The following is a 71,384-nucleotide window of genomic DNA, read 5'->3' as shown; positions in this document are numbered from 1 at the left end:
ATAAACGGACAATCCATTATACAGAAATGTCTAAAAAATATATAGCATAGGCCTATCTTTAGTAGCAAATAAATCCAGCACAATATATACAAACTGAACTTATTTTTACCTCATGTAAACATTCTTAAAAGTGCGTCCAGTAGCTTTTATTTGCCTTAAACGGGTGAAGACAAAAATATTATGACATCAATTAATTTAACAATGTTGTTTTGTTACCATTTAATATGTTTCAAGTCTTGCTTTAATTTTTGAAGCTAATCTCTATGCTTTTCTTTATTTGGTTTTGGTCACTTTAAGAATCTTCCCAGATAGCACATGTACGTGGCAGAGACATCTGTGAAAGATCGTAGCATCTGATAAACGTCGCATTCGATCGAATGTTTTTTGCTGTTAATGAGTCGTCTTTACCTCTATACGACGTCTATACGATGAATATTCAACATTTGAAGGTACGTGCTGCCAGCGCTGGGTCTAAGCAGACAAATCAGAACTCGGGTTTAACCAGATGCAACCACTGTTGCAAAGAGCTTGGATTATGCCAGAAATAGAACAAGGAGTCGCGCCGCATCCAGGCGATAGTGGATAAATATATGCAAAAAATGCCAGCCCAGTTTCTTTTTTGAAGTGACCCTTGTTTCAAGCGAACTGTAATTATACCTATTTATCACTGGTTTACATTCCTTGTCTGTCATCTTGCAGAAAGCATAAATTAGACCCTTATTATACCAAGCTTGACTGCTGCTTGGAATTTCAATTGTTAACATTACAAGCTTGATATTTTAGTATTTAGTATTTATACCATGGTCTGTATGAAGGGTTTGTGTCAGGTGGTTGTTTGACGCCATTCCATGCATTGAAATATAGTGTAATACATATTAATATTTTGTTGCAAATAATGCTCTCCAATGAGAAAGTTAAAGGTGACAAAGGCAAAGAAACCCCTTGATGTTTAAGTGAATGCGGAAGAAGCCTTTGGATGAAACACTATACTAATGTCCATTTGATTTGATGCCTCACAGAATTAGTAATACTGAAAAATGTCCCAGACTTGATTATGACAGTTTGCAGTGCACTTTATTTTCTAGTGAAAGAATTGACTGAGCCTGTAATAAACTTTATAGCAATCTTTAAATAATAAAACACATAAGGACACAATTTAATGTATTGACTGCTGAAAGCATCGAGGTGAGTTGACTTTTTTTCACAACATAATCTCTACATAATAACAGTCTCAAGTGAAGAGTATAAAGATCTCTAATAGAATAATCCATAACATCTGCAATAAACAAGAAGCAGACCATGTGTGGCAAACACTGGTTATAGACTGCACTTAATGAAACTTTGTTGCAAGATGGGTGTGGGAATAATGGTGGGCTCTAGGTAGATCTGTGCATTTTAGGATGAACCATTTCCTAGGGTGTCTGGTGGAGAAAGAAATGCAAAAAGATGTTAGAGCATTTTATAAGGAAATAATAAGCAAGTTACTGAAGGTGTAAACAATAATACAATATTGGGCAGTGAACACATTTACATTTATGCATTTAGCAGACGCTTTTATCCAAAGCGACTTACACTGCATTCAAGTTACAGTTTTTACATTTTATCAGGACACCATGTACAATGCAGCAACATGCACACAATACTGTCAACAACCTCTGTACTAGATACTACACCAAGCTGTGCCACTGAAATCAGACTGATGAACATGATTGTCACAATATTAATTTATTTGACTAAAGTTTTTGGGTGAAGCATCCCTTTAAGGTCCATGTTTGATGGTTTGATAGAGATAAATCGCAAATTTAACAGTATTGCTGTGAAAGCTAACAGCAATGAATAAAACTGAACAACATTTCAACTACCATACATTAAATAGCACATAGCAACTAACCCAAAGCTGCCCCATGTATGTGTCCAAACTGATCTAAGACAAGCAGAAAGTAGAAATAGACAGATTTTGGCTTTCTCATTTAGCTCATAACAGAAAAATAATAATAATAATAATAAAAGTTATGCGTCCATTGAAGAAGGATTGTTACAACTACTAGACTGATACAAGGGATTAAATCCTGTAATGAGCAATCAGCAAATCCTGCTTAAAAATTAAAGATTATGGCCCGGTTTCACAGACAGGGCTTAGACTAAGCCAGGATTAGGCCATAGTTCAATTAGGACATTTAAGTAATTTTTATAAACATGCTTAGAAAAAAACATTACTGGGGCGCATCTTGAGACAAAAGAAAGTCACTGATGTATTTTAAGATCAGTCAGTGCAAGTTTATTTCATTTGAAACAGCTAAGATTTACATTTTAGTCTAGGACTAGGCTTAAGCATTGTCTGTGAAACCGGGGGTAAGAATTTCAGTGAACATAGCCTTCTGTTACGAATCCTGGCCATGCATTTCTGTTCACTCACCACCTGAGGTCACTCACTCACCACATGGACTCTGGCATTACACTACCTATTGCACAACACTTAACAATACAATTCCCATCATCCATTGCACTAACGACACACAGCTGGCACCAATCTCACATTACCCTGATTCTGATTGCACTGCTGATCACACAATCACACATGCTATATAAGCCTGGGACTTCCATTCGGATAACGCCGAGTATTGTTTAGAGCCGTCTTCTCATTTCGCCGTTCCAAATAAGGCCAATATTCTAAAATCTGTTATTTAGAAAAAAATATTTTTCTTGCAGAATAGAAAAACATAGTTTTAAGTATATAACTGAATAAGGCAGAACATGATAAATGAAAAAAAATATCAGTTTTTTCGTTTTCCGTTTTTTGCTTTGAAAACGGATATGGAATGGACGGAAGATACCCTGATTGAGACGCTGTGGTGGTTAAACGATTAAACGATTTAATAACGAACAGGGTCCTGCAAGTCATCTGTAGGAGAAAAACACAAGACCCGCAAATCCGTGGCTACAGAACAGCAGAACATGAGTTTCTCGTTAAGCGTTTTCCTCCTGTAGAAAACCATAAACACTTAATATGGCTTAATGTATTAAGATACATTAAGTGCAATTAAAAGATAACATTTGATGTATAGTTATTATTAAATGTACTACAAGGCAAGCAGACGGCCATGAACACAATATGCAAACTTTCACTTGTCATAAGGCAAAACGCTTAATGTGGCATAATGGACAAATTTAATAATATAATAATAATAATAATAAGGGACTTCAAGAGCAAGGGTATTCTGTAGTCTGTTTTTAGATGTTAAGATGCAGGGATTTGTTTTTTTTGTTTGTTTGTTTTTTATACGTGAAATGAGATGTACAAGCTTTTAATTTTCCACCTCATCAGTACGTTAAATCACATTTTATAAATAGAAAATTATTGTACATATAGACATACACACTTGACCATAGGTTATACAGGTCCTTCTCAAAAAATTAGCATATTGTGATAAAGTTCATTATTTTCTGTAATGTACTGATAAACATTAGACTTTCATATATTTTAGATTCATTACAACACAACTGAAGTAGTTCAAGCCTTTTATTGTTTTAATATTGATGATTTTGGCATACAGCTCATGAAAACCCAAAATTCCTATCTCAAAAAATTAGCATATTTCATCCGACCAATAAAAGAAAAGTGTTTTTAATACAAAAAAAGTCAACCTTCAAATAATTATGTTCAGTTATGCACTCAATACTTGGTCGGGAATCCTTTTGCAGAAATGACTGCTTCAATGCGGCGTGGCATGGAGGCAATCAGCCTGTGGCACTGCTGAGGTGTTATGGAGGCCCAGGATGCTTCGATAGCGGCCTTAAGCTCATCCAGAGTGTTGGGTCTTGCGTCTCTCAACTTTCTCTTCACAATATCCCACAGATTCTCTATGGGGTTCAGGTCAGGAGAGTTGGCAGGCCAATTGAGCACAGTAATGCCATGGTCAGTAAACCATTTACCAGTGGTTTTGGCACTGTGAGCAGGTGCCAGGTCGTGCTGAAAAATGAAATCTTCATCTCCATAAAGCTTTTCAGCAGTGCTCCAAAATCTCCTGATAGCTAGCTGCATTGACCCTGCCCTTGATAAAACACAGTGGACCAACACCAGCATCACTGACTGTGGGTACTTGACACTGGACTTCAGGCATTTTGGCATTTCCCTCTCCCCAGTCTTCCTCCAGACTCTAGCACCTTGATTTCCGAATGACATGCAAAATTTGCTTTCATCCGAAAAAAGTACTTTGGACCACTGAGCAACAGTCCAGTGCTGCTTCTCTGTAGCCCAGGTCAGGCGCTTCTGCCGCTGTTTCTGGTTCAAAAGTGGCTTGACCTGGGGAATGCGGCACCTGTAGCCCATTTCCTGCACACGCCTGTACACGGTGGCTCTGGATGTTTCTACTCCAGACTCAGTCCACTGCTTCCGCAGGTCCCCCAAGGTCTGGAATCGGTCCTTCTCCACAATCTTCCTCAGGGTCCGGTCACCTCTTCTCGTTGTGCTGCGTTTTCTGCCACACTTTTTCCTTCCCACAGACTTCCCACTGAGGTGCCTTGATACAGCACTCTGGGAACAGCCTATTCGTTCAGAAATTTCTTTCTGTGTCTTACCCTCTTGCTTGAGGGTGTCAATGATGGCCTTCTGGACAGCAGTCAGGTCGGCAGTCTTACCCATGATTGCGGTTTTGAGTAATGAACCAGGCTGGGAGTTTTTAAAAGCCTCAGGAATCTTTTGCAGGTGTTTAGAGTTAATTAGTTGATTCAGATGATTAGGTTAATAGCTCGTTTAGAGAACCTTTTCATGATATGCTAATTTTTTGAGAAGGACCTGTATGTAGATATTATAATTTTAAGGTTTGTTATTAAAATTTTTAAAAGCCAATTCTTGGTGTGGTGTACAAATCAACTGCAAGGCATATATTGGGTTAGTACAGGGGCTGTATTGTCCAGTTATGAATTGTTTTTAAATTCAATTTATGTCAAATATACTGTGAATGAAACTAAAAACCAATGTGTCTTCTCTTCACATATAGCCAGACGAATCATCTGACAACAATACTAGTGAAACTGAGGTACTCACCGTAACTGAGGTGCCTACTGTGACACTGACTGTTGTGGAAAATTCAGCCTCATTTGTACTATTTCCCTTTCCCTGATCTTTAAAATCACAGATCAACCTTAATAAATTACAAAGTTTCGGTCAAAGAAATTGGTCAGAGATATTTAACATCACTGATAAAGAATTCTGGAAAATATATATATTTTTTAAATATTAAATATTAAGGGAATCTTAGCATTATAAGGTTATATATATAATGTATAATTCTAAAGTATTGTTTTTCTCCAATAAGGATATACGACAGATTTTAGAGGGATGCGCACATCGGTCTTCCATTCTCTCGTCTTTGGAACGAAACCACAACTTATGTCTTGAAGACAGAAGGAAAATGGTTCGCATTTTGGTGTCCCATTTAATGGAGAAGTTTGGAGAATAGTAAGTGATGTTTTATTCATTGTTCTACTTTACATAAAGTCAGTCATAGGCTGTAAATATAGTTTACTCATAAGTAACCTAATATCTATACAATCCTTCTACTAGTCCATCACCAGACCAAAAAAAAAGAGCTAGCTCTGGCCCTGGTATCACAATCCCCATGCCTTAGAGATTCAGAGGGCAGTGGATATGTGAGTATGCCCAGAACTATGGTTACCTTCACACTGCAGTAGTATTTTTGAATAACACAAAGAAGATATACTGAAGACATAAACTAAACTATCCCTTTAACATATTTATGTTGATATTTTAGGGAGTATGGTATACACCAGGGCGATACCGCCATCCAGCCACAGGGTTTTTGGAGGAACGACTCTGTAATATCAGAAAGCACCTCCACAGTCACAGTTCAGCATCAGCACAGCGATCACAGACCACAAATGAGCGCCGAGCTACTGTGACTGATCGCATCACTTTATTGCCAGGTAAGAAAAAAAAACGTTTAGCTCCAACTTTCTTCAACACACCTGTTAAGGTTGGAGCTAAACTCTGCAGAACAGTGACCCTCCAGGACAGAGTTGGGACACCCCTGTCCTAAGCAAATGGTTATCAGCTGTAGAATGGGAATTTTTGTGAGTCACTGAGAATCATCTCAGGTACCCATGCTTCATTGCCATACAAAACACAACCATTACAACAATTAACTTCATTTGGGTGATGAAGATTTTTTACAAACTGCATAAATTGGATGGTGGTTGTACTCTTATAGTGTGGTTTTATCTGTTCCTTTTCTTAATTAATTTTCAGATTGCTCAGGACTTCAGTATTTTATACCCTCATGCCAAAGACAAGAAGCCTTCAGGGCGGATCAGGGGACTCTGGAGGCCAGAGCGGATCAGGGAGCTTGGACGGCCATGGCAGGTCAGGAGCCTTAGTAGCCTTGGCCCTTGGCCCGACCACAGCGGCCATGGCTATACGCCCCCGTCCTAAAATATTCTTGAGGAAATTCCCTTCTCGGGGCAGTTCAGAAGGAGCGTGCTCTGTGGGGCACTCTGGAAGCGCGGGCACTTAGGGGCATGGGCACTGAACGGCACTGGCGAGGAGCAGGCACTGGAGAGCACTTTCGATTCTCTGGCGGGCTTACCATCTGCTTAGATGGCGGGCTTGCCATGTTCTCTGCCGACGGACTTGGGTTGGCCACTGACAGCGGCTGTCTTGCGTTGGCCACGGACGGCAACTGGCTAGGGAGAGACGTGGACAGCGGCGTTAATTTCCCCGTGGACGGCGGCTGACAGGGCGACAGGGTTTAGACTTCAGCGCTGACCTGACAGATGTTATAGACGGGTCCAGTAATTTCACCCTCAGGTCAGCGCTATTGGAGGTCCACTTCACTTTTCGTGGGTAAACAGGCTTCGACACGGACGGCGGGTTGGTTCCGACTCGAGCCCAGACACTGGAAGATCCCTTCTCTCCAACACAATCCGGTGGTGTCTGGGTGGTCCATGGGGTGGTGGTAACAGACCCCGAGTCGGAATAGATGGAGGATGGCCGTGCCGTGCAGCTCTGTCACCGCGGTGAGCCTGCAGAATTCCCCGGCGTACTCCACGAAGGGGAGATCGCACCAGATAAGGGTGAGGAGGTGGGCATTGAACGCCATCGCCGCGGACTCCAGCTTTCAGTTTGGTCGAGTCTTCTGTAACAGAATCCTGATCCAGGAAGTAAGGACAACGAGGGATTCAGAATAATCAGGTTCTTTAATGGTACAAATGAAATCAATAACAAAGTCAGCATTAACATAACTTTACTTTAAGACTCTATGAAAGCTAGAACAAAACTGAATGCCTATAAAGAAACAGAAACAAAGGAGTAAAAGAGATGATTAATGAACCACAGTTGAAAAGACTAAACGATTATTAGCTAATGAAAGGAAACAAGAACAGGAAAATCCAAATAAGAGCAAAACAGGAACTAACAAGAAATGGACACATAACACCTATTTAGTTGATCATCCTCACCTGTCAGTACCTCGTTAGCAACCCTACTGTAGTTCTAGCCCAGGGATGGGCAACTTCGGTCCTGGAGTGCCACTGTCCTGCAGAGTTTAGCTCCAACCCTAATCAAACACACCTGAACCAGCTAATCAAGGGCTGTGTCCAAATTCAGGGTCTGCATCCTCCTTAGGATCCGCATCCTCCTTAGGATCCTTCCTACCCGGTTGAAGGAGGAGGGATCCTCCGACGTCCGCAAAACCCAGAAGTCGGTGTTTGTGAATTTGGACAGCCTACCCTTCTTTCAGTTCCCTCCCTTACCCGTTGCTCATATCCTGTCGCCTAGCAACCGTGACAGCGCCAAGCAAGAAGCGGGAAAATGGACAAACAAAGAGTTATTCTCCTCATTTTAATTCTTTTGGAAGAAATAAAGCAATTAAATAAATTTAATACTTTCTTTGCTCGTTGTCGGAGAGTTTTTTTATATCAGACTACAAGACAGTCACATCCAGGTAAGCCATTATAGCCTATTTTTATTTGTTTTTAAGTATTCTACTAATTTCTCCTACAAATTCATTGAGCCGAAGCATAAACTTTAGCTTGTTTTGTCAGAGAAACTCCTCTCCCACTCCGCTACCGCTCGCTTCGTCCGCCATTACGCTCTGCCGAAAAGAATTATGGGATAGGTAGGACGGGAAAGGATCCACCACACCCATCCTTCCAATTCGGGGAAAAGGAGGACGTATTTGTGGGCCGCATTTGAAGGATCCTACGAATTTGGACAGCCTTCGTCGCGGCGCTGTGACGTAACATCCTTCAAATGAGTACTCCGAAGGATGCAGACCCTGAATTTGGACACAGCCAAGGTCTTAAAGATCACTAGAAAGCTACAAGCAGGTGTGCTTGATTAGGGTTGGAGCTAAACTCTGTAGGACAGTGGCCCTCCAGGACCGAAGTTGCCCATCCCTGTTCTAGCCTGTTCAGTTTTCCTTTGTCCAGTATTGTGCATGTTGATGTTATACGTGTGTCTCCTGCCTGCCTGCTTTGAATTGCCCTCTGTGTGGATTCATTAAAGACTGTTTACCTTTATCTTCTTCATTGTGCATGTTTGTTAGACCTGCATGTTGCGTGGCAATAATATTTTAAAAGATTGATTCAATTGTTAACATTTTATAAATTCATTTCATTGGACACCATTTTTATGATAAATTTGTACTGAATCATAAAACGCAGGATACAGGAGAAACAATAAAATAGAACACATAGAATTCAGGAGGAAATAAAAGGAGTTTCATGTGGTTTCAGTTAAAAACAATCTTAATGAACAAAGTTACGTTACATCAAAGTTACTTCATTCTCAAGGTCTAACAACCTTGTGGAAAACATTTCCTTCCATATTGACAAATATCAATATTGTATGATGTGGAAAAAAATATTGTAGAATTTTTAAATATATTTTAAATAATAATAATCAAAATTATTGTGAGAAATCATTAACATTAAAACAGGATATCAAGATGATGATTAAAGTTTAAAAAAGTCACAGTGTTTATATATATATATGTGTGTGTGTGTGTGTGTATATATATATATATATATATATATATATATATATATATATATACAACCCCAAATCAGAAAAAGTTAGGACATTTTATAAAATGCAGTGAAATCAAGAATCTGTGATTTGTTAATTATCTCTAACTTTTATTTAACTGACAAACGAAAATATTTCCAATGTTTTCACTGACCAACTTAAATGTATTTTGTAAATATAAACAAATTTGAATGTTTACATAGCCTATATATATATGTTATAGTGAAGGAAACGTTTAAAGTTAATCTTAATTAATTTTCCTTGCAGGCATTACATTTGAATGCTTTAGAGAACGAAATGTACCAACACTTTGTGTGTTGTAATAACGGAAACATATGGACAAGACAGCTGTCTGAATATAAAAATAAGCACAACAACCCATGACTTGAGGAACAAGCTCAAGTCATCAAAAAACAAATTTGTTTTGCCAGTGACACACACACACACACACACACACACACACTGAGGAGGTTTGCTGAATTGCACATATGAAGAACCAATCATATTGAAGAAAAATGATTCTTGTCATGTTACCTTTGCCATGCACTATATAAACTGTTGTATTCTTCTTGTTAGGGGGATTCTCTGTGAATGGCATGAGATCCTACTGGCCTTGATTAAAGCATATTTAAAGGAGTGGACGTCTGGAGGTCTGGAATCTGTCTGTTACTGCTGCGCAGCAGGTTAAGTCAAGTAGTCAAATCAAGCAGGCTTTTATTTTCATTTCAGCCATATACAGTACAGTACACTGTGAAATGAAACAACATTCCTCCGGGACCAAGGCGTTATGCAGAACGACATAAATCAAAAACAATAACACAACACAAGAGATAGCAATATAAATTAACATAAAAAAATTTATTTAAAAAAGTCATTATAAGAGTGCAGAAACACAAAGTACTGAAACCTACATAAAGTGCACATTTGATCATGTAGTGCAAAACAATACAGGACACTGAGAAAAACATTCATTACAACAGTACAAGACAGTGTTTTGCAAACAAAAATTGAGTTATTGAGAGAAAAAAAGTGCTTTTTGCAAAAAAATAAAGAACTGCAAAATATAAATGAAACAGAGCAAAAGCAATGACTTTGCAACATAGTTATCTTTACTTTTAAAAAATAATTCACAAAACAATCGCTTCTGGTAACAAGTGCATATAGATAATATAATACTATATGGAAATGAAATAATATATTTATTGAATTTATTTTTGTATGTATGTATATGTATATGTGTGTGGCTGTACATACACATGTAGTTGTTTTTTGGTGTTTAGCTTCGTGTTATGTTAGAAGCATTATTATATTCATACCTTTTGTTGTTTTAATATTTTGAATTGTTTTTAGCTCATTTTTTGTTTTCATTTAAATATTTACTATTGAAATGTTGTTGTATGCATTTGTCAATTTTATTTAATTTCTTTATTTTCTTAAATGTGTGTATATAGTATTTACAGAGTTTTGACTTTTAGTTTTAGTTACTTTCTGCTAAATGACTAAAAGTAAAGTAAAAAGTAAAGATAACATGAAAGCATAGCATAGCATTAAAGCACGACAGTTTAGAGATTTAAAACCATGTTTTTGCTCCAAACTCACTTTATAACGTTAGTTAAATGTTTGAAATAACCTCAATACCTTAATTTTCATTTGCAAAACTTTATTTGATTTATTGCCTTCTTTACAGTGTGTTGTTATTGAATACAAATCAATTAAATTCATTCACTCATCATGTGATAGTAGGGACTCTTGAGGAACAATTTGAAAATGTTAGATTATATTACATGGCATGAATGGGTTAACAGCAGTACAGTGAGAGGACGGTGTCTTGAAAACTATTGATTTTTCACACTATGATATTTATACTGAGTATGTTTTGTATGAACATATTTATTTGCATGCAATAACAAATTAAACACATAGTTTGGACTGTAATTTGGCATTGATGTTTGATTTATGCAGTTCAGTGATACAGATATAGACAAAAAAATGCACAAAAACACCAAAGATATATAATCAGACGAGAGACACAGGACAGAAGCACTGAAGAACATAGAAGTGAGCAACAGATAAACACTGTTTGATACATTACTTGTAATCACATGAATATTCTGGCTGTTTACTTTTGGATGTTGAAACTTGTAGTGGAGATCTTCTATTATGCATGCTGGCATGCATGACTGTGCAGGTGATGGAGTACCGGTAATACTGGTAATACTGTTGTTTTGTCATTGTTAGTATGCTGAGAACAGACATGGAATTATTTTGATGGATGGGAGCACTGGTTGAGCCCTTTATGTAAGGCTCATCGCCCACTTTCCACATGATATAGACATTGCCAAGTTTAGGGCTGGTGACTTCACACACCAGAGAGACAGGGTCAGTGTCGATATTCTGAGGTGTGTAAATGACAACACTGGGTTTCTGTCCATCTGAATTGAAGAGAATGATAAAGATTCATTATACAATCAAACAGAAGAATCAAACAATAGTGAATAACAATAGTTTAACAAGCCAAGTATTGACAGTGTGTCTAAGCATTTCAAATGTGCTTGTATTTTCTGTCAGACACTACAATTATGTTCAAACTTTCATCATCTATGAATGCACACAGAGCCGCAAAGTTGATTATTTATATTGATTATTTACCTCCTTTATCAAAAAAGATCTCCTGCTTGATGTCTCTGTTGCAGTTTGTGTCATGAACTGTGCAGGTGACCCTTTCACCATCAAACCATTTATTTGCATCAACAATGATGTTGGTGATTTTTATAAACTGTGAAATGGCCAGAGAAAACTGTACAGTTCCTATTACACTCATTACAGGTCCATTCTTCACATTGCATGAAACTAAAGCTACTTCCACTGCCTCTGCATCTCCAGAAACAACAGCTTCCAAGACAACTTTGTCATTGACAAATAATTCTCTCTCGATTGGTGGCTTCAGCTCCAGTGACAATTTAGCTATGAGTAAGAAAAAAAAGATTAAACGTGTACATTTTGATTTATAGAAGTGAGAGTGTAAGCTTATGAGCAAACCAAAATTAGATGACTTACCATTAAAGTTCTTAGTTACAGAAATAGTTTTTTGTTGGTGTGTGACCTCACAGGTATAGCAAGAATTTGTGTCCCATGTCTCACTGCTGACTTTATAAAGACTGTACGCTGTGTAAAGACCTTCAGCATTCTGTTCATACTCCAGTTTTGACAGTATAGAGATGTTGATATCATTTTCTTTCCATTGTACAGTGAGGTGCTTGGGGTAGAAACCCTCAATAACACACATGACAAATGTACTTTTCTGAGTCGTTACAGGAACTAAACTCAGGGTTGGTTTTTGTGGATCCAAGCTCTGGGTTGGTGTTTGTGGATCCCCTGAAATTAAAACAATTCAGTTTTATAAATAATGAAACTGCAGCACCACAAGTTATTTTTGCTTTGATTTAATTTCTCTTAAATCTTGATAAGACAGACTTTACATGACTTTTCTCCAGTTTTTACTTTAGGGTACTGGATGAAATCAGTCAGTTATTTCCATCCTGATCCATACATTTGAAATCAACAGAATCAGGAGAAAACCCAGAGGCCAGCCAATAATGGGGCGTGATCATGTAATATTTTAAAGATGCAAATGTAAATGACAGTAGGCCCCAGTGATACAAAAGTTACAAAACGGGCAATGAAGTGATTAATCCTGATTTCTTAAGCTTCTGTGCTGTGCCGTACCAGCCTCGCAGACGACTCCTGCATCCTCTTCATGTGTGCAGTCAGAAACACCCCAGCCTCTGAATCTGCACTCAGACAGTGAGCTCTCCAAGCCTTTACACTTAACGTTTTTCATCCAGATTTGACCACAGCCTCAAAAAAATCAACAGAATTTGGGTAAAAAAATTAGACCAGTTTGTATCAATCAAACTATGCTGAGGAGTTCATACCTGCTTGAAAACGTCCTCCGGACGTGGCATTTTTGGCTCCAGAAAAACCCATCTGACGACACACCACTTGCGCTTCAGTCAGGTCCCATCCGTCATCACAAACTGAACCCCACTGTCCATCATGGTAGACCTCCACACGCCCAGAGGAAGCCTGATCAACAAGTCTCACGCTGCCATCCTGTGTCGGCTGCTTCTGTCTGTCATCTTCAGCCAGTGACAGAAGATTCAAAGATTATATGAACAGAATCAGGTGAAAACCCAGAGGCCGGCCAATAGTCTGACATTATCATGTAATATTTTAAGGATGTCAGTAGGCCCCAGTGTTACAAACGTTGCACAAGGGGAAATGAAGTGATTAATCCTGATTTCTTAAGTTTCTGTGCTGTGCCGTACCAGCCTCGCAGACGACTCCTGCATCCTCTTCATGTTTGCAGTCAGAAACACCCCAGCCGCTGAAGCTGCACTCAGACAGTGAGCTCTCCAAGCCGTTACACTTCATGTTATCCATCCAGATTGGACCACAGCCTCAAAAAATCAACAGAATTTGGGTAAAAAAAAAAAGAAAGACAAGTGTGTAACAATCAAACTATGAGAAGTTCATACCTGCTGGAAAACGTCCTCCAGACGTGGCTGTTATGGCTCCAGAAAAACCCATCTGACGACACACCACTTGTGCTCCAGCCTGGTCCCATCCGTCATCACAAACTGAACCCCAACGTCCATTATGGTAGATCTCCACACGACCAGCTGAAGCCAGATCTCCAACAAGTCTCACGCTGCCCTCCTGTGTCGGCTGCTTCAGTCTGTCATCTTCAGACAGAGACAGAAGATTCAAAGAGAAATTTTAATGAAAATTGCTTTACAAAATGTTTATACCATTCAATAAAGTGTTTAACAATGTATTATACAAATATATTTTTATAAAACTCATGAAAAATTACAAGTACTGCAAGCAACGTATTTCAAATTTAAAAAGCAACGGTTTACTAACCAAACAGGGTTCGACTTTGTGCTGAAACAAGAAGAAACAGCAGAGGCCACAGAAGAGACATGATTCTTTTCTTGCTGGAAATACTGGAGACAGCAGAGACCGGAACACAATTCACAGCTGAATTAGTTGCAAAACATCTCGTCATTAAACTACGTTAAATAATAACCAAATCAGGTCAACTACTGTGAAGCTCAGATCAAACAGTGTAATCAGATTTGAAGACAACTCAAATGTTTATTTACAAAAAAGCTTAATTTAAAAAGTTTCACAACTGCAACAGGCATTTAAAAACAAGTTGTCTGTCAGCATATCTGAGCTAAGAAAAATCCATTCGTCAGCAAAGTCTTACTACAAACTTTGCTCTGTTTTTCCATCCGTTCTGCTTCAGATCCTCTTTGTGCAGACACACAGGAAGAACGAAGAACGAGACACACACAGTGGTTTGCTTCAGTCTCCTTCTTGCAGTTTATTGGTTATACTCTTCTTGTTACGCATATTCATTGATTTTAGAATAAAAACTCTCATACTTGATTGGATAAACAAATGAACAGATTATCTTAAGGCCTCCTACATCAGTTTACCATTTATTTTTTTCAAGGCCAAATTTGTCAACTGTTAGGTGAAAATCATAAGGGAGGATGAACACAGCAAACTCGTGCACATACACAGGAAATATTACTTTAAAACTGAACATTACAATTAAGGCCAACAATATACTAAGAGCCTGATGGCAACGGGAATTTTGTATCAAGTTAAGGCACTTAATATCCTTACAGTTATGCAAATGAGAGTGTTAATGACTATTAATGAACATTCGCTATTCTATTTGGTAAAATGTGTTTGTCACATGATTTGTTTTACAAATACAGTGGCTATATGGTCAATAAAGTGATTCTGTTTAAAATTTCAGGTTAACTCATTTTCTTTATATATGAGTTAAATATCAGTAATACAGATAAAGGTTATGCAGTAAAGATACTCTAAAGTAAGATACACCATACTGCTGGAAAAACAACAAGAACAATAGAAACCATCACAGAATTTGTTATGGTTTTACGGGTTATAATGGTAACTGTATTGGTTTTGATGGAAACACTGGTAATTTGTCGCCTTCTATTGGTGGCTTGTTAAAACCACTAAATCCTAATCGAATATGGCCAAAACACACTACTGGAAACACTTTCTTTTTTATTGATGGTATGTAATGTTTGTAATGGTCTTTGTAGTGGGAACCATGAAAATATATGTGTTGGTTTCTATTGTTTGTTTATTTTTTCAGCAGGGCAATGCAATCATGTGCTTCTGTTTGTCATGTTGTTGATAGAAAAAAAACATAACTAATACACTTACAATAATAGAGTTAATTATAAATAACTTGGATAATACAAATTTAAAGCACCATCTGAATTGATCTGCAGAAGGTTTTCAGCTTGAACATTTCACATGCACCTCGCTGTGCTCGCCTGTTGAGTAACAGTTATGTCACATTTCAATAACTTTTATGACAAAGGCAGCTGCGAGATATTAAAATGAAATACATACTCCATACTCCTATCTTGTGTGCCAACTGTGTTCTGCGCTATTCACTGAAGCTCAACTATGTTTTCTGATTTAGCACATTTGATCTCTTCTGGAAGCTGGTTCCAACTGCGGGTGACATAACAGCTAAAAACCCAACTAAATACCCTTGGTATTTCTAACTGACTCGATCCTAATGATCTGAGTGGTCTGTTAGGTTTATATTCAGTGAGCATATCTGCAATGTATTTAGATCCTAGGCCATTGAGTGATATATAAACGAGTAAAAGTACTTTAAAATCAATCCTAAATGTAACTGGAAGCCAGTGAAAGGACCTGAGGACTGGTGTGATATGCTCAGATTTTCTGGTTCTAGTCAGAATCCTGGCAGCAGCGTTCTGGATGAGCTGCAGCTGTCTAATGGTCTTCTTGGGAAGGCCGGTGAGGAGACCATTACAGTAATCCACCCTGCTGGTGATAAAGGCATGAACAAGTTTCTCCAAGTCTTGACTGGAAACAAAAACATCTAATTCTTGCAATGTTTTTGAGATGATAGTATGCTGATTTAGTTACTGCTTTGACTTGACTTGAAACTAAAGCCTGATTCGGACAGTAATTGTTTCTGAATTTTGAATTTTATTTACAAATTTATTCTTATTATTGTGTAAAATGTCCAAAATTCCAAGCATATTTTATAATAATCCTATTTATTATTTGATTATTTAAATCTCCTGTTTAAAAATAGAAAAATAGACGTGCTATATTTTTATATAATTATATGCATTGTATATCTGTTTATAATACATTTTTGAAATTATATTGCATACCTGCTTCTGCCATAATAAAGACCAATTTCGAATGATTACGTACTTTTCTTCTTTTTCTGCTCCCAGTCGCTGTGCTGGAGCAGTTATGAAGTATTGTAAAATACTTTCCAGCATTTCAGAAATAAATATGTATGCAAATTACACCGAAGTACAACGTTACCTTACGGTGTTCGGGAGTGCTCAAAAAGGGTTTAAACACTGGATGTGGATGTGGATTCGGATTGCAATTAAATTAACACACGACCTTAGTGTTTGTCAAAACACAGTAGGTAATTCGGCCGGGGATTTTTACGGGGGTGGTGAGAGAAAAACACAGACATCCTGGATTTGGACGGCATTAAAATCACCAACTATCCCCTGTAAATGGTGAAAATCACTTACGAGAAACAATTACCGTCCGAATAGGGCTTATGTCTGACTCCAGAATCACACCACGATTCTTGACTTGAATTTAAGTTGTTTCACCCCTAGAGTCAAGGTATATGCATTCACATTGAGAACTTCATCTTTGTTTCCAAATGCAATGACTTCAGTTTTCTCCTTGTATAACTGAGGAAAATTTTGGCACATCTAACTGTTAATTTCATCAATGCATTGGCATAAAGTCAAGTCAGTAGGGCTGTAGCCAGTTGGCGATAAGGCTAGGTAAACCTGGATATCATCTGCATAGCTCTGATAGGCAATTTGGTTCTTCACTTAGAATTTTTCTAAAATAACTGCATACTGCAAAAATATGAAGAGAGATATTGGCAAAATGTCAGCCATAGTCAGTCTGGTCACTAATTAACATTTAATTACATTTATGTATTTTTTTTCCCCCAAAATAATTGCCTAGGCAAATATCCAGCGAATATCGAACCTAAAGCATTTACAGCACTGAAAAAGCCTGCTTTCAAATGATTTTTTTTTCCAAAATAGGAAGGCAACAAAGCACATCCCAATCCAATGTTATAGCTTCACTTCCTGTCTCCTGAGATGCATTCATACAGTATTTTTGATTAAGCTGCCTCAGCTACCTAGTTGCATTACGTTTAAAATTAAAAACATACCTACTGCTAAATACTTAGACTGAGCCTATATGATCCATGTGGAACATTTTAAATCGATGTATGAATATGAACAGAATTATAGCAATAAATATAATCTGTCCTAACCAGTTTTAAGCGACATGACAAACAAACATTATCTAAAGTTTTCACAGTGTATAATGTTCATCTTCATCTTCAAACCCAGCAGCTTTGACTGATTCAGATCAACTAGAGTTCCTCTTCAAATAACAGTCAAAAGTTTTATTTTTGTACATCATTTTGCTTCATGATATCATTGTGCTTTCTTATGAGTATTCACATAATGTTCAATTGTCATAATTCATATGTATCACCAGTAATTTGCCTACATTTCATGAAGGAAAACAGAGGCTTTTTACAAACCGTTCTTGTTCAGGAAGCTGTAGAAGAGGCTGTACTGTAACAGATTTATTTTTAAATCGTTTTCTTAGTTGTTTTTAAAATGACTTGGTCTTCCATATAGATACAAGATATAATCTCGTGTAGCTTTGCAACTAATCGTTCTTTGCTTCTCTTGTACGTAGTGATGGGTACCAGAACCCAGTATTCATCAGGCTCGGGCTACATTACGAAAGTCTATATCGATAAGCTCTTACATGATCAGTTCTGCGTTCAGAGAAATAAAGAAATTACACTTACTATGTATTACTTCTACATGAACATTATCAAGCTAATTGTATCTTGCCAAACTGTGTGCGATAATATCGAAATCAACAAACTTTGTGTGATATAATCATGCGTTTTAGTTCAATCGCATTCTAGAAGAGACTTTGTGATTAATCATGTTTTCTTCTTCGATTTCAAGTTTGGATTCCAGGGATTATGCTTGAGGTAAAGTGATTGTGCCGCGCGTTGTTTGGCGAACCATTGTTGTGTTCTTTTAAATAGAATTTGGCGCTTTTTTCATGATTTCGACTCGTGACGTCATCGCCAGCGCGCGCGCTCCCTCCGTCAGCGTCGAGTCCTCTGAGGTGAGCAGTTCACGGTATTTCTCTTATTTAAAACAGCTGTAAAACACATTTTACACGGTATGCAACAATATACGAGGTCATTTCTGCCTTGTTTTAATCGAGTACACCGCTTTTGTGTTTGTTGACTTACTAGAACAGCAGGCAACAAGCATGTGTGGAAAACATGATAAGTTCATTAATTGTGTGTTTCTGTATGTTAGTGCGAATTATTGTTTTTATGTTTATAGTGATAATGTCACTGTTACTGAATGTCTCGTGATTTGGATGAGAAGTTTTGCAGCTGCGATTTGATTTTATAACGTTATTTCTCTGATGGTTATCTCAGGCAGATCATATCTGTTGTAGTTTTTTGCAGGATAAACTGGAAAACAGATACTGCTGAATACTTCATATTGAGCTTAGATAGTGGGACTTTTTAAACATAAATATGAACAGGTTTATAATAGACACTGGAATCATTAAAATTTTCGGTAACACGCTATTTTAGGGTCTCTTAACTAGTTGCTAATTAGCATCCATATTACTAGAATATTAGCCATTTATTAGTAGTAATTAAGCACATATTAATGCCTTATCCTACATGACCTTATTCTACATCCCTAATCCTACCCAATACCTAAACTTAACAACTACCTTACTAACTATTAATAGGCAGCCAATTAGGAGTGTATTGAGGGAAAAGTCGTAGTTAATAGTGAATAAGTGTTCCCTATTCTAAAGTGTTACCAAATTGCCCATTGTGTTGCTCTTTCTGCTTAAAGATTTTATCACACAATCTAATTACTTTAGTGCTTTGAATGCAGTTATTAGGAAACCAAACTATATTTAGATATTGTGTGTTCTAGTGTTTATTTACCTGGAGTTCTTAATGAAAATTGGAAAAAGTTATAAAAGAAAGAATATAGAATGTGTGAATTACCACATATGTGAGTGCAGTGTTACTGAATGAGCATTTCAAATATAATAGTTTTTTTGTGACAATACTGATACTTTTAATATAGTAATATAGACGTCTGCTTCACTTACATAAATGCTTGAATGTGTAAATAAGTAAAAATAATAATAATTTATTGATTTTGGCAAATCTGCTGCTTCCACACAGAAATTCATGTTCAGCGAAGCTCCTCACACAACAATCGAGGAGCGTCTCGCTGCAGCCCACAAGATCCAGGGGGGGTGGTTGTATCCAGATCCAACTCCTCCCGCCTTACATATACCTAAACCTACCCATCTCCACCCCCTGATCCCTAAACCCACCCATCTCCACCCCTAAACCTACCAATCTCCACCCCCTAGATGTGGATCCAACCACGCCCCCTGGATCTTGTGGACTGCAGCGAGCCCTACTTGCAACAATAACACCATCGGTGATTTCACCAATAAATGCTGGAATATTTCCATCAGCCTACAAGTGAAATGAGCATCACACCACCAGAGAGCGCTAAAATCTGCAAAGATTGAATTAATTAAAGACAACAGAGAGAAGATGAGAGATCTCTAATTTTACATGCAAATATAGCCGAAATCACAGCACAGGAATTGTCTTGTCTTATCTTGTGTGTATTATTTGAATTCATCAGACAACGGCTCAATTATAAATTAGGATTTTTGTGCAGACTAACTTCTGGGAAGGGAGAGCTGGTTATGTATTCTTAAAGGGCTGCGTTTCAGTCACTATTTCATATTTATCCCGTTGACTGACAACATAAACAGTAAAATATATAAAGGAAAACAGTTGTATTACGAATTTGGCTGCATTAAAATACAGTATGAGCACAGAGAGACAAACAAATGTAAAAGGCAATATGACGCGATGATGTCATGAATATGCTAATTAGCGCAAGACGTCATCTGGCGACATTTAGCGACTTTTCAAACTTTCCATCGAAAGAAGTTGGCAACACTGGCTTGAAACCATAAAATATTTGTTACTTTACAATGTTACAATTTACAATTGTTAAGTGTTGTTCCTGTGTTCTTGAGTTATTGTCTGAAGTTATTTTTCGTAATTCGTGCAGGTCATAAATTTAAATCATAATGGTCATAAAAAGGTCTTAAAACGTCTTAAATTTGACTGACTAAACCCTGCAGAAACCCTGTCTCTCTCTCTTTTTTAAAAAAAAGTTACTGAAAATTATTTGATTTCAGAGTTGATTGAAGATAATGAAGAACCAAGTGAAGTTGAAAAGAAAAGCCTTGTCAAAACTGAAGAAAAATCTTTGAGTTGCTCTCAAACCAAACAGAAATATTTAAAGAAGAGCCAAAAAGTATTTCACTTGCGCTCAGTGTGGAAAGAGTTTCCCAAGCAAATATAGTCTTGATGTTCACATGAGAGTTCATACTGGAGAGAAGCCGTATATATGTGTTCAGTGTGGGAAGAGTTTTGCACAGAAAGGAAACCTTATCGAGCACATGAATATCCACCCTTACAAGTGTTCACACTGTGACAAGAGATTCAATCAGTCAGGACTCCTGAAAAAACATGAGAGGATCCACACTGGAGAGAAACCATACAAGTGTTCACACTCTGACAAGAGATTCAATAAGTCAATAAATCTGAAAACACATGAGATGATCCAAACTGAAGAGAAACCTTACACATGTGATCAGTGCGGGAAGAGTTTCACACTAAAAGTACACCTTGCGGCACATATGAGAATTCATACTGGAGAGAAACCATTCACTTGTGATCAGTGTGGAAAGAGTTTCACAAAATCAGAAACCCTTAAAATACACATGAACATCCACACTATAGAGAGAAACTGAATGCATGTCATCAGTGTGGCAAAACATTTTTGTGGGCTTCAGTTCTGACGAAACACCTGAGAGTTCATACACATATTCATGTTCTTTATGTGGAAAGAGATTTTCACGTTTAGAACATTTGAAAGGACATCAAAAAATGCATACCGGTGTGGGAGAGTACATGTGCTTTGAGTGTGAAAAAACTTTTATTTCAGCAAACGGTTTAAAAATGCATGAGAGGATTCACTCTGGAGAAAAACCGTACAAGTGTTCCCACTGTGACAAGAGATTCAGTCATTCAGGACGTCTGAAAACACATGAGAGGATCCACACTGGAGAGAAACCGTATCACTGCTCTGCAAGTGGGAAGCGTTTCAATCAATTTATTTGCTCTACGCAGTAATACAAAAAACAATCACAGTAAGTAGATCTTCAGATCCAGCACTTTCAGGTCTGATGCCGCGTCCTTAGCAAATGGGACACAATAATGCATCAAGCAATAAAATATAATTTGTTTAAATCTGTCCTAACGAGCTATTACAAGTGATATGACTGAAACACTATCTAAATATTTCAGTTAATATAGTTCATCTTAAGAACCAGCAGATTTAACTGTGAGATTGAGATGAACTCAAAGACGGAGTTCCTCCCCGAAGAACAATGTCAAAATGTTTTATTGTAAATTATATCATTGTGCTTTCTCCCTTTCTGGGCCTTGATCGTGGAAGTTCTGTTGCTGTCTATGGAGGGTCAGAAAGCTCTCGGATTTGATCAAAAATATCTTAATTTATGTTCCGAAGATGAACGAACATCTTAGGGAGTTGGAATGACATGAGAGTGAGTAATTAATGACATTTTTGGGTGAACTATATCTTTAAGGAGAAAATCTGATGTCATACTTCATATTGGTGCATTTACAAATAGATACATTTCTTTGCTGTAGGTTTTACATTTCAGAATATAAAGCCACCCAAGTGTTTTTGTTTGTTTGTTTTGGGGGGTTTTTAAGAGCCAATAAGAAGCTCCACAACGATAAGCACACAGCAAATGTCAGAGTGTTAAAATCCCAGAGTTTTGATGACCAGAGTATAATTTATACACTTTGGAGTAAACTAGGCTTAGAGTACACTTGTTAGGTTTCACCAGAAACTCTCTCAAGTGTTAGTGCATTGGTTCAGTGTTGATGTGGAGCTGTTGTAGTGTAAATAGTGGGATGATGAACTCTTTGAGAGTCAATCTGTTGCTGTCCCGTCCGCACATGAGTTTAGGTTTCGATACGTCATCAGATCGACTACGCATTGTCATTGGTTGAATCATGATGCAGCCTCGTGGACACCAGTTTCCAACTGACATTCGAAGACGTCGTCGACATTTTGATTCTGCGGGACCGTGAGTTAGGTAAGAAATCACCAAGTGAATCATGCCGAATATTCCTGGTTGTCTTGTTTTAATTATCATAACGAAAACACTAAAAACGCTAATGTAGAAGTTAGAAGAGGCGTGACGTTTTGTAATTTAGTTTAACTAAGTTAGCTAACTTACTATACCAATGGTAGCTAAAGTAATTGTGAATGTTAAATCTGGTAAAAGTATTTTTTAGTGGTAACGTTAACGTTGATCGTTGACCATTAAATGAAATTTAAAAATGAAAATGCAGCAATCATTTGTTAACGTTAGCTGCCGCTCCCAATCTCGCGCCTTGTGCAGGCTAAATTGACTAACGTTAGCTAGCCTTGAAAGCTAACTTTACAGATTCCCGTCTGAAATGATTGAGTCTGACTTTATTTGCACTACATTTGGTATTGTGCGTGTTCAATAAACCAATTGTATTTTTATGTTGTAGTAATATGTAAGGAAAACTACAGCAATGCTTTTCAAAGTGCAGTACCAAGGAAAGAAGAAGTAACGTTACATCAAACTCAATGGAGCATCATATCCAGCATTTCTCAGGGAGGGTAAGTTAATGTTAATAGCTTTCTTCTCTTCATTCTCTTTATAATTGAAGTTAAGATCAGAGGTCGTGTTAACCGAATATTTTCCGTCATTGACTATTTTTTTTTTAGCAGTGACGGAAACATCTGGCCGAATCAGGGTTCCTACAAAGTCTCGAAAGTTTGGAAAATGCTTGATTTTAATTTATTTTTCAGGACGTCAGATGTAACTAAAAATATAAATAAAACCGTCTGGAAATCGTTATTTTTTGTTTAATGTCGCGAGAGCACGTCTCGTGCAATTCCATGTATTTGGCGCCTTGTGTATTCGCCTGGCGCGCAAACATCTAACTTAGGCTACATTAAGAAATGTTGCTTGCTGTAATTTTATCGATAACTGCCTAGAAGATGATAAATAAAAACTGATTGCGTCGACGATCAACAGACTGAAAGGCATTCTGTTATGTAAGAAACACACTGATGTCAGCGCTATGGGAGAATAAGCCTTCACCAGCCATTCCAAAGGTAATCGGAGACAAATGAATTTGCCTGAATTCTTTAAAAACATTATTAAATTAATTAATATCGAATCAATATATAATTGTAATGTAGGGAGGGGAGGGGGGATGTTCTTTCCGTCGTGCACGTTTGTGTGAGCACTCCGGTTTCTATTTACAAAAGCAAAAGTTTAAATTTTAACGTCTGCAGCATTGTATGCATTGTTAGCCAGTCGAAAGTTTAGTTTTTCATGATGCTTAGAGGACGAAACTTTCGGAGTGACCACCGCTTTTACCAGAGTGAGTTCTGTAAATAATCGTTCCGTGATATGTAGTAACCATAGCAACGGACGTGAAAAAAAAAAATCTGATATGACAATATAGATCATCATGTCTTATGTGTCATGTCTTGTGCATCATGTCTTATGTGTAAATACAGACTAATAGTGCCACTGACAAGAATAAATAAAACAAATCAGTGTTGGCTGATGATGTAAGGTGACCTTGAGTGTCAAGAAAGGCGCCTATAAATAAAATGTATAATAATAATAATAACTAACACAACAACTTATGTGTTATGTTTTTTCTGTATTCAAAGCTAAAGAGAAGTTCAGCATACCCCCTGAGACAAACATGTATGTGCTGGATGACAGTGGAACAGAGGTTGATGAAGAGGTCTTCAGCGACATCTTGGAGGAAAAAGCAGACATCCTGTGGACCATTGTTAATGTTCTTTCAGTTTCTGGTAAATGGTTGTACAATTACAATGTACATTGCAGGGCAACAATACCAATGTGTTAACATTGTAATTTATTTGCTATCACAAAACCAAAACAGTAGCTTCTCACCAATGCCCGATTTGTGCTTTCTCTGTTAAAGGACTACTTTGCTTATTTCCAACCTTATCTCTTATCTGTCAGTGTTCACATAAGGATGTGAAAAAATACTTTTGAGTTAAAATGGATTAGCCGGTAAGACTGTTGAGCCGAGTACTTCTCAAAAAAACAGTCAGTCTTGCCATCTAGTAGTTAATGTATCATGGCCTAAACTGCTTAAAGTCTGGCCACATTAACTACCAAAACTCATGTAATTTATAGATGGCAAAGAAAACAGTTTCCTGGAAGCAGTCTCACCATGCCTTTTTTAACCTTTCCTCACTTAAACCTGTGGAAACATTGACTGAAATATTTTTTTTAAAATGATTATCTTTTTGCCCTTTTCAGACTCTCCCATCCAGTCCTCGTGCACAGACACCTTGTCACTATCATCACCCTCATCAGACAGTGATGCTTCTCTGATGTCCCCAAAAAGACAGCGCATTGATGACGCCTTTGTGATGTCCCCAAAAAGTCTACATACTGATGACAGTTCCTCACAAGCCAAAGAGGTGATGTTTTTTCAGAACATTTTTCTTTATGTTGTAAACATTACATTTACCTGTTACTGTTACCATAACATTTTTCCCTGTTGTCAAGCTTGTCAAAAGAATTCTGGAACAAAAGCCTGGAGGGGAGAAAATCCTTGCAAAATATGCAATGACAGGAGAGATGAAGGACCGAGCACGCCGTGATCTCGTCAGCATTGTTGTTGCTGAAATGTTTGAAAAGTATGGGTAAGTAAAATGCTTTATGGTGCATGATTTGGTAAAGTGTATTCATAGTATTCAATTGCTGATTTGGTTGTTGTAATCAAATAGGTGATTATCATTAAATGACAACCATGGCCAATGAGCTGTGGCCTTGCGCAGATCATAGGTTTTCCGGTGTGTTGGTTTTAATACACAACATTTATTCCACAGACGTGCTCCCCCTATGGATAAAAGCAGTGCTCGAATTGAATCAAGTCTTATGGGGGGTCCCCACCATCAGACTTTTTTTTTTTTTTTGGTGGGGGTGGGGCTTAGTCTCGCAATATACAATTTATACAAAATAAACAATATATTTGATCATAATATGCATAACTATATACTATTTAATGTTGCATAACAAATAGAGATAAGCTACTATTCTTCTTTTAAATGGCTTACTCCAAGTAAAAATGTCTGAGGGACCCCCCTAAGTCTATTTTTTACTTCTTATGGGGGGTCCCTAATGCCTTATGGGGGGTCCCGGATCCCCCCAGCCCCCCTTCAATTCGAGCAGTGGATAAAAGAGCACAGTATGCATTGGGGATAGTAACACTGTTCCCCTCTCTAAAAGATCCCTACTCCAAAAAAGGCTATGTGAGTACATATTTAAAAGTAAGGTTAATCTTAATAAACAAATAAATAATTATGTGGTGCATTTTAGAAGTCTAACACTTCTTTTCCAAAGATCTCTATTGATTCATGCTGAAACTATTTTTTTATACATTTCCATCTTTGTTGATGCTGTCTTTAGGAACACTTTTTTGACATAGACAGCAATGAGGGCTACATTGCCTGGAAGATTAAAAACACACAGCGAGAACTCAGCAATGGCGGTACCAATAGGGGTAGGAGAAGGAGCTCTCACACTACAGGCAGCAGCGGACCAAACTTAGAGAGAGAAGTGACTAAAGCGCAGCAGTTGGAGGGAGACCAGTGTCGTGAGGCCATATCTCTACTGAAACACAGCACAGACAACGAACAGATCTTCATGAAAATGAGAGAAACCTTCCAGCACAGGCAAAAGTTGATCCATGATCCTGAGCAATGCAGCACAGTGCTTACTGTGTTCCCAAGGTTTCTTGACACAAAAGGCCTGGTAAGTTTTATTTTTTTATATATATATATTTTTTTTTTGTAAGCACATTTATTATGTTTTTGCAATGTCAAGAACAGCTGTTCAAAGTTGATAACGGTCACCTACCACTATACCACCATCATCAAATACACATATGCTTGCTTCCTCCCCTTTAGGTGGCGCAAGACTTTGACCTGTTGTTTGGAGCTGAGACTTCATCAAAACTCCTTGAGAAATGGGATTTCCTGAAGGCCAAAGTAATAGAGCAAGCCAAGGACATCAGCAAGACACCCCTGCTTGACCATCTCATCCAGTCTGCAGAGGAGAACACTGATGAGGATGACGAGGTCCCAGGTAAATAATTTACATGAATCTGGTGTGTATCTTTCAAATGTCCACTTGCTTAATTTATTTACCATGACAAATAGTTGTGTAGACAAATAATATATTTTTTAGGGCTGCAACTAATCGATAACCAAAAACAAGTCCTTACATCAATCAAACGGCGGTCGGAATGGAAGCGCAATAACCCTTGACTGAAGCCCATGTAGATTAATTTACTACCGTTTTCATAGGCTTCAATTGGCACAATGTTTGAAGGAGAGCATTGTGCAGAATAAAATTTCCTTGATAAATTGTCATTTTAATCCAACCAATTGATTAATAATTGACAGGTTAATCGATTATCAAAAAAATTGTTAGTTGCATAACTAGTATTGTTATTGAAAGAGTTTTGAGTTTTAATATTAATGTAGTATCAAAGGTTTTGGTCAGGTGTATATCATGCTTAAAGCAGGTGCTTCTGCCTTCTCAGGTTGGGATAGTGACATGGCCTCACTGCTACTGCTGGTCTACCTACTGCCACCTCCTCCAAGTGGAAAGAAGGGAGCTGTAAAGATCAGTACCCGGGAAGCTGTGGACCATGTAGTCAAATTTCATAAGGTCAGTGTGTCCTAATCTCCAATGGCAATAGCCATTGTCAAAAGGCAATTGTGTAACCCCCCCAGATTATTGATCTGTTTCTTTTCAATGCCACCTCCACAGAATTTTAAGTCTGATAATTTATGTTTTGCCTCCTTGAAGTGCATAGCGAATAGAGAGTGGGGTTCACCTCTTTTGATTGCAGTCTTGTGCTCGTTCTATCAGAGTGTGACTTTAGGAAGTCACAGACAGGTTTCTATCAGAGTGTGACTTGTCCATCAAAATGTGATGTTCAGTGTAGATTAATTTCAGTTTATTGTTATCTTACAGTCATGTCGCAGCCTTCAGGAGCACTCTGGTCCAAACCAGTGGAGGCAGCCCTACATCCTGGCAGTTGGGACGACAAGAAAGCACATCCACGAGTTCTACATTGCATTGGATGGTGATCTCCTTCCCTGCAAGGGCAAGTCTTCCCTGTCAGCCTTTGATGAACTTTTCAAAGCACATTATGTTTTCGGCATCTCCTATGACCAGGCCTTAAATGGCATGTAAACATTTGTGCAGACCACCATCTACAACATTGATGTAGGTCATTCTCACGAAACTCCCAGAGTCAAGGACCTAAGAGCTAAGCTCCTCAATTAAAGAGTTATGATGTTCAGATGCTTTGTTTGCAAGTCTAGTTTTGTTACCGTTCAAATGTTGATCCGTCATCTCAATGTTTTCCATGCCTTTTATCCTGGTAAGAAGTTTCAGTTGATGTGTGACCAGACTGGATGCCACCAGAGATTTTGGACTTTTTCAGGCTTTAGAAAACATCTCCATAACAAACATAGCGCTAAAAGTCTAGATCAATTTGAGAACGAACCCGTCATAGTTGATGTATCTGATGAACCCGTAGTTAATTTAATTCCAGAGCAACCAGAGAATTCTCAAAGCTGTAATGAGACCAGGCAACATACCCAAGAAATGTGTGCATCCCTTATTGCAAATCTCCAAGGCTGTGGTGTGGCTACTAATGTCATAACGACTGTTGTTGAAAATATGGAGGAACTTGTAGAGCAATTGCATTCAAATGTTAAAGATTATGTTGTAAAATTGCTCTCTAAAGATGAGGAGATCAGAACAAAGTTTGACGATTATTTTGACAACCTTGAAAATCCATTTAGCAAACTGAACACTGAGGCAAAAAGGAAAAAACATTTCAGTGAGAAATGGGGTATTGTAGAACCTGAGTTTGTGGTTTTTGAACATACATGAACTGTTAAATAAAACAGACATAAAAAGCACTGACTTGGAGTATTTTTCATTCACTGATGGTGCTAGGTTTACACTGCAGGTGTTGGAAACTATTGAAACATTGTAAATAAAAAAGTACCAGCTTTAGAGTACATTTGTACTCTTCAGGTGTTAAATAATGAGCTCTGCAAAGGTTCTAGGTTTACACTGCAGGTGTTCAAAAGCACTGAAACGGTGTCAAAAAGTGCTAGTTATAAGAGTTCATTTTAACTCTCCAGGTGTTCAAATGTCACTCTATTTTGAGAGTATATATTTTACACTTTTTACAGTGTTCACTGAACACCGAACTCTTGGACCTATATATACACTGAAACCAGTGTTCAGTGTACTCCTATAGAGTACATTGAACACTCTGATTTTTGCTGTGCAGTATTGTAAGACTAGGAATAGCATTAAAACCTTAACGATACCCATCCTTATTGTAAGTCAGGAGAGAGATCCTTTCCATTAGTTTTCACTTTTACTTCACTAATTTGATTGTTACATTTTTATTAATATATATATATATATTTATCAACAACTTTTATTGTCGGCTGACTGTATTTGCATCAGGAAAAAGTCATTTTATACTTTTAGTTATATCTGAAAGCCATGAAGCATTATGTTTTCTTTTTGGGCAATAAAGAAACAAATTTTAAATTATTTTTGTTTGTTCTAATTGTCCTGATTTTCTAGTTTGTTTCGGTAGTTACTCATTACTCATAGTACAGTTACTCATGCACGTCTCTGAGATAAGCAGGAGCAAAGGAAACAGAGTTTCTTTACTTCAACGAAGGAAAACCAGGATAAACACACAATACTGACAACATTGAAACTAAAATGCAACACAATGTTATCGTTTAATGAATTGGTGTAGAAAATAAGTCATATTTGCTTTCGTGATATTTTTGCTTTATCGATTTTCGTAGATCAGCTGATTTTGTTGACTTTCTCAGACCACATTGCTAAAACTGCCCGGTCCTGCAGATTTGCTTTATTCAACATCAAGAAGATCAGGCCTTTTCTTTCGGAACATGCTGCACAACTCCTTGTTCAAGCTTTTGTTCTGTCCAGACTGGACTATTGCAATGCTCTCTTGGCAGGTCTTCCAGACAGTTCTATCAAACCTTTACAATTAATCCAGAACAGGGCAGCAAGATACATTTTTAAAGAGCCAAAGAAAAAAAAATGCACGTCACAACTCTATCAATTTGCACTGGCTACCAATAGCTGCTCGCATAAAATTCAAGGCATAAATGTTTGCCTACAAAACCACCACTGGCTCTGCACCCCTTTCCCTAATTTCATTACTTTAGACTTATGTGCCCTCTAGAAGCTTACGTTCTGCAAGTGAATGTCGCTTTATTGTGCCATCCCAAAGACGCACACAATCACTTTCACAGACTTTTATGTTCCCTCTATTGATAGAGTTGTGACGTGCATTTTTTTTTCTTTGGCTCTTTAAAAATGTATCTTGCTGCCCTGTTCTGGATTATGTTCCCTCCTGGTGGAATGACCTGCCCAACTCTATTCGAGCAGCTGAGTCCTTAACCATCTTCAAGAATCGGCTAAAAACACATCTCTTTCATCTTTATTTCACCCTCTAACTCTAGCACTCTCTATTCTAATTCTATTCTTTATTATACAGTTAACAAAAACAAAAAGGCCTCTAACACTAGCTTTCTCTATTCTTATTCTATCTGTTTATTATATATTTAAAAAACAAAAACCTTGCTACGTGTGCTGCATCAAGTTAACTGAGACATGTTATAGCACTTGCATATCATTGCTCTTCTGTTGATTTTGATTGCTTCCATTGTCCTCCATTTGTAAGTCGTAAATGTAAATATAGTGTAATACTTGTTCGTTTCCAAGCTAAACACGCAGTGCTGTTTGGTGGATTTGTTCTAATATGGCATGGTAAAAGGAGGGATACAAATGTAGAGAAAGTTTCTGATCCAAGTTATCAGTAGATGGCAGTAATGCACGATTTAAGTATGTAGTATGCCAATAAAAAGAAAGAACTGTGTCTCAGCCACACTGGGTCACAGTGCAGGCACAATGTTGTCATTGATAAATTGATGAAATATATTTTAGATTTGTTCAAATGTCAATCAAACCACTTCTAATGAAGAAATATAATTGCAACTGAACAATGAATATGTTAGTAATAAGTTGTATTAGTAACATGACATAAAATGCACAGAAACAAATATTTGAAGGGTTTTTTTAATTCAGTGCCAAAATTTCAGTAGTCAGCACTAACACCAGATAAAGTTACAGATTATTGGTACCAATTTTGGTACCATAGCAAAAACTAATATTGTATTTATTGTATAACACTGTAGAACAAAATGTCTATGTATTGTCAATCTACATTTATCACAGCTCTTATTTCACTCATAAAAAATAAAACCCATAGGAAAAACTTGAGGGAACCCATGGAAAATTAGGTTTTGTCACCGTACCTGCACCACTTCACTGAAACTATATTTAACTATTTTATTTATAAAAAAATAATATATAAAATAATACACTAAGACAGCATGTAGCCTTCAAATATTTTTAAATTAAGTAAACATTCCTTTTAAAAAAAAAGGCGAGTGAAAAGCTAGTAATATAATAAAGAACAAAGGAACACAATACAATTAGGGATCTTTTAAACTTGATTTTGATTGCCTGGACAAAATTGGATTGATCTGATTACATCAGAGTCACAGCTGTTTGTCCCTGTTGCTTGGTAACAACTATGGCAAAATGAATGGACATTTCATTTTTGTACTACAGATTTTGAACATTTAGATTAGTCTCCAAAGTTCCAATACAGAACGGCACATGCATCCATTTGTCATTAATGTAACGCAAAGGGTTCAATAGAATGCGAGAATCAATTTCTTAAACCAAAAATAAGATAAATGATCTCTGCTCACAGCATGTCCGTTAGGTTTATCAGGAAACACAAATACACAGTTTGAACAATGTATACACCATTAATAACAGCTCATTTCATTGACCTAGTATGATTGTGTTCACATCAGATGTGATCCGTACCGGAGTTTGCATTAGCCATACCCCAGACCATGCTTTTTGGTGGACATGGCTACAGTTTGCAGGCGGACACCTAAGTCCAGAAAACAGTGTTCACATTACCACCTTAGTCCCGTTTTGTCCCATTTAGTCATTGCAATTTTGGATTCAATCTCACAATTAAATACGTTTGTCACTCCTGAAACTTTGCAGTTTGTACTTAGCAGCATGAAAAGTACATCTTTTATTCAAATTGTGAATAGGTTATAAAGACCACACCCTTTATAATCACTGAAGCTGTCAATCGCTAGTTTTTTATACTTTAAAGAAATAACGAAAGGATACACCAGTGTGTAGAACAAAAACTCTGGCATTTTGAGCAATGTTAAGCAGATTCGGACTTGACTTGTTATTGGCCATTGCGTTCGCGCGCTCAACAGACATGTCCATGATTGGCTACAATGTTCAATGCTTCAAAAAACTCAGAAATAGGAAAACTGGATTCTTTTCACAGAGTGCTCACAAAAATACCGAATGCACAGGGGTGTTTAAAAAAACTCTGCCTATTGGTTGGTACTGAACTGACTCTGTACATTTTTTAAATGTCAGTACTGACTTGAAGTACCAATACTTTTGACAATACTAGACACAACAGACAGCAATTCCTCTGTAATCCTCTGAAAATTTCAACAGATTCTAACCAGTTCTTTGTTTCAGTAACCGATGTGCTGGTTCCTAGCATTGCCTGGGAAAACTCAGTTACTTGAACAAGCTCATTCAGGTCTTGTTTGCTGCGTTGGCTGTGCACCTTGCACCATTGCCCCGGAACTAAGGTTTGATTTTGTAAATCAGCTTGACCAGTTTATCATTGCATATTGGCTCAAAAGAACAATATTTTCAAGAATCGGACATCAGTAGAGCATCTGGTGTTAGATCTCCCCCAATGGAGTCTCTTTGAGGAACGTGTTGCCAAACCTTTTGCCCAACACCAAAAGGAGAAAACAAGTTGACAATTGTCTGTGGGAGACCGGATTTCTTGGAGCCCGCTCAGGCCTCTCCTTTACTATTACAGTTTGGTCCTTTTGTTGGGGAATCACAACTCTTCTATTATACTTCTGTCAGACTATTCAATTAACTGGTACAATTTTCAAATCGTTACACCAGAAGAATGGATAGACAGTGTCAGTGAAGGTGGTTGTGAATGTGTGTAGATGTGTGTTAGTTACAGGATCAGAGAATGTCAGTGTTCCTCTGTCATAGTCCAGATACACTCTCACCCTGTCCAGCCTCTGTTTAACAGAAACACCAAACCGCTCATCCAGTCCATGCTGCACCCACCAGACCTCAGTGTTAAAGAAAATAGGTCCCTTCCTTTGATTTGATGCTGTAGTTACTCCAAGACTCCAGTACAAACTCTCTTTAACCTCTACATCCCAGCAGTGTGTTTCTGAGTTAAAACCCTCTGAACCCAAAACACATGCATACTCGTCAAATCTCTCTGGATTATCAGGAAATGGTTGACTGATCAAGCTCCATCTCAGACTGGTCAGGTCATCAGACAGGATGAGATGTGGCTGAGCCGTGTTTGGATCCAGAATCACAGGAGCTGATGAGACAATCAACAGCTGCTTTTATTCTTAAATTCACATAATGATCAAGAGTGAACCCTATTTGCATCCCATGTAAACAGAAACTGATATTGACAAAAATGATCTGCTGTATCAATGTAACTGTAAATATGTTCTCTTTTCATGGCTCAATTTGGTGTAGTAGCTCACCTAATTATTCACACATAATGAAAAATTCTATAAATTTTCCCCATGCATCATTTCCAGTGTATGTATAATAGCACAGATTTTCTCCAGACTCACTGTTGTGGACGATGTCCTGCATCTTCTTCCAGACTCTGAAGGGTAGGTTGCCCAGGTATCGTGGCACACGAATCAAAGCTCCAGAAGGCATCTGTGGATCCGGCTGTGATGAGATCTGGACTCTGGAAGAACATTCAGGATCAGAACTGCAGTGGATTTGACTTCAGAAGCAGAGACACCAGAGACACCAGCAGATCACTCACCTTTCCATTGAGACTGGAAACTTCTGCAGAACAAACACACAATTTATCATCAACAACTCAATAAGTCAATCAATCAATCCAATTCATGATCTGAAATCAGACCTTTAGAAAGCAGACATCACTGGCTTTCATCATCTCCTCCATGTCTTTGATTGTGTTTGAAAGAGCTGAGATGTGTCTGTCCATCTCCTCCAGCTTCTCCTTCATCATCTGCTTCTTCTGCTCCTCTTCCTCCCTCAGTGCAGTGATTGTAGCTTTTTCTTCATCTCTGAGAAACTGATGAAGCTTCTCAAATTGCTGTTTAATCTGACGCTCTGTGCTCTCAGCTTGAGACTGAAATCAAAATCACATCAATCATCTCAAAGACGCAACTTATTCTGGAGCAGCGTGAAGAGTGCGTGAGTAAATTAACCTTCTGAAGTACTAGTACTCTAGTAGTAGATGTTATGTCACTGTAGGTTAAAGTACACAGAGCGGGTAAAATAATTATTGAACACGTGACCATTTTTCTCAGTAAATATATCTCCGAAATATGTTGTCATGAAATTTTCACCACGTCTGTAATAACCCAAGTAATTCATACATACAAATAAGTTCAGAAGTTGTGTTATGTGTAATAGAATGGACGCCTCCTGTATGGAGAAACTAGTCACATGCATTGCTCAGGTGTGACTTTAGCCCATTCTTCCACAGAGTCTTGAAGGTTATGGGTCTCTTCTATGAATTGTGATTTTTAGTTCTTATTTTCTATTGGATTCACGTCAGATGATTGACTGGGCCATTCTAGCAGCTTTATTTTCTTTTTCTGAAACCAATCGAGAGTTTCCTTGGCTGTGTTTGGAATCATCGTCTTGCTGAAATGTCCACCCTTGTTTCATCTTCATCATCCTGGTACTGTAGGTGTTGGGACTGAAGCAGCTAATATTAATTTCCACCGACAAGGGGCAGGATTGCTTTCTAATCACTGATAGATTTCAGCTGGTGTCTTGGCTTTCCATGCACTTTTGCACCTCGCTTTCTTCATTTGTTCAATACTTTTTCCATGTGTCATTCCATTTTATTACACATAACTTAATTTCTGAACTTATTTTTTGGTGTTTTCTTTATTAGTATGGATTACTTGGGTTGTTACCGACATCTGGTGAAAATTTCAAGTCAACAGCACCTTTAGAAATATATTAACTGAGAAAAATGGTGACATGTTTAATACTTATTTTACCCGCTGTAAATCTCACCAGCCTGTTTTCACAAAACGCAGTGTTAAATGGCTTAAAGGCTGGAATACACTTCACAAATGTTGCCTTGATTTTTCCCCCAATTTACAGGAGAAGCTGACGCTAGTTACAAAAAGTCGGACCCATTCAGCTGACAGATTCCACAGAAAATACCATACTTGGTCACATCACTTTCATTATGCTAAGTATGGTCAGAATTTGTAGCATTTAACCCATCCAAGTGCACAGACACAGCAGTGAGTAGTGAACACACACGCACACACACACCTGCCAAGAATGAGATCTGAACCCACAACTTTTAGGTTACAAGTCCGGCTCTCTAACCAATTGTCCTTTGTATTTAAAGTGTGTATTCCAGCTTTATTTGATTTAATACTTGGAAGCATAACAGCTGAACGTGTGTTAGTCAATACAGTATTTTTATTTATTTTCTGAATATTAGAACTAAAACATGGAAACCATTTCTGAATGAAAATGCAGGATTTCAAATTAAACTGAATTACTGGGTTGTGGTGCTTGAGATGTCATTGGTCTTTCGGTGTCTCTGTGAAAAAAACCAAAGATACTTAAATCTATTTATTTTTTTTCTTTAGTTTACAGCAGTCAACGATCTCCTCTTTTTGCTCACATCTTCTCAGGTAGATTTATATTGTCAACAGCTCATGAATATTAATCAAGTTGTCTGCCTTTGACTAAAATGATTTGCTGAAAGCAAAGAGTGTGAAAAGTGAGCACTAGCTAATGGGATTTCCACTTGCATGTTAGTCCCACCCATTGCAGAAGCAACCAGCAATCCCGAGTTTCAGTTTCTAATACCAATAAAAATGTTTAATATGACTCATTTTTAAAAGGGACATGCCACCCTAGTTATAATAATTGCTTTGACACTGAGAAGGACGAATATTAGATTTTAATGCATATTTCTAAATGTTTTCCCACATATTTTGAAACATCATAAATGTCCATATACTGTAGAATTTCCATCGTTATATACTAAATAAAAACATGCACTGAATCGTTTTGTTTTCCAGTCAAAGGGAAACTATGCGAGGCAACCAATCCAGCTTTTCTCATCAAATGAAATTTCAAAAGAATCAATCCTCACCTTGATGTGTTGAACTGTTCTGTCAAATTCCCCTTTAATGCTTTCTTTGTGTTGAAGTTTCTCTTGTAAGGACTTCAGTGCTGTTTTGAGCTCATCCTAGGATTGAAAGTGAAAATCCAAGAGAACAGAAACTCATATAGTATGAGGGTACAGAGACATACTTAGTTTATTATATTAGAATCCTCCTACCTTATGTGATGAAGCCACTTCACCGATGGGTCTGAAGGTGTGATTGACATGTGTCTGTGATGTAAAGCAGACTAAACAAGCAGGCTGTTTGTCCTCCAGGCAGAAGAGCTTGAGTTGCTCACTGTGTAAACTGCAGAGCTCCTCAGATCCTGAGGAAAGGCTCTCATTTCTCTCCAGGAACGACTCACACAAGTTCTTTAAAGCCAGATTACACGTAGGTTCATGTCTGGACAATCTCCTGCAAACAGGACACTCCCGAATCTTCTTGATTCTCCAGAACTGCTGAAGGCACTCTTTACAGACACTGTGACTGCACTCTAAAATCACAGGAGCACTGAACACATCACGACACACGGGACAACTATAGTCATATTCGGCCGGTGAATCCATCTTCAGCGTTTGAGCTCCAGAAATATAAACTTTGCTTTCACTTTCTGAATGATGGCTTCAGAAATCACCAAAATGAGCTCAAGCAATCTAAACTTCTCTTTCATTTTATGATGTATTAAAATAAATAATCACGACGATCACAAAGATCTGATGTCTATTCAAAAACGTACTTCTAAAAAAAAAAAACTTGAAAACGTTTTTGTCCAACAGGAGAGCCAGTTTGATAGGAAATGAGAAATAATGGGTTTCTTCCTGGTAAGCATCAGAAGAAGGCGGAGTTTCTGCTCATCTTCGGTTTAGTTGTGCAGCGAGTTAAAGCTGCAGTCCGTAACTTTTATGTTCAAAATGTATATAATAAGCGAGTACACCATGAATGCATATTCAAACCCGTGTTTTTGGCTTGTGCTGAATCGGTACGCCTATCATAAGTGTTTATAGTCGGACTAGTTATGTCTCGTTTCCACCGAGCTGTACGGATCAGTGCCGCTGCCTACAGTACGATCGGCACGGAACAAACAGGGACATTTATATTAAGATAATTAATTATACTAATTAATAAAGTAGTATCAGATTAACTGTGTGTTTCTTTAAAAGGTATTTAAAATAGGCCTGATAAAATGAAATTGTCTGAAAGTGTTAAGTAACAACTTAATAATTAAGGTAAAATAATAATAATTCATGTTCGAGTCGAGCACACCGAAAGTAAGAGAGCTGGATTCATTTTACCATAACCACGTGGTGATCTGTGACGTCCCAAGATTTTCGCACACAACCACGTGGCTGCTTCATATTCTGATTCAAATTACACAAACCCATAATCTAAATTTATTTTGATCAGAGATTCATACTTTAAAGTGAGAATTGTATAACAAATCGATTTATTATATGAAATGGTTCAAAAATGGCTGGGACCTCTGGGATGCAAAGGCACCTTTTCCCACCTTTGGCTTTGACCACAATCGGTCATTAGTGTGCAATCTCTTGAGAAGCTTTGAGTAATGATGAACCATTTTACGATTCGGTTGAGGTGCTTCTCAAAGCTTTGTTTCACCATCAATACTGAAAACAGCAGTGTGCGTCATATCTGTAATATCAAACATCTAAGACTATTGTTCATGTAACCACAACTGCATTTGCATAATTCAAGCAAATCATCAACCAGGTGAGACTGGTTAATGTATTTCTAGCTTCAAGACCATATCTGAGGATGATGTCCATTTGCAATGCAAGTATGGACTGGGAAATTACAATATATTAAAAAGTAAATACAACTTTACCTATAAATTATAACTTTTAAAAAGTTGTAATAACACAAGAATATTAATATTAAGATATTAAGTGACTGTAACACTCGGCAACACTGACTTTTTGTGCACAAGAGAAATAAATTTGAAACTAGAAGAAACACAACTTGATTTCTAATAAAGATCCATTTCCTCTGATTCATATCAATTGAACGTGGAACATGAACAAAATAATTGTAAAAGAAATACACGCTATAGCACCAGAGCTAAGAAATCTGTTGCTTAAAAATACAAATAAAAGCATTTATTCAAAAACCGATACATGTTTCACACAAGTAATGTTTACTGCATTATACTGTGATCAATGTGTAATTTTCATTTTCTTGAATTACAGTAAAAGTCAAACCTGAAGTCCTGGACAAATAGTGCATGCAGGTCAAATCCAGGATCTTAAATGCACATCAACAGCTGAAAGACAATGTTCTGATCGCTGTCTAACAGATGAAACGTTTGAACTGCGTTTATTCTCTATTTAAGCAACATGAAGTAAAAGATCCGTTCATCAAACACAGACGTCAGACTCGTGTTCTGGGTGATGTAGTTCAGTTTAACATCTTTCAGCTTGATTAAAACATGTGAACTCTCATCAGATCCTGCAGTAACTCTCACCTGATTAAACTCTCTTAGACAAAGTACAAATTTTGGCTTGTTTGCTTAGTCCTGAAGTATGAAGGTCAAGATGCCAAAGTCATGGTCATTTGGAGAGATCATATTTTCGGCTCTGGCTTTGTGTAACGTCTTGCGCAGGAAATCCCTCCGTTTGCACCACTCCTGAAGCTCCTCCTCACTGTGAGCGAAGTCACAACTCACACCATCAGCACAGCCATCCTCCAACCTGTCAATCAAACACCACAGCCAATCAGGACAAAGACCACTGTTAATAACACATCTTTCATTGTTGATGATGTTCATTGATCTGATGATGGTGAACCTGGGACAGATGGAGAAACAGGGTCCAGGGAAGCGGTAGGACCAGGCCAGACTCTCTTCCTCTCCCTCTCCGCTGAACACTCTATGCTTGTGTTTCTCCGTGTAGATGTGCTGCTGCCATTGCCGATCACTGTTACTGTGTTTCCCACACAGAGGGCAGTAGAAACTGTTCAGCTGTAGTAACAAACACACAGGCGGCTCCGTTAGCACCACAGTTGCCAAGTCCGCATATTTTACACGACTTTGGGCTTCATTTTTTGCGGTCGTGTTAAAAAATAAAAAATAATAATAAAAATCACAGGTCGTGGGTTGCCATTATTTGGGCCTATATTAAAAAATATGGTTGCTTTACATTTATGGTTGATTTTTTTCCCCCAATATATTGCTGACACTGTCTGCTTGCGGGTAAAAGCCAATCAGTGCAATAATTAACATGCTGTAGGGTTATTCATCATCGCACATCATGCCCCCTCGTCCCCTTTATTGGAGTAAAATCGTGTTTAAGTTGCAGACATGTGACGTTAGTAGATGTAAATAGACAAACAAGGCCACCAACAGAGATGCACAGAGATGGAGGAAACATGGCAGAAGGTGAACGGTGCAGGGGAGTAAAGGGACCTATTTTAACTTGTAAAATATTTTTATAATGCATTAATCATTAGCAGTAATACTAATAGTCGTCATGGTTCGAGTTTATTTTATTATACATATGGGACTATATTAAAGCTTCCCTTAGTGCTCTGGTCTTGTTTTATTCTCCATAACTATTCTGCTCACAGGTGATTGGAGGATAGTGGGTGTCCTCCCGCTTTGTTGCAATTTAATGATTTTTGTAAAATAACTTATGCTTTTGCTCTTGAAACTCAGAGTAGTTTCAGTTTACTATGCTGCAGGATCATTTATTGATAAGCATTTGATAATAAATTATATTGATGATAATGAATAATCTGGCTTGTTTTTGTAGCTGTGGTTGCTTCCTTAGCTTGCGAGAGTTGGTAACACTGATTAGCATGTGAGAGGACAGCAAACATGAGAATGGTGAAAATTAACCTGCAGGAACATACCAGCGGTTCAGCAAAGTCTGTCGGCATGGTGATCTGCTTCTCTTCCATTGGCTGGGATGGTGAGGTGCTGTCAGATGCTCTGTTCTGATTGGAGGTTGAGAGCCAGTCGTCAAACACCTGCTGGATGTCCCTGTCTTCAGTGGAGAACATGTGACCTCAATCATTAATTCAGAAACTTAATCCCAATTCACACACATGTACAAAGTATGAGAAAGTACACTTTGTCATAAACTTAAGTGCCTCATATCATTGGAATACTTGGCTCAAGACGAACAAACCCTCGTCCACAGTCATCTACTACTTAATTTCTATCATGAAAAAAAAATATCCCACCATATTGAATATTATTATTATTTCTTTTTTTTTTGGCAAAACCAGTTTTAGGTTTTTTGCCCAATAGGAAACAAAACAGTTGAGAAAGACTCTCTAGAGATGAATATCAGTTCATTTTCAGTATCCTGATACACTGGCACAAAGGCCTGCCAAAATGTTCAAATTGGGCATGGTCACTTTTACTTAAACGGCTATGACTCTTGAACAGAATGATGTATCTTAACTAAATTTGGTGCATTTATGTATTGGCTCATTCTGAGGACACAAGCAAAGACCTGCAGAACTTGACCCCTCTGTGGTGTTAAAACAGGAAAAAAACTTGGCTCCAAGTATGTAGTAAACCAGTAATTGGTACGATTGACATGGGGTTAGGCAATGTCTTTGTGCCAGCATTGCCTATTGTTCACATATTTTGAAAAACAGCTATCATTGGCCAAACAAATTTCAGCAGCTATTGAGGCCAGTCAGATGGACAATTGGTGGCCTGTTTGACTCTTTGTTCCAGAGGTCTGTACAAATTTGGAAAAATGTCCAATAGGTGGTTCTATTTTCATATTTTATATGAGTGTAAATGAGTGTATATTACACACAATATGCATATCATACATTAGATTTCCTCACCAACCTCAAATTTGCTTCAAGAAATGCTGGCAATTAAACTGTTTGTTAAATAGGCTGTTTGATTTTTTTAAAGACTAATCCTACTTTCTAACTAGATTCTACTTTTCTCGACTTACGTTTTTTAATCTCAACAAAAGTAGTGAAGTAGAACTCTCCTTACTGCCTAGATCAATAATTATCAAAAAAAAAAAAAAAGTTGAACTTTAGTATTTGGATGGCTATAATAGGGGATTTTACAAATGTTGCCATAAACAACTGTACCCAAAAATCCTATAATTCCTAAATCAAACCTCAGAACTTCACACAACTTGGTTGGTATATGCAGCATATGACTATGACTGAACATCAGTGCTGATTTAATGCTCACAGCCGTAGTTCTTCATGTACGTCCACAGATCCTTCTCCTCCTGACTGTGAGCGAAACTACAGTTCCCGATGTAACTGCATTTACGCTGTTTCAGCACATGGACGCAGATCTGTGAGGAAACATTCAGCGTTATACTTCAAGAGCTCAGTTTCAGTGTAACAAATGAGTTTTTAACAGAATAAATATATTGCATTACATATCCCTACTTTAAAAAGAGACAGTTTTTATAAGTGGTGTAATGTAATGAAGAAATATTAATTCATTATAGTAGTTAAGTATTTGTACTGTACTTGAGTTTTTATATTATTTCAGCCAAATTTCACTTTTACTCTACTACATATCCTAATTAATATGTATACTTTAACTCCGATACATTTCCCCGAAGTATATTTGTTACGTACTACAAAATAAAGTTGGAAGAACAACACAGACTGCAGGAAAGCAAGTTTGACGAATCAGTGCTCTGGCGCTTGCAAGTTAGACTCCTAAAAACATTAATAATGTGCAAATAAGTGCGCGCACAACTGCAGCGGATTCATTTTTTCAGTCAAGTTGAGTCTGGGGTGTGCGATATACAGTATATTTTATGCGATAATATAATATGGTAAGTGTTGTTGTAATGATGTGTGATCTGACATCATCGAGTAGATGACAAAAACACACTCAAAAGAGTGCACGCGTGTGATTTATTAGTCTTAAAATTCAAGGCAATCTTCTTCAAAGTGTGTTTTTTTTCCCCCCAGATATCAGCATGACAAATAAATTAATTAAAATAAGTTTAATAAAGTTATCATTAAGTGCCTTCATTTTAGACACAATATTGACTCAATTTTTCCAAAGAAGATATTTCCAAACAAAGATCACAGCACTGTTTTGTGTCTCTGAGCAATGAACAGTGTTTACTTACAGAATAATTTAGTTTTTTGAAAGAATCGGTTGAATGAATGATTCAGTGATTCATTCATTAACACCGTCAAATGCATTAAAAGACATTAAATGGTGTAAATACATCTAAGTATCACTTCAGATGCAGATTCCAGAAAAGCTCTCTTTCAGGTACTTTTTACTCACGTCGTATTGTTGAGGAAAGGTTTTGGCAAAGGGCAAAGGTCGCACTGCGACCCACTTCTTCCTCTCTTGGGATTTGACCAGTAAAACCCTCCTGTCTTTGGTCCAGCTGAAGAGAGACAGACAGAGGAAGAGCGTGAGGCGGTTGTGTTCAGGTGTGTGTGAGTGTGAGCATCAGTCCATCCGTCTGCACCTGTGTCTGGCTTTAGCGGTGCAGTATTTCTGCGCTCGGTCCGGTTCACTGACCAACCCATCTCTCCAGCACTGACCGCACACAAACATCATCATCAGCTCCAGCCTGTGACCTTTGACCTCAGCACTTCCTGTTCCCTGCACAGGGCCCATGTTCCCATTCGTCTCCTCCGTTCTGATTGGACTCTTTAATTTGGCGGCAGTGATTTTGTTCGGTGAGTATGAAGCTACGACTGCAGGCTGATGGAAACACAATATAGAGTTGAGAAATGCTCTATAAAAATAAATGTACTAATTACTGTTGTTTACTAAATCAACCTTCACTAGTTGTGAAACACTAAGTATTAAAAGGATCCAACACACACACACACACAAAAGCAACCAAGATTTTCACTAAATAAAAAATGGCATTTCATTTTGGTTCATGCTAAAGCAACTTTTCTTTTCTAAAGTTTGAAGGTGGTCACCATCCACTGCCATTATATGAATTTTGTGAAGAACTTTTACTAAAATTTCTCTATTTGTGAAAGAAGGCCATCCTACTTTAGAACAACACTAGGATAAGTAAATAATGATAAAGCACTATTTAAGAATGACTTCTATTTCTATTCATTAATAACTGAGAAGAAACTCACACGGTGCTTGTTCCAGTGTTTTTTAGACTCCTGTACGATCTCTTCATGAGCGATTCCTAAAAACACACAGATGAAGTTTAGTTTCATGCGTCTCCACCTGCTGGATAGGTACAGTTGTGGTCAAATGTTTACATACGCTTTATTCATATTCATACATTCGCATTTTTATTTTTGTAATAGTGGAGTCCCTTGCTTGTCCTGAAAAGTTAAACTGCCCACTGTTCTTCATAAAAATCCTCCAGATACCATAAATTCTTATGGTTTTCCAGCGTCTTTGGCTTATTTGAACCCATTCCTGCAGTGTACTGATTTTGAGATCCCTCTTTTCACACTGAAGAAGGACTTGTACACAACTATTACAAAAGTTAACATTCACTGATGCTCAAGAAGGAATGCTTTGAGAGCGGGTGTGAAAACTTTTGAACTGGATACAAGTTGTTGTTTTTGTTTAAATACCAATTGTTTTCATTTAGTACTACCTTTAAGAAGCTACAGAAGACACTTACATGTTTCCCATAGGACAAAATAACCACAATTTACCCTGACTTTCAAATTCAGAAAGTTTTCTGTGAATCTGGCGTTCATACAGATACTTGACTAAAATAATGTTTGTTTTTTTATATACTCCAAATGTCATGTTTGTGCACTTTTATACTTTTTTGCCTTCTGAGTGAGTGAAGTATGCAATGATTCCGGTCACATGACAGCAGCAGGTGTAAACAGCGTGTTGTTTGCGTACCAGTGTCTCTCTGCAGGATCCAGATCTGCAGCTCGATGAGCGAGTGAGCGAAGCAGCAGCCGTCCTTCCTCTTACAGCCAAAAGAGAGCTCATGACGACACACGTCAAACTGACAGAGAGCGCTCAACACTCGGATCTTACTGTAACTCACAGCGCTGCTCTTCACCACGTGAACCAAACACCTGACAGAGAGACAGAAAGATACTCTGTGCATGCTTATATCAAATGACCCAGGATTGTTCAGCTGTGACGTCTTTATTAACGCCTGACAATGAGTGTGCTGTGTTTCTCATGTACTTCTTCTTGTCAAACTGATGTCGAGTCGGTACGTTCGCACACAGAGCGGGATTCTCCTTCCAGCGTTTGCTGATCATTCTGGGTCTGCAGTCAAAACAGGCCTGTGGAAGGACAGACCACATGTGTTTCAGTACCAGAACAGAGAGAGAGTTTAAACAGAGATGCGTTCTTACTAAACACATGATTCAACATTCACAGCACTGATCCAGGTGAACCAGCTCATTATTTCAACTTTGACAGATCTGTATAAAATAATGTTGCTTCAATCAAATCACTGCTCATGAAAGCTACTCTTTATATTTTTTATGCTACTGTTTTATAAGATCCCATGATAATCACATGCATTTTAATGAAAACATTCTGTTGAAAAAGTCACTGGGGTATATTTGTAGCCATAGCCAAAAATACATTGTATGGGTCAAAATTATCCATTTTTGTTTTATGCCAAAAATCATTAGGATATTAAGTAAAGATCGTGTTCCATGAAGATATTTTGTGAATTTCAAAGAAACAGTCTGGAATCACTGTTTTTTTTTCCAGCTGATGAACGAAAACAACCAATAAGAATAAATCCTTCAAACAGCTAATGCAATTAAAGCAGCAAACTCCAAAACTGCAGCGCAATTATAATAAACAGAACGTTATCATGTGATACTTATATCTACTGGCAGCTACACTGAGGTCACATGACCAGCAGTAACAGCCTGTTTCAGATGTGAAATAAATCCATCAGTATAAAGCTGAAGACTTGTAAAATGTTGTGTACTGTTACCTCACAGAGGAACATAAACATGCCCGTGTGTATGTTCAGTAGTTCGATGACGCTGAGTGCTCGGCTCTCATTGGTCGAGAGCGGATTGAAGAGCAGCTCTCTGACCAGTAAGCCCCGCCTCTCCTGTGTCCACACGTCAATCTCTTCTTGACAATATGCAAACGTGCAGCCCTCTCCGTACCTACACACCTGATTCTCCAACACCTCTACACACACACACACACAGGATCACATCACATTAAGGTGCTAGTTCATCAGTCACTGACCAGTTAACTGGTGACGCACCTCTACAGAGCACAAAGGCGGCCTGGAAGTTGTTGCGAATTGGGCGGGGCCGGATACGCCTCCAGGGTGAGTTAGCTCCGCCCCTCCTCCTGCACAGCAGAAGATCCTTCTTACATCTGTGAGAAACATCAGGCCTGAACTCAAAGTCCAGCACACCTGGACCTGAGAGAGACAGATAAAACAATAGAACAAAGGATGAAGAACGACAAATAAAATAGATAAAACAACAAAATGATAGAACAAAAGAGAAAAAAATTATAAATAAAAACAACAAATAGTATGATATATAACAAACAGCAATTAAACAATACACAGAACAATTAGAATAAAATAATAACTAGAACAAAAGATAAAATGAAAAACAATGACAGGATGACAAAACAACAAACAGACAGATTGTAAATAATAGAATGATAAAACGATATTAAAATATTATTGATAAAATGATATACTATTAATAAACATCTTAAATGATAAAATCATGTTTTATATATATGTTTTGTTTCATATTTGTTGTTGCTTTTTTTTTTTCTTCAATTAATGTGTGCGTTTTGTAGCCTGGTGTAGTTTTGTTTTTTGTTTTGTTGTTTTTTTTGCTACCATGTTGTGATCGTGATGCATTGTGGGACCCCCTCAAAAACGAGATGGTACATGAAGGGGTTAATCCTAATAAATAAATTCAAATTAGTAAATAAAATGATAGAATGATAAATAAAACGCTAAATACATTGACAGATATACAATAAATTGAACAATATATAGAACGATAAAAAGAATGATAAAACAGAACAGACAGAATAATACAGTAAATAGATACAACAAACAGAACGATAGATAAAATGTCAAATAGAAAGGCAGAACAATTAAACAATTAGAACATTAAAACAATGCATAAAATGACAGGATAGATTAAATGATAAACAGATCTATAAAACGATAGAACGCTAGCACAGATAGAATGATGAACAGAACAATAGCCATATCAATAAATCAATAAAAAGATGACAGAGGAACAGGCGGACTGTGAGTGTCTGAGAGTCTCACCTGTGCTGCTGAAGCAGCTGCTGCAGGCTTGAGTGAAATCATGCGTGTGCTCCAGCGGGTTCTTGGAGAGACTGGACAGAGTCGAGGTCACATGACCATTCCTCTGTAACAAACACACGCACTCCAATTAAACAAACAGAGATGCACTAACGCTTTCACATCTTTAAAAACATCAGACTTACCGTAGGAGGAGAATGTGTCAGTTTGACTGGAGGCAGAAAACTGCGACACACTTTCCCACCTGACAGAGAAACAAAAACATGCACATCCTCATCACAAGTTCAGGTGTCACACGACAGTCTGCGTAGGTTTAACGGTCAGACCTGGCAGAGTGAATTCAGACAGTGAATCGAGCGCGTCTCCTCCCACCACCAGAGGGTGCTGCAGGGACACGGAGCCACTGGAGGGACAGATGGAGTCCAACACGTCCAGATCACCGCTGGAGCACTCCGAGCTCAGCTCCGGTTTAGTGAAGAGGTCCAGAGAGTTCAACTGACTCCCGACGGACGAAAAGGCGACAGGAGGAAGACGAGGAGACGAGAAACACAGCAGAGCGCTGGGAACGACTCCGCTCTGAGCACCAAACAGGAGAGGGTTAACTCACCACATCTACAGTGTTTCCCATACACTGATTTATTTGTGATGGACTCCCACAATATCAAAACTGACACATAGATTTTCCAAAAGGCTTTGACTTCGTTGAATAAACATGAGCACTGCACGTTTCAAAATCAAAATCCGGTGCGGGTGTTTTTATATCAATTAGGGGTGCACGATATTTATCCGACCGATAAATTATCGACCGATATGAGAGAAAATGCCGTCATTTTTATTGCTCCGATAAATAAATTAAATCCGATTACTAGATCCGATAAAGTATGCTTGCTGGTAAATCAATCAATCAGTCTGATTTATCTGAGATTCATCTTCTTTCCGAGTGCAAGTGATTGCAGTTTTAAACTGCAGTGACTCTCAGCATGTGTTGTGCTCATTACGTCATCATTTGTGAACATGTCTTCTCCGGTCTGGAAGTTTTTCTCGGTGGCAGAGGAGGACAATGCCATTGCTATTTCCAGCGCGTGTTCAGCAAGGATTCCGAAAGGAGGAAAAAAGGCATCAAGTAGGGTTGTGACAGTGAGGAAATTTTCCCACTGGTTAATCGACGTGTGTCAATTAACCAGTGGTTAATTAACCAGTGGTTAACCAGTTTTTTTTCAGGGATGGGGGGGGTTCTCTCTTTTCCTCGCTTTCGTTCGGTTTTAAATAGCTTGTAAGCTCTGTGCGCGTTTTATTTTCACTTTTAAATTAGTGGCAATTCGGCGTCAAGCAGTTGTTTGTTTTTATTTGTTTTCTCACTTTCCTTTGCTTAAATAGCTTGCAAAAGCACTGTGTGTATTTTATTTTCACTTTTAAATTAACGGCAATTCGGCATGAATTCAATTCAAGCAACAACAAAATACAACATAGACCATATATCTAACTTTTATTAACAAAACGAATAAAAATGCACCATGCTATATGCCTAATATAAAATAACAGATAACTTACAAATTTTAAATATGCATGGTAGGCCTATACAAAACTGAAGATCAGTAAAGACTGAGGAACAAATAATTATAAAACGTAGAACGTTTATTAGTGAGATGGAAAGTTTTGAGGCACGGACTGCATACACCTTGATGTAAAATAATGGGAAAAATATCACAGTTTAAATAAAATAAAAATCAGCAAATACTGTGGAACCAAGTAGGCTAAATCAGAAACGAATGTTTAAAAATAAATAAATAAATAAGATAAATCGCAGGTCAACAGGTTTTTCAAAATCTGTGAAGATTCACTTCTCTCTAAAGGCGCGTCTAACGAGGAGATGGCGAATCCTTATTATTTCCCGCGGACACATTCATGGTAATCACGTTTGCTGGAGCTTTTGCTTTATTGTGTGTATTTGAAGCAGAACTCTTCATCTGTGCTGATGGCTCGCTGCTGCTGCGGGACACTAAACACCGTCGAGTCGATCTTGACAGTCGCGGCAGCACAAACTCATGTTGTTTCCACCAGCGCGGCTATTTTTTTTTTCAGCAATAATTGATGGATGTCTAAAATATAAAGATAAGGAGAAGCCTAAAACAGGCCCGAGGCCCGGCCCGCGTCCAAACTATGAGGTGAATATTGGCCCGAAGCCTGGCCCTAGGGACATAAAGTAGGAGCCCGACTTTAAATTAAATTTAAAATAATAATAATAATAATAATAATAATAATTGGGGGCTAAAAGTGTGTTGTAATGCAAGCGTTACTGAACATGTACCGAGTAAAATATTACTGAAAATTGATTAGTAATGCCTTACACTACTGCATTACAGCAAAAAGTAATACGTTACTGTAATGCATTACTTTTGTAACGCCTTACTCCCAACACTGCTTAAAGACTATATAACTTTCTCATCCTCGTGCACTAAAAACGCTGAATAGATGCATTTCTTTATGCATGAAATATTTGAATATAAATTTGTTGTTAATGAGTTGTTAATTGCAGATAAACCATAGTTCTGTCATAATTCTGTTAAACCATTTCTGTTACAAAGTATTGTGGTGCCTTACACAAAAAATAAAAAACATTTGAAGAGTCAGGACTGATGTTTGCTATAGTTAGGCCAGAGCTACTAAAATATCAATTTAATCAGTGAATCTTAGATTTTGTATTCTCCTGGGTGCACAAACTGCAGATTATATGAAAATTATAATATAAAAATATGAATTTATCGGTATCGTTATCGGCCATGAGAAGGAATTAATTATCGGTAAAACAATTTCATATCGTGCATCCCTAATATCAATGTATTTCTGAAGGAAACTGACTGTGTTCAGAAAATTTTGGATGTCATTTTCATTTCATCTTACATGTAATGTCTGATAAAGCAGCATTTGTGAGCGAAGCGCTGCTTTGTGTATAGCATTACCGGGGAACCCGCTATTTCCCTAGAGAATGAATTTGCATGATATATATATATATATATACATATGTGTGTGTGTGTGTGTTGTGTGTTTGTATGCGAGACCCTGGTCTTAAGTCGCTGGGGCATATTTGTATCAATAGCCTAAATACATTGTATGGGTCAAAATTATCGATTTTTCTTGTATGCCAAAAATCATTAGGATATTAAGTAAAGATCATGTTCCATGACGATATTTTGTCAATTTTCCACTGTAAATATATCAAAACTTAATTTTTGATTAGTAATATGCATAGTAATATGCTAATGTGTTTGTGTGTATGTTTATTTATTTATTTATGTGGGGGAGTGCTGCCACAAATAGTGTGTAAGACTGTGGTAAACACTGCATCTATATGTCTGGTTAGTTAGTGGCTCACTGCTTACCTGCGATGCGTCTTCCTCTTTAGACATGCAGTCCAGCAGACTGTCCAGCTCATCTCCCATCAGCTCATTGTCGTCCAGCGGCTGCGACACGGGCACAGAGAGCGGCAAGGCTCCGGACAGACCCAGGGCCTCGTGGGAGTCGCTCACGGGGACCGGAGCGGGTAGGACAGGAGACGGCCAATCAGAGTCAGCTGTCAGACAGAGAAAACATGAACACAATCAGCTGCAGAGTCAGACTAGACAGCAGAAACGGTTGTAATGAAACACTAGCGAACTGTACATATTATACTGGCTTCTTTTGATAAAAATAGCATGTGTAAAGGCCTGCAGTATGCATCTCAATTTAATGTGTCCTCATTTAATTCCAAAAAATATACTCACCCAAATGTTTGTACATTAATGTTAATTAATGCATTTGGCAGGCAGATTTATCCAAAGGGACATTGCAATGAAAAAATTTATCAGTTGATTCATTCTCTGGGAATCAAGCGCATGACCTTGGTGTTGCTAGCATCACACTTTACTGTCTGAGCAGCAGGAAAACATGCCGCATTCTTACTATTAGTCTCTTTGAAATACCTGCAGAGTCTGTCACTTCCTCCAGCCCAACAGAAGAAATCTGCAAGCAAACACAAAAGATGTCTAAATCTACTCATCAGCTAGCTGAGCTGTACTCCACTATTAGAGTTTAAAATCATAGTTGTTGTTTCCTGCCTCATCTAAAGGTGATGGTGCGACACGGTCCTCCTCAGATCCAGCTGCTTTTGCCTTCTGAAATAGATTTCAGGAAAATAAAACTCCATAATACAATTACCTTTCTGAAACATGTCTTATTGCACTCAAACATAGTGTTAAAAATATTTCAACAGCATGCACGGGATTGTGGGTACTCACATGAGAACTGATGTACGCTTTTCTGTTTTTCAGGCCCAGACTGGCTGCAATTTCCTTGGACAAATTACTGACCGTCTGATCCTGAAAAACATAGGAAACATTACAGAGACACAACAGACAGAAATCACAAGCCCCAGACTGTCACATGACCCTGATACAGCTAATCAAGAGCATGTTTAATGAAACATATTTAAGATGGCAACAACAGATAAGAGTTACAGTTGAATAGTAAATGAGTAAATTATCCTTCCTGTGTTTAGAATGAAATTAACTAAATTAAGTTGTAATTTTATTTCTAATTAGGCCAAACAACCATTTATTTCAGTTTAATTCCTTGAGTACTTGTGATATTCTAAATGTTTCAGAATGCTGAGCATTTATTTATTTACAATGCATTAGTTGTGCATAAATTAGTTTACTCTTTTTTTTATCTGCTTTAAATTAATAATTAACATAATTAGTTTCAGTGATGTAGATTAAAGCATCAACAAATAAATCATATGTTTTGGCCTTTTAGTGATATTAACCAGTATAAAATAGAAAATATTGAAAGATATTGTAATAATGGAAAGGTTATTTTTTCTACAGGAAACAATTTCATCAATTATTGCCAAGTACATTTCAAATATTTTGATCTAAAATATAGTAAACATCAGTCAAAATCACAGTATTACAGTTTATCACAGATTGTTATGTATATATTGTGTATATATTCTGTATTTCAGTTAAAAAGATAATAATGTACATTTATAGCAATAGTTTGGGTTATATTACCTTGGCTTTAAATGACAGAAAATTGAATGCCAATGTATTTCTAATCTAACCACTGACTTGAAATTTGACATCTTTCTCTCTTCTGACCAGCATTATCAATCTTACAATGTTTTTTTTTCCCCTCATGCAAAGTCATAGAAACACTATTAGGGAAAATGGTAACAAAAAATATATATTTATTGTAGTTTCCATTCACCACTATTGAGGTTTGCCAACTCTGACGACTTCTGAGAACCCGTAAATGCGAAAAGGGTCCATTAGATTACAGAAGAATTACAATAAATCACACTTATTTAGCATTAATATATCAGCACACACACACACACGTTTATTTATTTCCATAAGGATAATCAATCACAGATGTGTGTTGTTTACCTGCGGTGAAGCCAGCAGACATGCAGTGCTGCAGTCGTATGCCTCTCTCAGTTTCCCAGACTCCTTCAGACACACGGCCTTACGATACAACGCCTTAGTGCTGTCCTTACACACCTCCAGAGCGCGATCACAGTCCTTCACACCACTGTCAAACTCACCCTGACACAGACAGAGAGAAAATACACATCACTTCATCTGCAGCATAAAATGTGTCACCCTGGACCACAAAACCAGTCATTAGAGTACATTTTTTTTGCATCATCTGAAAGTTGAATAAGCTTTCCATTGATTTCACAGCGTTTCCCACAGACTTGCAATCTATTTGTGGCGGCATATATATGCAAATTCATTCTCTGCCAGCAGGAGGTGCTGTTGGAGCGGGAGAAATAGAGGTTTCCCCGGGAACTTTGTACACAAAGCAGTGCTTCGCTCACAAACGCTGCTTTATCAGGCATTATATGCAAGATAAAATGAAAATGACATCCACAATTTTCTGAAGACATTCAGTTTCCTTCAGAAATACAGTGATATGAAAACACCCGCACCGGATTTCCATTTTGAAACGTGCAGTGCTCATGTTTATTCAACGAAGTCAAAGCCTTTTGGTAAATCTATTTGTGGCGGTCAGTTTTGATTATTGTGCGAGTCCGTCACAAATAAGTCAATGCATGGGAAACTCTGTGTATGGTTTGTTAGGATAGGACAATATTTGGCCGAAAATCTGGAATCTGAGGGTGCAAAAAAATCTAAATATTAATAAATGCTAGAAATAAGCTCAAGATATTCTTACATTTTATTCTATGACATAACTTACATTAGTAAACCTTCTTGTGATTTTTTGAAATGTTACCATGGTGTAGTTTGTTTATAGTCTATGTTTAGCTTTTATCTTCTGGCCATTTTATTTAGGCTTCAAAATTCCTAGAAGTAAGTGGTGTTCTGATTATCCTAAAGAGCAAAACGTCCAAGAATCATAAACTTTGGTTGTTCTCAGAGCTTATTTTCTACAACAATCCAAAAGCCAATAGAAAAATCCCATTGGGTTTTTGTCTAAAGAAGCTGATCGATGCTAACTTCTGGTTTGGCCTACAAAAGAACATAGATCTTGGTGTCAAATTCACCATGTTCTGATGAACGGCCGCACGGTTGATATACAGACTCTCCAGCAGGGCGGTGGGAACGTTCAGCCCCTCGGCTTGAGCGTAAAGCGCCACGTTGACGGCCTCGCTGAAATGATCACGCGCCTCCATCCAGTCGCCCTCTCGAAACACGGCATTGCCCTCGTCTAAGAGATCACACACCAGCTGAACCACAAACCCCTGAAGAACAACAACAGCACAGAAGAAACAAACAGACAGCTTATTATACAAGACCGTCTTCAAACTGGTCCAATCATGCTAAATTACTTTACTTAGCTTTGCTTCAGAGAGAAAATCTGAATTTGTCTGCATTTAGATAAGTGTTTGCAGGGCCTAAAATTAACACTCGCCAAGCACCAAATGAGAGTAAAGATCAGCGTTGGCGAGTAAATGTAACAGTGTCAGTCGCCAGTTGGCGGGTAAAAGTTTTACGAAACATAATGCAATGTAGTGAAAACAACAGACAGTTTTTAAGCTCATCGTGATTAGCTGTTCATAAGCGACAAGAGCGAATCCAATAATAGACAAACAGAGCAGTGTGATGGCCACCTAGAGACACGGTTCTAATAACTTCTGTCTGAGAAGATATTACTGCTTCATTTCGGAAGATTATCTTTTCTCTTCATAACATGAGAGTGTGGCGACACATACCTGGCTGGGATACACTAAACGGTGCAGTGAAGTAGGCTATAGTTTGAAAGGCTGCACGTTCTGCTGTGTGCATACACCAAGACAGCGCACCAGTAGCGCTTCAATGGACAAAAACACACAGTTATTTCAAAATACGCCAGTTACCTTGTAAACATAGTCATGAGCTATAAAGTCTTAAATGGCCGCAAGGAGTTTGGAGAAAATAGGATATGTATGTGCATCAGGTTTTAAAGAGACAGCGCTGATTTGAAAGAAAAACCTGCTGAAGTCTGTCATTGATGCAAATCAAAGAACAAAAGAAAAAGAGAAATCGCTCGACTGCTCTGGTCGCTGATTAACTTTTGTAGCTGAATAAGATTAATCTGTATAGTTTATGCATATACAATTTATAGTTCATTTGAAGATTGTTTTAAAATCACTTAATATTTCAGAGCCTATTAAATGCTAAAAATAATGGCTTTCAATTATATATGTTGAATGGCTATAATTAATAGGTAAACTTGATGGAAAATGCATTTAATAGAGACACCAGTATTGGTATTAATGCTTCATTAATAATAGGCTACTTTGTAAAAAGATGCCATTAAAAACATATATAAAATATACTATCTTTATGTTGTTTCTCCATTAATTTGGAGGTTCAATGTGAAATTATAACAATATAAATATGCGATTAATCACAGTGAAGCATGTGATTACTTTTTTAAATTGATTGATGTTAACCTTTTATAGATTTTAAATTTCAATTTAATTTCTAATTGTATAGGTCCCCCAGAAAGAGATCAGGATGGCCCCCACCCCCTTGGCCCCCTACAAATTTTCTGTTCGATAATCCGGCCCTCAAATGAAGCTAATTGAATAGCCCTGCTCTAATCCGTTAACAAGGGTGCGGAAAAACAAAAATGCACCTCATACACACTGCAAACAGAGTATGTGTGAAACAGGAGTAACACGGTGGACTGCTCCGTTTGCCAAAAACACAAAAAGGACAAGAATCGCAACGTTTTTAGGACAAAAAAAAAAAGATAAATCAATAAATATGTTTTTTTTTTTCTTGTAAGTAAATTAAAGGACAAATAAAAGAGTTTCAAAAAGAAATTTTTGGCCGGTAAAATTTTAATCAGGTCACCGGCCATTGCCAGGTGTGGCAAAAAGTTAGTTTTAGGCCCTGAGTTTTTGTGTGCAAAATATTTCCTCAAGCCCAACCTCATAGCCTTCAGGGTCCGGATAAGGCAGAGAACATCTGTAGACATGAAAAACAACCAAAAATCAACACTGTGATTGAGATACGACAGTCAGCAGGAGTGAATAATGCTTCAAGTACAAGAAAAATCAATTTCTTTAATACTTGATGAAGCTCAGCGCTCTCTGAATCTCCTCCCGGCGCTTCTGACGCTCACCGCTCATGTTTGACCATCACAGCCCTGAAAAACAAACAAACATGTGCAAAAGTTCACGGTTACCAGCTGTTCACCGTTACAGCCTCAAACAACACCAATGCTTTCTTAAAAGTGTGCATTATAAACCCAACACACGGTGTACACCAAATACTAAAGCGTCAAAGTTTGAAATAATTACATGACAGTGTACAGTATATTTATGCATTTACAGCAGTGCATTTATACGTTTTCATGTCAGCATTTTTATTATTATTATTATAGGATGCCGCTATCACAAGAATGTTATTAAAAAAATACTTTGCTAAAGATACTGTAAAATTACCAAAAAGTTATTACTGGACGTTTTCTAAATGATCAAATCTTTGATTATTAACTTACATTTTCAAATGTTTCAAATATGGTTATATAAAGAAAGCATAACAGGAACGTTCAATTGTATCATTTTACAAACATTATGGGGAATTTACTTCTGAATCACCAAAAAAAAGCTCACCCTTACGAAAATTAACCATGGATTTATTGTAGTAAAACTGTAGTAACCATGTTTTTTTGGCGTGTTGATTATCTTTTGTATAACTACAGTTCTACCACTTGACATCATGGTTAAACTACGGTAAACCATGTTTTTGGTTTTATTTGTGGTAAAAACCATAGTTAAATTTTCGTAAGGGCAACTAAAGGATTTAGAAAAACTAAGTTTTTGTGTTAACGTTATGAGAACGTTTCTGGAAGAATGTTTGTAACTTTGAGAGTTCTGTTAGAACGTTAGTCAAAGATCTGAGAACGTTCCCTCGGTGGATGACACTCAAGCCCGTTCCTGTAACGTTAGTAGAAGATTTGAAACACGCCCAAACTCACTCGACTTCGCTTCTTCCCTCCTGCAGACAACCCGTTTCTGCAAAAACGAAACCGAAGCAGCTGGACATTCAGGACGACAGTCTAATAGCCCATAAAGCCCCTCAGAATAAGGTCGCACTAGAGTCACAGCCGTGAACTCACAAACTTTCTATATAACTCCAGTCAGACTCTGAACTCACCTGCGTCCGGAGAAAACCGCGACAAGAAGCGCTTTCCTCGGAGTTTCGCGGGTTGTGTGTAAAACATTAGAGGAATGACTGACAGCTGATCAATCTCAAGGCATTTGCCAAATGTGTGACCATCGCACCGCTCCCTCGCTGTGAACCCCGACTAATGTTTCCAGCTAAGAACTGTTTTCCGCGAGAGGGAGGTGCTCGACCTAAACGCGTTTACATATTTGGACGTTTTTTCGCATTGCTGGGAACGTGTATAGCGTGGAAAGCATATTATTCTGAGCATGTTCATTTATAGAATTGATAACTGGGATGCAAAGTAAAACACACCATATTTTAAACGCTATGATGTTCAAGTAATCCATGCGAACGTCTGTGATTGGCCAATCCTGAGCAGCGTTGAGTAAAGTAACACTTATCACGTGACAGTGACTCTCCGCTACAAACATCCGATTCTGTTAAACTACTGCCTTAAAATGTTCATTGCATTTACTCAAGATTATTTCATTGTATTTACTCAAGATTATTTCGGAAGGATTTACTCAAGATTATTTCGGAAGGATTTGGGAATTCTATATTAACAGAAAATTGAGAGAAATTTGTATAGTTTATGCACTTTTTTTATACAGAAAATTAAAATTTGAATTGTAAAGAACAGCATGTTATTTGTTTATTTTGTTCGGAAAATTATATATGCATAAGAAGAAGTGGGCTCAATGTAAACCAAATGTTGCACATTTTATAAATGACTTTAAATTCTATGTAAATCTCTTGGAACAAACATAAAAAGCATTAGAAACATAATGTCATGCTCTGAACGCAATGCCATTTATGTAATTTTGTTCCTTTATTTTTCTTTCTCTGGCAGCTAATGTTAATTTTATTATGTGAATATGTAATACCTCTTGTTCTTGTGACAATGAATCAATAAAGCATGAAAAAAACTGCCTTAAAAGTTTTAAAGAAAAAAAAGAGCACTGAACATGAGGAATCAAAAACATGCATTGACCTGTTCTTCAGTGAAATATGCTTAAACCTCAGTTAGTTTGCTGGTATTTTATGTGTCCTTGTGTTTGGGGAAGGGTTTGAGTCAGATTACAGTGGCCTTGAATTCCCTCCAAGCATTTCAGTATCTTTACAAGAATTCAGTCACTGTGAGAAACATGGATGTTACACTCCCGCCTCTCTCTTTCAAATTACTAATAATTACATTTGCCAACAAAATCAATATATATGATGAATTTGGTCAATGATCAAATAATTTCAAAACAATAAAAAAACAGCAACTCCATAAATAGTGTGATTATGTATAGAAATAGTATATTATTTATATGTGGTAATTTTGATTAACACTAACAGTAAAAGCCCCAAAAAGAAAAAAAAGAAAAAACAAAACAACAACACGCTAAACAAAATAATGTACGAACTACAAATCCCATGAACCCTTGCGCGTCTACGCTACTTACGTCATTAGAACGAGCGGGAGGAAGAAACTGGGTGCAACAGAACTACATCTGCACCCAGAAAATCACATTAAACACCAGCTGTAAGTACAAACTGGATATTTATATGCGAAGTGTGTTCCGGGAACGAGTGTCTAGTGGCTGTAACTAGGCTGCGTCTCTTAAAACGTGTTTTACGTGCTGATCCTGCGTCAGTGACAACACATGTTCATATAGAGACATACATTTATGTAAACATACACATATCACTTTAGGGGTGAACAACAGCGGTTAAGAATATTTAACGGGTTAACATGCAAAGTAAGTTTACATGGGTTGAATTTATCAGTGTTAAATATGTATCAAGTTAAATTAATATTAATAAAATAAATTTAACTGCTGTCAAACGATTAATCACGTTCAAAAGAAGTTTTTGTTTGCTTAATATATGTGTGTGTTCTGTGTATATTTGTTATGTTTATATAAAAACACACACATACAGTATATATTTTGAAAATATTTACATTTGTATGGTTATATTCATATAATTTTCATTATAAAGAAATATATAAACATCATATTTTTCTGAAATGTATGCATGCATGTGTGTGTATTTATATAATACATAATAAATACACACAGCACACAGACATATATTATGTAAACAAAAACTTTTATCTTTGATGCGATTAAATATAACATGAAATGTAATAATTTTAGTAAAAACATTAATAGTAAATAATGAAGAGGGTTTAATTGTAATGTTATCTTTATAATTCACATGAGCTTTCTTTGTCTCTTTAGCAGAAGAGATGCAATCAAGTTAAACTCTTGTGTGTTTATTTATTTTCTTCAGTTGCTGTCAAGATGGCATCAGATGATGTGGCAAATCTCGCCGACTCATTGGCCAAAACTCAAGTCGATGAGAGCGAGCTCAGTTATAAAGGACAAGGCCTTAAACTGGACAACGCTCAGTCTGGTGAGCTGACGATGAGCTCCTAATGTTGCATGTTTTATGAAAGAGTATCAGAGGTAATGCTGTGTTTTTGTAATGCAGTGGAGAAGATGGTGAAGGCGATCGAGGAGTTTGACGGTCTGTGTGCGCTCAGACTGGAGGGAAACACCATCGGCGTGGAGGCAGCGCAGACCATCGCTAAAGCCCTGGAGAAGAAGAGCGACCTGCAGGTGCACGTGCCAGATCATCTGGACTTATTCCCAAACCCTAAACACAGCCTAAAACAGGAGGTCTCAACTGAGCTTAAAGGCAGCAGAAAAAAACAATGCTAAATCAAGTAATTTAATGCACCCAGTCATGCATCGAAATGACCAGCTTATCAAATTTTAATAGGCGTGAGACGATAAATTACATGTATTCTGTTGCTGATGCCAAAGACATTGTCCACACAAACGCTACAGTGTTTTTCCCACAAATTTATCTGTCATTTGATGTAATTAAGACTGATGTCAGGTTATGCAACATCATTAAAAAAAAAAACATGAACAAATATGACCAAGATTTGCAGCGAGATAAAACTAAATTTGTGATGAACACAAATTCGACATGATGGATATAAATTATGAGATGGGAAATAAAATGAGAAATTATTACGTTTTTATACGTTTGCCCAAGGATTTTTGGATTTGCAAAGTAATTTGAATATAGATTTAATAATAATAATAATAATAATAATTTAAAGTTTAAATATATTGGTAATGCTTTAACAAGGTCTTATTTGTTAACAGATTAATAGTGAGCAGTATGTTTATTTAATGTAGCAGTATATTATATATAACAGTGTATAACTAATAATTAGTATTTAAGTATCTTTGTTAGTTGATCAAAATATTCATGTGGTTCACACACAGTGCATTAACTAATGTTAAAAGACACAACTTTTGATCTTAAAAATCGATGTAGTAAATGTTGAGATTAACATTTACTAATAAACACTGTATAAGATTTTTTTCATTGTTAGTTCATGTTAACTAATGTTATCAAAAAAACCTAATTGCACAGTCTTAACATTATAATATTTCCTTCCATTATATATTTTCCATCACCATATCTGCTTAGGAAATCAGTATAGTGTGTTTTGAGCATTGAATTATTGGCTGCCAAGAGCAAGAAACCACATTTAGATGATAATATTGTGCTGATAATAATGTTAGTGAAACACGTCGCCATACGGTGATGTAAAATTTAGAAACAAATTAAAACTCTATTGTTTTTCCTCTCATGTTAGTGCTGCCACTGGAGCGACATGTTTACCGGCCGCCTGCGAGCTGAGATTCCTCCAGCGCTGGTAAGAGGGGCACTTAATGATTTAATTCAACATCTTTTAGAGCAAAGACTTTTACAAACCCAGTGGGCTCATAGTTACTAGTTGTGACTATAACAGACCGTTTAATGCTTGTAAACATCGCCTCTCTAGGTTTCTCTGGGTGACGCGTTAATCATGGCTGGAGCTCGGCTCAAGGTTCTGGATCTGAGCGATAACGCTTTCGGACCCGATGGCGTGAAAGGCATTGAGAAGCTGCTGAAGAGCACCGCCTGCCACACGCTGCAGGAACTGCGTCTGAATAACTGTGGAATGGGCATCGGAGGAGGAAAGGTGGGCGGGGTTTATGATACTGATGTCTTCATGTCCTTAAAAAGTGGGTGTCACTGTTGTGCTCTATTATATTTCCAATTTATTTCTCTGGAAATTTGGTGTTACCTGCTTCTTTAGATCCTGGCGGCAGCTCTGACGGTGTGTCATAAGCAGTCGAGTGCGCTCGGTGCCCCCTTGCAGCTGAAGGTGTTCATCGCAGGCAGGAACAGACTGGAGAACGATGGAGCCACAGCGCTGGCGCAGGCCTTTCAGGTGCTGAACCATACGAGAAATGACCCTGAGCTACAATCTTCCAGAATAATATTGATCATTTTCTTGATTTTCAGTCATTTGGTGCTTTAAAATCTACCTGATTGCTGACCTTTGTCATTTGGTCCATTGCAGATGTTGTTCGGTTTCCCTCAGCTGATTAATCCTTTGGTGTTAGTTCATTGCCATATTTTCTCCATTTGTTCAATGGTGTTGTTTTATCTTCTCCATTGTTCCACTGGCTTTGGTCCATTATATTGTCTTCTCCGTTACTCATTGCTTTAAAGTCCATTGGTCCATTGCTTTATTTTCTCCATTGATCCACAGGTATTGGTCCAGTGGCTCATTGCTTTATCTCCTCAAGGGGTCCATTGGCCCATTGCTTTATTTTCTCCAATGGAGTAGATAAAGCAATAGACCAACACCAGTGCACCAGTGGAGAAAATTAAGCAATGGATTAATGGAGTAGATAAAGCAATGGACCAAGACCAGTGCGCCAATGGAGAAAATTAAGCAATGGGTCAATGGACCATCACCCATGGGGCACTGGAGTTGGTCCATTGGTGCATTGCTTTATTTTCTCCACTGGTCCATGGTTGTATCTTCACCATTGGTGCACTGGTGTTGGTCTATTGGTCCATTGCTTTATCTTCTCCATTGGTTCATTGCTTTATTTTCTCCATTGGTGCACTGGTGTTGGTCCATTGGTCCACTGCTTTATCTTCTCCATTGATCTATTGGCGTTGGTTTATCTTCTCAGTTGATTGGCAGTCTGGAGGAAGTACACATGCCCCAGAATGGCATCAATCACCCAGGAGTCACAGCTTTAGCCACAGCAATGCAGCACAACCCACAACTGCGAGTCCTGAACCTCAACGACAACACTTTCACCAAGAGAGGGGCGATCGCCATGGCACAGGTACACTGGAAAACAGATACTGCAATTTAGCTGCAAAATATATTATTATTTTTATTATTGAAGAGCTGCATGACATAAACAGCGAAATACAAAAATGTATCTGTTAAAAATGAGTAAACATTTAAACTATTTATTTTGGATGTTTTCTTTTCACTAGTATGAAAGAAGAAACGTTAAGGAAGCAAAATAGCCTTCATTTCAAATGTGTTTCTCTGTTTGTTAGGCTTTGAAACACCTGCGCAATGTGCAGGTGATAAATTTTGGCGACTGTCTTGTTCGGTCTGAAGGAGCCAGTGCCATAGCAGAGGCCCTGAGAGAAGGACTGCCGATACTCAAGGTACTGATAGGTGATCAATATTTATGCTATGTAGTCTTGGAAAAAGAGCTTTAACTGGTGACATGAAAAAAGCTAAATCGGTAAATATGCTCGTCTCACTCTCACCAGGAGCTGAATCTGTCTTTTGGGGAAATCACAGAGGATGCTGCGTTGGAAGTGGCTCAATCCGTACAGCATAAAGATCAGTTTGAAAAACTTGACCTGAATGGTACCAACATACATAAAAACAGAAAAAAAACATCACAGCATTGTCATGATTTATCTGCCAACATCTGAACAATCAGCAATAGTTAATGATTCAAGTCAAGTTTGGTTCTCAAAAAGATGGTGATGAACAGGTTATAAACCTATGACAGTCTTTAAAAGACATTTAAGATTTAGTTAAGATTAAACGTTATGTCAAGGCTGTGTATTTGTCTATTTGCTTGGAAAGTTAACCCATTGATATTAATCATCTAATACATAACACTGTTGAAATGTTAAAATACACTAATAGTGATAAAGAAATCACTGTGGTTTATTACAGTTAACAAAACTAAAACACTTTTTTTAATTAAAATAAAATAAATGTTCATTGAAATATATCTAAAACAAATTCCAATGAAATAAACATTTTTAGTTTAAATATATGTACTAAAATAACTGAAATGTAAATAAAAAAAATTAAATTAAACTATACATTTAAATAAAGATTAGCAAAATCTATGTAAATGTGTGTATTAAACTAATAAAAATTACACAAAAACAGCAAAATTACTAACTATTTAAAAAATAAAATAAATTGTTCATTGTAAATAAATAAATACTAAAACTACAACTGAAATAATGAGTAAATTAAATCCAAAAAGTAATATAAAAAGACGACTAAAATTTGAACAAAAATTCAAATGAAAATAAAAGTTTCAAAAATATTAATTAATATAATATTAGTATATATAAAAAATTAACAAAGGTTAATAAAAACTATATAATAGTATATAAATAATACTAAAACAACGTCACTGACATAAACTTGTGTAATTAAAAAAATCCACATTGCAGCAACATTCACAAACACATCCACATCATATATTTGATTGTGTTTGTCTTTAGGTAACAGTTTAGGTGAAGAAGGCTGTGAAAATCTGCGAGAGGTGATGGAGAACATGAACATGGCAGACAAACTGGGCTCTCTGAGGTATCAAACACACCCCGAACAAAAAACAACATTTTGACATTCATGAGCATTCAGCACATTTAAAATGATCTTCATCTTAATGCAAAAAAGAGATATTTTTAATCCTTTACCTGCTTTCGATTCTCACATGATTCCGAATGAATGGAGCGTAATTCCTTCTCATGTCACAGTGATGACGAGGGAGAACCTGAGGAAGATGAAGAGGAGGAGGACGACGAGGATGATGATGATGATGAAGATGTGGAGGAGGAAGAGGAGGAGGAAGAAGAAGAGGAGGGAGAAGGAGAGGAAGAAAAGAGTGAATTAAACCAGGTTTGATCAAACTGTCAATTCTTCCCATTTGAGGCACAATTCAAATCAACATTACAAAACAGAAAACATAAGTGAGAACAAAATAAATGTGTGTCTGTTTACATAGTTCTCAACGCCGCCTTCAGCGCCTCGTACTCCAGACGTCTCGTCTTTCCTGAGCTTTCCATCTCCAGACAAACTCCTGCGACTCGGCACAAAGAGAAGCTTCCTCATCCAGCAGCAGGTCCGTCTTTCCAGATTGTGACGTTTACAATCTTTTATATTAATTTCAGGGTTTCTGTGGCTCTCAAAAACTCACCCTTCTACAGTTTAAGGCCTGAAAAAGGTCTTAAATCGAGCAGAAAGTCTTAAATTCACAAATCTGAGGGATTAAATGTTGCATGCACTGCAAAAATATGAATATCTTCCTCCGTATCTTGTTTTTCAATACAAATATCTTAACAAGATATATTTACTTGATATGCAAAATAAACACAGTCTTGTTTTCTGAGAAACTGAACTAAATTAAATGAAACCCCCCTTTGTAATTGTTAACATTTTCGAAGTAACTGTAATTTAATTACACATTTTTTCTCCGTAACTGTAACAGATTACAATTACATTTATTTTGTAATTAAATGACCTAATTCCGTTGCATGTAACTAGTTACTCCCAGCGCCGTGTGTAATAATTGCGACAGTCGCAGTGCTGAGCGCCTGCGTGTTTTCCGCAGGTGGACGTGTCGGATGTGAGTAAGATAGTGGAAGTGTTTCTGAAGATCTCGTCTGTGTATAAGGAAGACGACGCCGAGGTGAAATCAGCCGTGCTGGAGAGCATCGGTGAGCTGAACATCCGTCAGATGGCTGCTGGACGATCTGAGACGTCTGACTGATTCTCGTGTGTCTGTGTGTTTCAGATGCAGTGCTGAGTAAAGCCTTCCTCACACCCTCCTTCCAGGGCTTGAGTTTTATGTCACCGTTGCTGGTGATGCTCGGACTGTTGAAGGTACAAACGTTTAGCGCATTCAGACTGGGAGCGAAAGCTGAGCTAATCTGTTTGCTAATAGATTTTACATATTGTTTTTTTTTTTGTTTTTTTTCACTTGGAAATATCATGTAACTAAATTAGGTTATGAATGCCATTTTATGTACCAATGTGGGCATGATTATGGTGCTGTGAAATCAGGATTACATTATTGCCACATTCACTAAAGCGTGTGTTTATCTAACCATTCTACAAAATCTGTGCATGAAACAGCTTGAAATTGTACTGAATTGTTGTTTTTTTTATGTCAAATATTGCAAACAACCCTCTTTCTCAAATATAAAGGTGTAAATTTTAATGTAGACCCATGAAGATAATTTAAACTATATGAGGGGGGGAAAAACTTTAAGCATGCTATTATAGCATATACAACATGTATAAAAAGTCTTAATGTTCATTTTTATAAATAAAAATCTATAATAGTCCAGGTGATATGTTAAAACAATGTTCACTTTTTCATAAAAGAATGAAACTTGGTACACTTGTATAGTTTGTGGCCCTAAACATTTTCAGAAATGGAGCCATCGCAAAAACACCTCGTGGTTGCCATGGCGACCTTTTTACTTTCCGCCATAACCAAATTATGTATTTTGTGTCATATCTCCTGAACCAAACAGACGGCAACGCAATCAGGTGAACAGTTAATGGAAAATTCAGTGACTTTATGAGGAGGATTACAATGAAATCTCAGAAGATGCAGAATGAAATTTCAAACATATTCAATGTAAACTTAATTTACAGTCACTCTCTGGGGCCAAAGTTGTCTATTATGTTGTCCACAGGGGTGAAGAAGAGTCCTGCATGTGGGCGGGTACACGCAGGTTTAAAATTAAAAAATTAATAGCCATAATATGGACTTTTGTAAGTGCTGTGATACTGTGATGCTCATTGCTGATTTCACCATTAACTCTTCACCTGAACAGTATTTTTTTTTTTTAAATATGATGAAATGATAAATATAAAAATATGTGTGCATATATAAATATATATTGAATAAAATATTAGTTAAGCTGGTGTGGTGGTAAATATAATTATAATATAATAAATATAATATATAATCTCAATGGGCTCAGAAAAATCAACTTCAAAGCGAAACAAGCTTTCATTCCCCATTAACAGATGTTCTTGTTTTTTGCATTAACTCCATTTTCTTTAGTTTCTGAAAATAAATTTCTTGATTTAAGGATGTTTAGATATTTGTACAAATGTTTGGACCAATACTAACAAAGATGTTCATTTTTATAGTGCTCCAATTAGGACCTTTTTAGGGCTTCACTTGTGGCAGGGAAAATTAGCACATTTTAAGACCCTCAGAAACCCCTGTCCTAATAGAAATGCAATTGGTTTCATCACTCACCATGGCTAGAACTGTTGGGTCTGAAGATGGAAAGTGTGTTTTGATGTTCCTCTCTCTCGCTGTAGAGTGAAGACAAGCTGAAGCCGGTGAAGGTCGTCCCAGGACATCTACAGTGTTTGGAGCATGCAGTGAAACAGAGTTATTTCCCTCGAGAACACATCACTGTGCTGAATGCTTTCATGGCCAGGTAACCCAACAAACAGTAGTGTTTACATTTAATGAACGTTTTTTGTCATTAACAGTGTTATGTGATGGGTTTGATTATTTTATATACAGGCCGAATAAGTTGCTGGAGCCGTGTAGCAGTGCTCGAGAGCGTCTGAAATTCACCCTGCAGAAACTCACATCTGAGAGCTGAACAATTCTGAAACATACTTGTATCTGATTGTTAATATTAAACTGTCATGACATGTCTTGAAACCTCACCTGACTTCCTGCCTAGTTTATATTACATCTAAGCCAACCTTCAGATTTATAAAAACAATCTTTAACATAGAAAAGTGCTATGTATATATATATATATATATATATATACACACACATACATACATCCTGATTTTTTTGTTTTTTTGCATGTTTGTCACACTTTAATGTTTCAGATCATCAAACAAATTTAAATATTAATCAAAGATAACACAAGTAAACACAACATGCAGTTTTTAAATGAAGGGAAAACAAAATCCAAACCCACATGGCCCTGTGTGAAAAAGTGTTTGCCATAAATACCAACAGTAAAATATGGTGGTGGTCGTGTGATGGTCTGGGGCTGTTTTGCTGCTTCAGGACCTGGAAGACTTGCTGTGATAAATGAACCATGAATTCAGCTGTCTACCAAAAAATCCTGAAGGACAATGTCCGGCCATCTGTTAGTGACCTCAAGCTGAAGCGAACTTGGGTTCTGCAGCAGGACAATGATCCAAAACACACCAGCAAATCCACCTCTGAATGGCTGAAGAAAAACAAAATGAAGACTTTGGAGTGGCCTAGTCAAAGTCCTGAGCTGAATCCTATTGAGATGCCGTGGCATGACCTTAAAAAGGCGGTTCATGCTCGAAAACTGTCCAATGTGGCTGAATTACAACAATTCTGCCAAGATGAGTGGGCCAAAATTCCTCCACAGCGCTGTAACAGACTCATTGCAAGTTATCGCAAACGCTTGATTGCAGTTGTTGCTGCTAAGGGTGGCCCAACCAGTTATTAGGTTTAGGGGGCAAGCACTTTTTCACACAGGGCCATGTGGGTTTGGATTTTGTTTTCCCTTCATAATAAAAAACTTCATTCAAAAACTGCATGTTGTGTTTACTTGTGTTATCTTTGATTAATATTTAAATTTGTTTGATGATCTGAAACATTAAAGTGTGGCAAATAAAAAAATCAGGAAGGGGGCCAACACTTTTTCACACCACTATATATATATATATATATACACATATTCAAATTCATGAATTAATCATATTAATAATGAAGGAAAGCAGTTGCATAGATCTGAGTTACAATGAAAACAACACCTCAGTCTTGGATTTCTTTTTCTTTATTCATCCGTCACTTGAACTGCAGGTAATGGGTTATAGTATTTTCAGACATAACTGCAAAACTGTACAAAGGAGACCCAAGATTATATAAGTCCACTAATTGTCTTGTACCGATTTGCTTGAACCAAACAACAAACATGTATATTTAAAAAAATAAAGCCATTTCCTTGATAAACCCAACGTGAGATGAAACAAATCAAGAGTTTCATCAAATTCCATAAAAGCCAAGAATAATTAGATTTACAAATAATCACACCACATCTACATTTTCTATATACACAAGTGATTATCAGTTCCCACTTCTCACAAAACAACCATTTTCTGATCAATCTGATGACGCTATCATATCTGAGGTCAGTAGAAGTACCAAAGGAGGCACATAAGTAATTCTGAAGTGGCATTTAGATGTTTAATGCTGCTCAAACATGCCATAAATCCACTTAACACAGCTATTACAACTTTATGTTTTGATAGTAGAGCCATTATATCTTTACACAAAATTTTGAGCAGGATCACAGCAGACTTGGCTATGTAAGAACTCAACTGCGTAGACGACACAGTTTTGCGGCTGAGTAGAGACCTAATCCAAACCCAGCATAGAGCGGCTGAGTGAATGTGGTCTGGACTCTGTGGATGAGACTCATTGTGTCTGAGACGCTGTAGAAGGACACAATCCCTGAGCTGTGATCCACATCCTATTCTACGGCTGGACACTACAGGGAGATCAGTGTTTATGCTGTTGTGACTAAATGAGCACCTCGAGGGAGAAGAGAACAGTATCCAGGATTGATTATTAGATCCAAATGCACACTCTTTCCCTTTCTCCCGATGCTCTTATATGCCACTGCTATATGCACACCTGCACTACCGCTGTACTCCACCTCCCAGTAACAGCGTCCCATCACACTCTCTCTACACAACGCCTGAGCGTAATCAAATCACTCTGGATGATAAGGATAATTGTAGATTGTGTTGGTGTAAGTGATCACTGTGCCCTCCGACAGGTAGAGACAAGGATGCACTGTGTTTGGATCCAGAGTGAGCTGGCGGAAATCTGATGGATACAAAAATTATATTTTAGAAACAGAGATAAAACCAATTGCAGCATATCTGCTGTCACCGGTTCTAGAAAACTGGTTTGAAATGGTTTGATTTCACACCAGATTGGAGTTACGTGCTGCCCCAAGGAACACACAAAGATTGAAAGGAGAAATTTAAATATGCCATTTTTAAATTTATGCACTAGAAGTCCCGCCTTCAAAATAAAACAACAAATCAGCGATGTCGTCATGGATGTTACCACTTCTGGGCAGTATGGGAAGTATGCTAGTCCAAATGCAGCCATACAGATGTCATAAACAGTTGTAAAGCAGTTGGCATCATGATACTTGCACTTAGCATTTACTCTACACTGCACATGTATAACTGCTATAGAAACATATTAACAAGTGTTTGCCCTTACAACAGAGAAGTTCATTCAAGGGGGATATTAGTATACTTTTTAAACTAAAAATAGGAAAGTGCACTTTTATGTACTTCTCAGAAATGGGCTTTATGTAGTTCTCAGACATATATTTAAAATGACTTTTAAGTTGACATGACGTATACTTTGGAAAAAAATATATTTGAGCTATACTTTTACTTGTTTACAAGCAGATACCCTGTTCTTTATTTTGTTGTTTTGTTTGTTCAGATATTCATATAAAAAAATACATACAAATTAATACCTAAATAGGGAAATAGTAGTAGGCTATACTTAAAGTATGATGTAAAGTTCACTTAATGAAAACGTACGAGTATACTTGCAGTATAAAACTACTTAACTAGTAGTTTACTGAGACTATACTTCAAAGTATACTAAAAATAATACTAAGTATTTAGTTAGTAAACAATCAGTATACCTATAAGTTCACTTTTCGTATAGTTGCAGTACAGGCTAAAAACATTGATGTAAACTAGTTGTGTACTCAAAATTTACTACTGTTATACTTAAAGTATATTTTCATATAAGAAAGTGGGAAATTTAGTCCCAAGGAGTATTGAAATATACTACTGATATTTGTATACTTACTACATAAAGTATACTTAAAAATATACTTGAACTTTACTTAAGTATACTTAATATATATACATATATATATATACATAAAATAAACTTGAAGTATACTACTTTTTGGTAAGGGTGTGTGGGTTTTCTTCTAACTTACATTGTAGGAAGTCCTGCTTGGTGTCATATTCAGGAGTCTGAATGATCGGGATGGTTTTCACTACAGACATCAAAACACATCTGCAGTTTAATTCTCATGTCAACAGGAAATCATTTTTTAAATATATCCAGTTCATTTCATTTCATTTCTGAGACCAAATTAATGTTTACCTGTTCCAGAAATGTTTTCTATAGTCTCTCTGGAGAACCGCTGCAGTTTGTCTCTGAGCTGAGAGACGGATTTCAATACATTGTCAAAAGACAGCTGAGAATTGACAGTGAGGCTGTCTCCAGAGAAAGAGAAAGACGACAAACTCTACAAAGACAAAAAGACAAACTCCCTGTAATTACAGAAGCTGGTTGAAGTCCTCAGTGTTTGAGAAGATCTCTGTCACCTGGAGGAAATGAATATGATCATCTGTGTGTGAAATTGCTTCAGCTCAGCGTCTCTCCTCTTCAGCTCATTGATCTCCTTCTCCAGTCGCTCCAGTTGTTCTTCAGCTCGACTCACTGCAGCTCTTTCCTGATCTCTGATCAGGTGCTTCAACTCAGAGCGATGTTTCTCAATGGAGCGGATGAGTTCAGTGTAGATCCTCTCACTGTCCTCCACTACTGTCTGTGCAGAGCGCTGTTAAACACATCACTATCAGCTCATCCGCTCATGGTTGTCATTGACCAAGTGGAGGAGAGGTTTAGTAATAGTTCACCCAAAAATGCATCCTAATTTTTTGTCTTTCATTCACTGTATGGCTTTCTCTCTTCTGGATCACAAAGCTGCTAGGGTTTTTTTCTCCATACAATGAAAGTGGACAGTGATTTTTACATGCATAAAAAGTATTATAAAGGTACCATTAAAAATACTTGTGCAATAAATTCAAGGTCCTCTAAAGCCATACACTCGTTTTGTGTCAAGAACTACCTGATTTTCTCTGAAAATATCACACATTATTTTGGGTCATCAAAAAAATTGCTGTCCATTTTTGATGTATTGAAAAAGGCAGCTCAGATTTTCTTCTTGACGTCTCATAATCTTCTTTAAAGAAAGAATGGATTTGAAACAAATGGCAGGATTTCCCATCCTTTTCAAGCTGTCAACAGTTTATCTTTGTCACCTTATGAGACTCCACAGCTTCTCTCAGCTCCTGAAGATCTCTCTCTCTCTTCTGAATTCTCAGAATCATTTTCTTCTTAGTCTCCTCCAAATGTGCCTGCATGAAACACAAATATTGAAAAACCTGAGAAAAGGTTTTCTGGTTTTCCATGTTAATGTATCAAGTTGTGTCCTTTACCTCTGAAGAGATTCTCATGCTGTTCAAGGTGAATTTGACAGTAAGAGTTCCAGCACTCCCGGCACGTCTTCACAGCTGTCTGTTTTATTCCAGAGCAAGCGTCGCACTGAACATCTCCAGATCCACTGTGAGGATGAGCAGGAACTGGTGGAGGACCCGGAGCAGCTTGGAGTCTCATCTTCTTGAGTTTCTCCACCATTTGAGCAAACACTGTCTGCACTGAGGACAGCAGTAGATTTCCTTCCGATCCTCCTGATTCCAGATTTGTGAGATGCAGCTCATACAGTAACTGTGTCCACAGGGAATCGTCACTGGATCCTTGAGGAGATTCAGACACACTGAACAAATAAATTCATCCTGATCAACTAAAATATTGGCTTCCGCCATTTCACTGTATGAACACACAGACAGACAGACACGTTATGCTCTCTAGCTCAACAGTCAAGATACATCTTTGATACCTGATGCATCTGTATGACGACATGCTTGAGAAACAGGTTTTTCTGAGTGACTTACTGAAACTGAGCAGATTTTTAGATAACTAAATGATTCCAGTTTTAACTGGCCGAAATGATAAAATACTCTGAACTGACCATCATTGCATTATTACTGATTTCCATAGTCTTACTAACTACCTTGCGGCACATTACAAAATCACCACAATATCATAACTGGACCATGATCAACTTGTTGCATTAAAAAAAAAAAAAAAAAGCATTACACAGAAAACGCTCAGTGTGCAGTTTAACATATTATGTTAATGTTCTAGGCTGATCTGCTTGCCTGAGTAGCCATCATCAGTAAGCTGTTTACTGAATTGTAACTTTTAATAGGGCATGTTAAGCATTTTTCCCTTTGAATGCACGGCTGTTTTAATGATTGAAATACTGCGGCAGGTGCTGTATATTTTTGTTGTTGCTGTTGCTTGTCTGCATTACTGAAACATTATCGTTTTTCAGATCTCATCCGACCACATTCCTGAATCCCTACACAAGGTTCAAGTTCTGCATAAATTAATTTTAATCAAAAAAGGGCAAGAACTTGTACCCAAAATAAAACATTTTACAAAATGCCTGGTAAGCAGAATATTCTTTTTAACACAAATGTGGGACATTTCATTTAGGTTTTAAATAAACATACGTACACTCAAACATTTGAGAGCAATGTTTCAAAAATGTAATAAATTTC

The 71,384-nt window shown here is 37.4% G+C and overlaps 5 protein-coding genes across 6 annotated transcripts; 2 read left to right on the top strand and 3 right to left on the bottom strand.

Annotated features, from left to right (window-relative positions):
• Window positions 1–9,744: 9,744 nt before the first annotated feature.
• On the bottom strand, window positions 9,745–14,415 carry LOC306852194 (uncharacterized protein). The gene is made up of 9 exons (XM_079388877.1): window positions 14,329–14,415; window positions 13,973–14,055; window positions 13,585–13,791; window positions 13,375–13,506; window positions 12,982–13,185; window positions 12,773–12,904; window positions 12,104–12,421; window positions 11,696–12,010; window positions 9,745–11,478 (listed from the first exon to the last, which is right to left on the bottom strand). Exons 2-9 carry the CDS (start codon window positions 14,031–14,033, stop codon window positions 11,135–11,137), a joined length of 1,713 nt encoding a protein of 570 aa, XP_079245003.1. The 5' UTR covers window positions 14,034–14,055; window positions 14,329–14,415; the 3' UTR covers window positions 9,745–11,134.
• A 9,367-nt stretch (window positions 14,416–23,782) lies between these two features.
• Window positions 23,783–28,443, top strand: LOC306858977 (uncharacterized protein; the record flags this gene model as incomplete). Its single annotated transcript, XM_079399794.1, has 7 exons — window positions 23,783–23,828; window positions 24,127–24,273; window positions 24,752–24,915; window positions 25,907–26,251; window positions 26,407–26,584; window positions 27,045–27,172; window positions 27,482–28,443. The coding sequence occupies 7 exons, from the start codon at window positions 23,783–23,785 to the stop codon at window positions 27,701–27,703; spliced, it is 1,230 nt and encodes a 409-aa protein (XP_079255920.1). The 3' UTR covers window positions 27,704–28,443.
• Window positions 28,444–30,653: 2,210 nt separating this feature from the next.
• Window positions 30,654–36,713, bottom strand: LOC306852422 (zinc-binding protein A33-like). The gene is made up of 6 exons (XM_079389211.1): window positions 36,060–36,713; window positions 35,871–35,966; window positions 33,633–33,863; window positions 33,531–33,553; window positions 33,328–33,449; window positions 30,654–33,062 (listed from the first exon to the last, which is right to left on the bottom strand). The coding sequence occupies exons 1-6, from the start codon at window positions 36,447–36,449 to the stop codon at window positions 32,584–32,586; spliced, it is 1,341 nt and encodes a 446-aa protein (XP_079245337.1). The 5' UTR covers window positions 36,450–36,713; the 3' UTR covers window positions 30,654–32,583.
• Window positions 36,714–37,852: 1,139 nt separating this feature from the next.
• On the bottom strand, window positions 37,853–56,103 carry LOC306852178 (zinc finger CCCH domain-containing protein 7B-like). Of its 2 annotated transcripts, none has more exons than XM_079388849.1 (23): window positions 55,748–56,103; window positions 54,659–54,734; window positions 54,517–54,553; window positions 52,642–52,839; window positions 51,521–51,679; window positions 50,372–50,452; window positions 50,192–50,248; window positions 50,057–50,096; window positions 49,478–49,668; window positions 46,424–46,673; window positions 46,283–46,341; window positions 46,101–46,203; window positions 45,057–45,218; window positions 44,772–44,977; window positions 44,000–44,100; window positions 43,703–43,884; window positions 42,964–43,019; window positions 42,330–42,568; window positions 42,140–42,245; window positions 41,069–41,177; window positions 39,748–39,881; window positions 38,685–38,857; window positions 37,853–38,588 (listed from the first exon to the last, which is right to left on the bottom strand). In XM_079388849.1, exons 2-23 carry the CDS (start codon window positions 54,715–54,717, stop codon window positions 38,408–38,410), a joined length of 2,883 nt encoding a protein of 960 aa, XP_079244975.1. In that variant the 5' UTR covers window positions 54,718–54,734; window positions 55,748–56,103; the 3' UTR covers window positions 37,853–38,407. The 2 variants fall into 2 exon arrangements, 1 of the variants encoding a protein (XP_079244975.1); XR_013782567.1 differs by having other exon boundaries at window positions 37,962–38,588; window positions 39,748–39,877.
• A 1,101-nt stretch (window positions 56,104–57,204) lies between these two features.
• On the top strand, window positions 57,205–65,593 carry LOC306852245 (ran GTPase-activating protein 1-like). The gene is made up of 16 exons (XM_079388956.1): window positions 57,205–57,287; window positions 58,040–58,162; window positions 58,241–58,368; window positions 59,427–59,486; window positions 59,616–59,795; window positions 59,913–60,047; window positions 60,805–60,963; window positions 61,187–61,300; window positions 61,409–61,508; window positions 62,393–62,477; window positions 62,648–62,789; window positions 62,896–63,012; window positions 63,502–63,607; window positions 63,685–63,773; window positions 65,235–65,356; window positions 65,446–65,593. The coding sequence occupies exons 2-16, from the start codon at window positions 58,051–58,053 to the stop codon at window positions 65,525–65,527; spliced, it is 1,731 nt and encodes a 576-aa protein (XP_079245082.1). The 5' UTR covers window positions 57,205–57,287; window positions 58,040–58,050; the 3' UTR covers window positions 65,528–65,593.
• The last annotated feature ends 5,791 nt before the right edge of the window (window positions 65,594–71,384 follow it).

This window comes from Barbus barbus, assembly GCF_936440315.1.
Source record: "Barbus barbus genome assembly, chromosome: 3".
NCBI classification, from domain to species: Eukaryota; Metazoa; Chordata; class Actinopteri; order Cypriniformes; family Cyprinidae; genus Barbus; species Barbus barbus.
Note: the sequence above shows the minus strand (reverse complement) of the source record. Positions and strands in the feature narration are given on the sequence as shown.

What these genes read in the sequence shown, in the direction of transcription:
- LOC306852194 (XM_079388877.1), bottom strand. Translation starts at nt 14,033, where the DNA reads ATGTCTCTTCTGTGGCCTCTGCTGTTTCTTCTTGTTTCAGCACAAAGT. An exon ending in AGGAGTCGTCTGCGAGGCTG is followed by an intron (nt 12,422 to 12,772) that starts GTACGGCACAGC and finishes TTTTAATTTCAG; the next exon opens with GGGATCCACAAACACCAACC. An exon ending in TGTAACTAAGAACTTTAATG is followed by an intron (nt 12,011 to 12,103) that starts GTAAGTCATCTA and finishes TCTTACTCATAG; the next exon opens with CTAAATTGTCACTGGAGCTG.
- LOC306852422 (XM_079389211.1), bottom strand. Translation starts at nt 36,449, where the DNA reads ATGGATTCACCGGCCGAATATGACTATAGTTGTCCCGTGTGTCGTGAT. An exon ending in GTGATGTCTGCTTTCTAAAG is followed by an intron (nt 33,554 to 33,632) that starts GTCTGATTTCAG and finishes TTTGTTCTGCAG; the next exon opens with AAGTTTCCAGTCTCAATGGA. An exon ending in GCAGGACATCGTCCACAACA is followed by an intron (nt 33,063 to 33,327) that starts GTGAGTCTGGAG and finishes TTGTCTCATCAG; the next exon opens with CTCCTGTGATTCTGGATCCA.
- LOC306852178 (XM_079388849.1), bottom strand. Translation starts at nt 54,717, where the DNA reads ATGAGCGGTGAGCGTCAGAAGCGCCGGGAGGAGATTCAGAGAGCGCTG. An exon ending in GTCTGAATTCACTCTGCCAG is followed by an intron (nt 46,342 to 46,423) that starts GTCTGACCGTTA and finishes TTTCTCTGTCAG; the next exon opens with GTGGGAAAGTGTGTCGCAGT. An exon ending in TGTTTCTCCATCTGTCCCAG is followed by an intron (nt 38,589 to 38,684) that starts GTTCACCATCAT and finishes TTTGATTGACAG; the next exon opens with GTTGGAGGATGGCTGTGCTG.
- LOC306852245 (XM_079388956.1), top strand. Translation starts at nt 58,051, where the DNA reads ATGGCATCAGATGATGTGGCAAATCTCGCCGACTCATTGGCCAAAACT. An exon ending in CGCTGGCGCAGGCCTTTCAG is followed by an intron (nt 60,048 to 60,804) that starts GTGCTGAACCAT and finishes TTATCTTCTCAG; the next exon opens with TTGATTGGCAGTCTGGAGGA. An exon ending in TGAAAAACTTGACCTGAATG is followed by an intron (nt 61,509 to 62,392) that starts GTACCAACATAC and finishes GTTTGTCTTTAG; the next exon opens with GTAACAGTTTAGGTGAAGAA.